This window comes from Primulina huaijiensis, chromosome 14, assembly GCF_012295235.1.
Source record: "Primulina huaijiensis isolate GDHJ02 chromosome 14, ASM1229523v2, whole genome shotgun sequence".
NCBI classification, from domain to species: Eukaryota; Viridiplantae; Streptophyta; class Magnoliopsida; order Lamiales; family Gesneriaceae; genus Primulina; species Primulina huaijiensis.
Window position 1 is genome coordinate 16,859,597 of NC_133319.1, and position 63,296 is coordinate 16,922,892.

At 35.6% G+C, this 63,296-nt stretch overlaps 5 protein-coding genes across 12 annotated transcripts; all 5 read right to left on the reverse strand.

The window, feature by feature from the left end:
- Positions 1-801: 801 nt before the first annotated feature.
- Positions 802-10,754, reverse strand: LOC140957105 (aspartyl protease family protein 1). 3 transcript variants are annotated; one of them, XM_073414239.1, is made up of 11 exons: positions 10,577-10,754; positions 10,067-10,309; positions 9,307-9,439; positions 2,919-3,154; positions 2,569-2,793; positions 2,354-2,489; positions 2,197-2,270; positions 2,010-2,109; positions 1,879-1,936; positions 1,304-1,375; positions 802-1,218 (listed from the first exon to the last, which is right to left on the reverse strand). In XM_073414239.1, exons 2-11 carry the CDS (start codon positions 10,186-10,188, stop codon positions 971-973), a joined length of 1,404 nt encoding a protein of 467 aa, XP_073270340.1. In that variant the 5' UTR covers positions 10,189-10,309; positions 10,577-10,754; the 3' UTR covers positions 802-970. The 3 variants fall into 3 exon arrangements, with proteins under 3 accessions (XP_073270340.1, XP_073270341.1, XP_073270339.1); XM_073414240.1 differs by lacking the exon at positions 10,577-10,754 and adding an exon at positions 10,433-10,455; XM_073414238.1 differs by lacking the exon at positions 10,577-10,754 and having other exon boundaries at positions 10,067-10,528.
- Positions 10,755-14,054: 3,300 nt separating this feature from the next.
- LOC140956554 (uncharacterized) lies at positions 14,055-21,305 on the reverse strand. The gene is made up of 7 exons (XM_073413337.1): positions 21,130-21,305; positions 19,968-20,062; positions 15,668-15,747; positions 15,523-15,578; positions 15,212-15,324; positions 14,555-14,613; positions 14,055-14,381 (listed from the first exon to the last, which is right to left on the reverse strand). The coding sequence occupies exons 1-7, from the start codon at positions 21,227-21,229 to the stop codon at positions 14,090-14,092; spliced, it is 795 nt and encodes a 264-aa protein (XP_073269438.1). The 5' UTR covers positions 21,230-21,305; the 3' UTR covers positions 14,055-14,089.
- Positions 21,306-29,551: 8,246 nt separating this feature from the next.
- On the reverse strand, positions 29,552-38,509 carry LOC140957795 (uncharacterized). Of its 5 annotated transcripts, XM_073415189.1 has the most exons (12): positions 38,362-38,431; positions 38,170-38,265; positions 37,387-37,441; positions 37,158-37,235; positions 36,355-36,437; positions 34,030-34,081; positions 32,776-32,865; positions 32,606-32,674; positions 32,371-32,472; positions 31,754-31,822; positions 30,747-30,803; positions 29,557-29,866 (listed from the first exon to the last, which is right to left on the reverse strand). In XM_073415189.1, the coding sequence occupies exons 4-12, from the start codon at positions 37,191-37,193 to the stop codon at positions 29,780-29,782; spliced, it is 645 nt and encodes a 214-aa protein (XP_073271290.1). In that variant the 5' UTR covers positions 37,194-37,235; positions 37,387-37,441; positions 38,170-38,265; positions 38,362-38,431; the 3' UTR covers positions 29,557-29,779. The 5 variants fall into 5 exon arrangements, 4 of the variants coding, with proteins under 4 accessions (XP_073271288.1, XP_073271290.1, XP_073271287.1 ...); XR_012171691.1 differs by lacking the exon at positions 37,387-37,441 and having other exon boundaries at positions 29,552-29,866; positions 30,747-30,833; positions 38,362-38,509; XM_073415186.1 differs by lacking the exon at positions 37,387-37,441 and having other exon boundaries at positions 29,560-29,866; positions 38,362-38,509.
- Positions 38,510-47,128: 8,619 nt separating this feature from the next.
- On the reverse strand, positions 47,129-50,440 carry LOC140957579 (calcium and calcium/calmodulin-dependent serine/threonine-protein kinase-like). The gene is made up of 7 exons (XM_073414894.1): positions 49,602-50,440; positions 49,315-49,369; positions 49,109-49,219; positions 48,736-48,968; positions 48,430-48,634; positions 47,602-47,661; positions 47,129-47,500 (listed from the first exon to the last, which is right to left on the reverse strand). The coding sequence occupies exons 1-7, from the start codon at positions 50,315-50,317 to the stop codon at positions 47,324-47,326; spliced, it is 1,557 nt and encodes a 518-aa protein (XP_073270995.1). The 5' UTR covers positions 50,318-50,440; the 3' UTR covers positions 47,129-47,323.
- A 3,885-nt stretch (positions 50,441-54,325) lies between these two features.
- On the reverse strand, positions 54,326-56,860 carry LOC140956539 (putative pentatricopeptide repeat-containing protein At1g56570). Of its 2 annotated transcripts, none has more exons than XM_073413311.1 (2): positions 56,238-56,860; positions 54,326-55,750 (listed from the first exon to the last, which is right to left on the reverse strand). In XM_073413311.1, exons 1-2 carry the CDS (start codon positions 56,815-56,817, stop codon positions 54,750-54,752), a joined length of 1,581 nt encoding a protein of 526 aa, XP_073269412.1. In that variant the 5' UTR covers positions 56,818-56,860; the 3' UTR covers positions 54,326-54,749. The 2 variants fall into 2 exon arrangements, with proteins under 2 accessions (XP_073269412.1, XP_073269411.1); XM_073413310.1 differs by having other exon boundaries at positions 54,328-55,955; positions 56,206-56,860.
- Positions 56,861-63,296: the final 6,436 nt, after the last annotated feature.

The window sequence follows — 63,296 nt, forward strand, 5'->3', positions numbered from 1 at the left end:
GGAAAAAAGTTTAACGGTAGAGAAATATAAATTTGATTTAGTAAACTAATTTGATTTTTTTTTTGTTTTTTGTTTTATTTCAAGTGATGTTATTGGTAGATGAAATTTGCAATCTGTCACAATTCTTAATGTTATTATGTGCACATNTATATTTATATTTAAAAATAATTGCATAATGAGATATTTTGGAAAAAGAATAAATGATACGAGATATAAAATAATTAATAATAAGCATTTAGATATGAAATCTATAATATAGTATAACATAAAAACTCATTTAAGATCATCTCATTGTGATACGAATATCTTATCCGATCTATGTAAAATATTATTTTTTATGTATAAATTGTTATTTTTCACGGCAAAAATATCATTTTTATTAGCTATGTTATAAAAAAATAGTGTTATATATATTAATGTGAAAATATTATTTTTTATTGCAAAATATATTTTGTAATATATAATTTGAATAAAAATATATATTTTTGTCTTAAAAATATCACTTTTCACTGTAATATGGATCGGGTTGATACATAGATTCAATGACCTACTGATAGTATAATTATAAATAAGAGTAGAAGAGCTATGGATCCAAAATTTCTAGCAATCAATATCATTCAAGTATATTTGAACAGTTTGGAAAAACTAGATTTCAGATATAAAAAATGAGTGCCACATTTTCAAGTCATTAACTTGAGAGAACTTTTTGGAAATAATGACTAAAACTTAAAATATAATTATACCTATATTTAAATATAAATTGTTAGTTTAATAATCAAATGGTCCGTCGACACTACAAAATAAGAATCTGTGTTAATAAGCAAATCACCATCTATTCAAGAATAGGACAAAACGAAATCATATGCCAGTACTATATGATGTTCCATTTGAAACAAGAGTGAGTGTATATGTGTGTGTGTGTGTGTGTAAACTTCTCAAATAATAATACTACATCATGGTTGATAGAACCTCAAGAGTAAATACTGATAAAGTAATGGAAAAGAAATGTCATGACCACTAAAAGTTTGTTGTTTATGGAACTCAGGTGGACTGCGCTGTTTCCTCGTGGAGGCGGAGGAGATGATCCTGGTGATGGAGCCGATGGGGGAGAGCTATGAGGCGTATTGCTAGGTGTGGCTTGGGGCTGAAATACAGAAGGTGAAGGAGCATCGCTTGTGTTGTTGCCTATAGGCAGAGTATTCTTGCTGGAATCATAGCCTGTGATTAACAAATATGTAATTCAAAGTCAGCGCCTTGCGCTTCCAAGAACAAATATGGAAATACGGAAAATGTAGCAACTCACAGTCGGATTCTTGCCAACCCAAAACCATCTCCTCACGATCAAAAACTATGCGATATCCGGTCATAAAATTTTCTAAAAACCAGAAACTACCGGTCAGTTGTAACAGAGTAGGGCTAGTGTTGAATAAAAACAATAGCTAAAACAGAAGCTTATGATTCTTTGATTTTCCTAGCAGACAAATAGGTTACATGGCACTATGAATTTGAGATTTTGATAAACTTAAGTGGAAAGATGTTTAGTAGATTTCGAGTTACTTGGGGCGATGAGTCAGTTTAGTGAAACACTATAAATGGATATTACAGAAAAGAAAGAGATGGTAACCCACTAGAATCATTCATTTATGAGATGCAATCACAAGATACAACAGTTTAAGAAGATAATCAAATGGACCTTCTCAAAGTGTATATATGTATGAATTCAATAATTGGTTTTTTCTAGCAATTTCTATTTAAATCCCGTGGTAAATTTTCCAGACAACAAAAAGATGTCAGATCTCAATAAAACTCCATTACCAACTCACGAGAAGATGCGTAATCAACATGGAGCGATAAAGATATTATAATCATGATACTCACGTCCAATAATGTTAACATTCTCACTTTTGACCATGGCCAAACAAAATGCAGTTCCGCCCTGAAAGACGAGATAATGTCAACACATTTCTTTGATGGAATCCTCAAACATTGATCCAATGCAAGAATCTTACCGCATGTCTAATTAATATTATTGGGTCGTTAAGAAAAAAATTGTTTCCACCTTTCATTGTCAAGTTCATATCCGGAATGGTAAAGTTTCTTTGACTTGGACTGCATACAATGGAAACATTGAACAAAAAAAAGGAACATGATAAAACACTTGAGCTGAATTAAAGTTTTTCTATCAAGATAACTAACCTCAGCTCATAGCAATAATCAAAGATAAACTTGGTGCTCGGCCTATAACGTGGCTCAGTTATCTGCGAAATAAACTGAAACAGGAGAGAAACATTCGAACTTTTATAAATGAAACAGTAAGACCACTAGAAAATAAAGTTTCGCTTATCGGACTTACGCTCTCTGTAATAACTGTGTAAGCTGGATCATTTAAGTATGTAAATGAGGTGCCAGAGTCAAAGATTGCCGTGAACTCCAAATCAGTGGATCTGTTCCCCACAACTATTTGCGTCACAGTGATATTGTAGGTTGGACTGCAGAAAATTCTGAACATTAATAAAGAGGACCGGGGGTGGTCATCCACATATTGCAGGGGTAAAAATGACTGCTTACTGTAATTGTTCAAGATTGAATGAAGTTACTTTTTGGTCTGGACTCCCTTTATCACCAAAATCAATTCTTCCAATTCCATCGGGACCAAAACACATCGCGAAGGAATTTGCGGTAAGCCCTTTGCTAGCTAAAATACTAGGAACAGATATATTATCAATCCCAAGACCAAATAGACCATTAGGAGCGCCGCCATTCAAAAAATCACCAGTTTGACTTATTCCACACCTGAAATTCATGATACGAAACAAGAGATTGAGATAAAAGAACATGCTGGTTAGGAATACATGGCATATTTTTTGGTGACTCATAAATTACAAGATAATTTATGACAAGGAAATTATAGCACCCACCCTAATGTAATAGGGGCCTCGACACGTGTCTTTTGACTGTCATCTGAAACCAAATGCAAAACATCATCTACTAATATCCCTGTCGATGATGTATTACTGGAAAGATAAACGTCTCGATAAGCACAAGCATTATGCGTGATCGAGCACCCTCTTCTAGCCCCACAAATAGGGCTATTGCATGGAACTGACTTGCTAGTTGACGATGCATTTGGGCTGTATATGTTTAGATCTAAATTCTGTTTCATAGAAATTACAACGTAGATCAGGAAATTATGGACATCCACAATGGTAGACTAGCCAAAGATACCCACTAAATCAAAAGGCTACACATCATATCCATAATCAGGTATTTGCTTTGAAGTAAATTAAACATCAATAAATACTGCTTTGAAATATGCTTTTCAAATAAATCTCCTTACCGAATTTCACGAATGAGAATGCAAGCATTTTCTCTATTTTAGAGGAACAACTTCAATGGAGGAAACAGACCTCAAGAACCCAGAAATAATAAACTAAAAAGACAGTAAATATGAACTGCAACTACCAGAAACAATTTGCAGGGCTTCGAAAAATCGGAACAAAAATCCCAACTTACAAACACCCTTCCTCAACTTAGTGAATACATGCACATTGCTCATATCCTTCCAAATAAGGACTCGAGCCCTCTTCTGAAAAGGTTTTAGTGAGAATATATGCTTCCCGATCCATTTGAAGGACTTGATAGGCTGATAGTTCCCAAGATCTGTTTTCCAAGCGTAAGAATATACCCACTAATGTGCTATATCTCCTTGGAGTTCTTATAACATAGATACCTAGTCCCAAATCCATAAAATTCATCAACCAAGTCATCAACACTCAGAATTTTAGGCCACCCAGGAACCATAGGCACCATCAGAGGAAAAATGGGCAAATATAGCACCGACCATGTGACCACGATTCCCATCAACCTAGAGAATGATAGGGTTTATGTTAGACATAAAGGGAGTGGTTGTATCCTTTCAGGCAGAGAACAAAGACTGACCAACAAAAGGATTCGTCCAGATCGTTTATTCTTCTTCATTGAATCCTCATGAATGAGATAATGAGAATGTACGCGATATATAGGCAGGGCTGTCAAATATATGAAGATAACTATGTGGATAATCAGGTGCTTAGATATACATATTAAATTTTAAAATAGATTAGATTGATCAATTTTGGTAGTGAGGGTTTCTTTTTATTTAATTCAGAATATATCTTTCATTTTATTCATTCAATGAAATTATTCTTCCATCAAACTTCATGTCACCAGAGCCATAACAGCCGATGATCGAGTATGGCATGGCCTCGATGGAGTCGAACTCCTCTTCCGGCGATGGTTCTCATCCACCACCGTCGGATCCAATACACTGCCCGCTTCATCTGGGCTTCCTGATTTCTCTCCATTTCAGATTACATGCCACAAATTAATTGCAGAAATTACCTTCAATGGTCCCGATCTGTGATGATGTTCATCTATGGCAAAGGAAAAGATGACTTTCTCGGGTGCCTTGCCTCAACCCACGCATACCGATCCAACCTTCAGGATGTGGAAATCAGAGAATAGCATGGTCATGTCATGGTTGATTAATTCCATGACCCAAGAAATTGGAGAGAACTTCCTCTTATGCACCACGGCGAGGATATATGGGATGCTGCACAAGATACCCACTCATCGAAGGAAAAACCTCTGAAATCTTTGAAATCGAGAGCACGCTCCATGACTTACGACAGGGTGATGCCTCGGTCACAAGCTACTTCACAAATTTAACCCGTTCGTGGCAACAATTGGATTTATTTGAGGTATACGACCGGAAATATCAAGATGATGCCCTTCGTTACAAGTCGATAGTTGAAAAGCACCATATCTTCAAATTTATGTCCGGCCTCAATCAAAATCTCGATGAGGTACGAGGACGTATTTCAGGCACCAAACCACTGCCCACTTTCCAGGCAGTGTTCTCTGAAGAAAGACAAGAAGAGAGTCGACGCAAACTGATGCTTGGATCACCTACCGTCAACTCAATCATTGGTGGTTCAGCCCTTGAGTCCCATCGCAATTTTTCACCATTAGCAGACTCTAGGGTTCATCCGCCCTATCAAGCTTCACAGCCCATGTCACAGAATAATGGAAAAATGAAACAATGGAAAAATGAAACAAGGGCGCCTCTGGTGCAAACACTGCAAGAAACCATACCATTCCATGGAAACCTGCTGGAAGATCCACGACAAGCCAGCAGACTGAAGCCAGTGCACGAGAGGCGTGCGAATTCTGCTGCCTCCGAGACCAATCCCTCTGATCCAGCCCCTTTCTCTGCTGTGCAGATTGAGCTACTTCAAAAATTGGTCAGCCAGGCTATTTCCCCATCGAGTTCTACGACCACTGCTACAGGTAACACCGCCCACAAAGGTGACATAGTGATTCATCCACATCCTGGATTGTTGGCTCAGGTGCTTCAAATCACATGACTGGAAATCTCTCTCTTTTTCACTCATATGTTCCTTGTCCAGATTCACAGACACTCCGTATAGAGAATGGTTCTTGCACCAAAGTGTTTGGTTCGAGTTTGGTAAAATTATCGAAGGATATTTGTTTAAAATCGGTGCTGTTTGTTCCTGCTTTGCCTTGCAATTTACTTTCAGTCGGTAAATTGAATGAGGATTTGCAGGGCACTACAAAATTTTTGGCTTATTCGTGTATTCTTCAGGAACCGGCTTCGGGGAGGATGATTGGCAATGCAGATCTTCATGCGGGTCCACCTCTTCAAAATGACGGGTCCTCCGCAATACCTCCTTGAGTTCGTCCAGTTCATCTTTTTCAAATTTCGTCAATGTTTCTCATGCAAATACGGATAGCAATATTTTGTTATGGCACTACTGTTTACGTCATCCCAATTTCTTGTACTTGGAAAAATTATTTCCTTTACTATTTAATAATAAAGTATTTTAATTGTGATATTTGTTAATTATCCAAACATACGAGAACCACATTTCGATCGCAGCGACTTTCTTGCTTATTCATAGCAATATTTGGGGTCCATCACATGTGCCAAATATCACGGGATCTCATTGGTTTTATTGTTTGTAGATGACCATACACGTCTCTCTTGGGTATTCTTAATGAAAGATAAGACTGAAACATCCAATACTTTCATAACAGTTCAATACCATGGTCAATAACCAATTTTCAACAAAAATTCAGGTCCTAAGAACTGACCAAGCTGGAGATTTCTTCAAATCTGTCTTGGATGATTACTTAATCTCTCAAGCCATTGTTCACCAAAGCTCATGCGCCCACACCACTCAAAATATGGTGTCTCTGAACAAGAAAACCGCCATTTAATACAGGTTGCTAGATCCTTGTTGTTTACACATAATGTTCCAGCCATTTCTGGGGAGATGCAGTTCTCACTGCTACGTACCTCATAAACAGAATGCCTTCTCGAGTCCTCAACTATAACCCCCCAATCCAATCCCTCCTGGAGTTTTATCCCAGTACACATCTTGTCCACAACATCCCTCTGAAAGTCTTCGGGTGCTCTACATTTGTCCATATCCATTCCCAAAATAGGGGCCTGTGTGTTCTTCGTGGTTGCTCTCCCAATCAGAAATGTTACAAATGTTATTCCCCAGTCAAAAGGAGATTTTATACTTCCACGAACGTAACATTTATCGAGTCTGAACCATTCTTTCCCAATTCATCGATTCAGAGGAGCATTCCAGACACGAATCTCAAAAATTGGGAACCCATAGCCACGCCATTTCTCGACCCAATATACATTCTTCCCAATCCATCATGCGACCTTCAGCCTCGAGAGTAACCAACACCAACCATTGATCCGCTGCATGGTTACTCTCGCCGGAAGAAACGTCAACTTGAAAGCCAACAGGAAACTGTACAAAATCAACCTGTCAATCACACTTCCCCACAGTCAGATTCCACGGAAATTGATCAAGGTACGGATGATTCACCCATAATTGAACATAATGATAGGTCTATTGCATTGAGGAAATGAGTTAGAACTTGTAATCAACATCCTACATGCAATTTTATTTCTCTTGATCGTTTATCACCTGCATAACATGCCTTAGTATCAAAATTTAGACCAGGTACAAATGCCATCAAATATCGCCGAAGCTCTGCAAGATCCAAACTGGAAGGCTGCTGCCTTTGATGAAATTCGAGCACTTGAGAAGAACAATACTTAGCAGATCACTTATCTTCTTCCCGGGAAAAGGACAGTTAGTTGCACGTGAACTTTTACAGTTAAGCACAAGTCTGATGCACGAATGGTGGCAAAAGGTTACACACAAGCTCATGAGATTGATTATCAAGAGACAATTTCCCCCGTGGCTAAGACTAAATACTCTCCGAGTTCTCTTATCAATGGCTGCAAATCTAGATCGACCATTGTGTCAACTTGATGTTAAAAATGCATTCTAAATGACGACCTTGAAGAAGAAGTATACATGAATGTGCCTCCGGAATTTGAATCAGAAACCACTGTCAACAAGGTATGTAGAATAAGAAAGTCACCCTATGGCCCAAAATAAATCACCTTGAGCTTGGTTTCATAGATTCACAAATGTTCTAAAGGGAGATAGGTTAAAACAGTGTCAATCTGATAATACATTTTTTGTCAAACACTCAGAAGGAGGTAACATCACTGTTATTATAGTGTACGTGGATGACATTGTTCTTACCGGGAATCATGAGAAGGAGATGAATAATGTTAAATTATTGTTTCCAAGGGAATTCGAGATGAAGGACTTAGGACATCTGAAATCCTTCTTGGGAATGGAGGTGGCAAGATCATAACATGGGATCTCAATCTCCAAATGAAAGAATGTTTTGGATCTTCTGAAGGAAACGAGTATGCTGGGATGTAAGCCAGCCAATAAACCGAAGGATCCGAGTGTCAAGATTGGAATAAGAAAGAACCGTCATTTAGACGATAAAGGAAGATACCAAAGACTGGTAGGCAAACTGATATATCTCTCACACGCGGCCAGACATCAGATTTGTTGTAAGTGTCATAAGTCAGTTCATGAATAATCCAACTGAGGAACATATGGAAGCTACGTACCGGGTATTGAGATATTTGAAAAGGGCCCAAGACAAGGACTAATTTTCAAGAAAAACTCCACCAGGGATATCAGAATCTACAATGATACCGATTGGGTTGGTTCTCCATGTGACAGACACTCTACTTCTGGCTACTGCACATTTGTTTCGGGAAATTTAGTAACCTGGCCAAGTAAGAAACAGTCTGTAGTAGCTAGGAGTACCGCAGAAGCAGAATTTCGAGGCTTAGCTCAAGGGATATGCGAAGTAACGTGGCTCCAAAGACTACTAAAGGAATTACAAATGGAAGGGCACAAATCGATGGAAATCATGTGTGACAATCAAGCAGCAATAAACATTGCCAAAATCCAATTCATCGTGTTCGAACAAAGCATGTCGAGATTGATCATCATTTCATAAGTGAGAGGTTGAGGAAAGAATTGTAGGTCTTAGCTACATTCTTACTCAGATGCAGGTTGCAGACATCTTTACAAAAACTCTCTGTCATCCAAAATTTGAAGAATTGATTTCCAAGCTAGGGTTGATAAACATATACAACCCACCTTGAGGGAGAGTGTTGAATGTATGAAGATAACTATGTGGATAATCAGTTGCTTAGGTAGACTTTTGTAATTTAAAATAGATTAGATTGCTTTCAGATTTGGTAGATAGGAATTCTTTCTATTTAATTCAGAATGTATCTTTCATTTTATTATTCATTCAATGAAATAATTCTTCCATCAAACTTCGAAGGCTTATCCTATTTGTTCGAGAACTTTGAAAAGGGAAACTATAGCATATATGGTTTTGTTTCCATGCAAACTATTTCCTGAAAATATATTTTCGGGGAATGAATTGGAAAATAAATGCGAGCTTTGTTATGCCCGTAAATGTTATGTCATGCCAGAATTTATTTGGCCATTTAATTGTTAAACAATAAATGAATACTTTAAATTTCAAATTAAAATATAGTGTTTTGAATCAGATTATGATATACTACTGGAATTATTTTTGGTAATTAAGACAAATTGAATAAAAATAATGATTGCATAGAGGAAGTGTAACATGAATATAAATGTATTTTTGATTGAAAAATCTGACAGTGATATGAGTATGTAAGTTTATAATTCCTGCAAATTAAAACATTCCCGAAACATACAAAAATAACATAGTCTAGACTCCAGAAACTACAACACGAGAACTTAAAGTTCCGAAAGAACAAACATGAACTGAAAGTAAAATAAAATAAAATAGACAAGTTTTGAAACTATTGGAAGATTAACTCCAACTTTCCACAGCACATACCTGCCCTGATATATTCAAGCTACGTACACAGCTGGTACAATCACAAGGTAACCAAAACAGGTCGCTGCCAGTGTCAAGTGCCACAAGATATGTTGAATTAGGTGTTCCCACTTCCACAAATACGTAATGCAAGCTGCGAATACACAATTATATAAGAAGCACGCCCAACATGATCTAAGCACTGAGATACAATGCTTGATATAAGACAAAACGAAAACATAATCATAAAGTAACTCTTTTTAAAACCAGTAACTCTTATTGAAACCATTGTGACGATAAGTGAAGTTAAGTCCAATGACCGATCCTCTCAAAATTTTTTATTGTTTGACCCGATTTGGTCGTATTAAATTACCATCGTGTTTGATCAGGCATGGTTAACAACAAATAAACAAGCAATAGTTCATAGCAGCATGGCCAGAGAGAATATATGACCGAAAGATTGAATATCTATCGTACGCTATAAAAAATAGATATCATTTAGGATTTATCATGCAAAGACTGAACCACAAGATTTCCAAGGTACAATAGCCAACAAGCAACATACTACAAAAGCATCATTAAAGTTCGATGAAGCACGAAACCAACAAGAGATCATCGTATGCAATAAAGATTTGTTATCGGGCATCGTATACAAGAGGAGAAACAACAGTGGCTCACAAATAAATGGATCAACCAGTAAAGTCAGAACCATATGGTAGAGAACCAAAATAAAAACAAAAATGGATAAAAAAAAATCTAAAACAAGCGTAAACAAACATACAATCCAAGAGCACTGAGACGATAGGTAATGTTTCCACCGAAAAAGGTGAGAGCAGGGGATGTGGTGGCAGGACTGGAGCCGGCAAGACGGCGGGCCTTGAAGATATGATCACGGTGGGCCATGGCGGCGTAGTAATCAAACGTACCCTTTTCCGGCAGCCCATCAAAGTCCAAGAAATCCTTGACACGGTCGGAATACCTGTGGTGGATATCGAAGCCGAACGTCCCAAATTCCTCGCCACCCCTGGCATGAATCCAACACACAGATACTAGCATAATCAGAACACCCATTACCCATGAAGTACTTCTACACATCATTTGATTTACTCGGAGTCCAAAAACACACAGATCAATGAAATATTTTCACCTCTCTGGCCCAATAAATCAATAACATATATGCAAATTCCCGTGGCGTAGACTAATTGAGTCTACGTTAGAAAGCATGAAATGAGGGAAAAAAAAAGAGGAAATAAAATTAAAAAAAGAAAAAAAAACATGGACCAGTTCTTACCCGAGGAAGGGGGTGAGAAAAATACTACGAAAGATTCAAGTCAACTGTTGAGGCATACGGAGTGAATAGTGACGACTGATGTGGGAAGAGAACAGACAATGGGAACAAGTAATAAAAGTCAAGATTAGGTGGCCAGCTGAATTGGTGGAGTCGACCAAGGAGTTGAGATTCCTTTACCTACCATCTACATTTTTATATATATTTTATTTATAAAAGATGAGTGATATTTAAAGTAAGAATTTGTAGGGTTTTTAAAAATCATTTTATATTCAAATTTGATTTTTAAAAACACCGTAATAATCTATAGATATCCAAAATATCAATATTTTCGATGACTTCATGAAATTTTATTAAGTACTAGAATTAAAGTTTAAGACACAACTATAAAATGTCAAAAATTATCTTTCTTTCGATCTAAAAATTTGGATGGAGAATTTAATCGAAAAATGTATCAGTGACGTATATTCATTTTCATTTTTATTTAAAATAATCTCTATAGTAACACTAGTTAATTCATTCTTATCTTCTGCATATATTCTTTCTTATTATAAATATTTTTTTCCTGTCGTTAATTTTTATTTACGATTGTTTCAAAAAAATTAACATCATTTATTTTATTTTTTGACTTCTGATCACAAAAATTCGCTAGATTTAACATTATATTTATTATCTTCTATAATTTTTGTTAATTTGCAGCTTGATTTTGATTATAACTCCAATGACATCCATAAATAAAAAAATTTATTCACTTAAATAAATCATAAAATAAGCATGCCTCGACATTTTACAACTTAATTAAAAATATTTTTGCATCTTAAACCTTTCATACGTTGAAAACATGTTGTAAAATCATAAACTTTTCATACGGCTCAAAAATATATTTTTCGGGTTATCGAATTTTCTCGGAACGTTGTCAAAATCTCTGAACTTTAAATTCTTAGATTTTATACTTTCGACCTCTACCTGAGTCCTCTCTAAGCCATCATGTAAATTAATTTACAGCTTATAACGCGACTAAACTTGCTGCAACAGTCCACGACTCGACGACGAACAACTCCACCCCAAGCCTCGTTTCGACCCGTACGTGTATATCCTTCGCTCTAACACCTCCCAATTCGAACCCGGACACAACCAGGCCCTAAACACCTTCATAAGACACATACCATCACTTGACACGAGCCCGTCAACCTCTCACTATCTGCTGAAAGTCACTAAACAATAGTCTAAGCTGCTGCCAAGCCCTGCACCCCTTGCGCTCAAGCCTTTTGCGCCGAACCCTTGCACCCCACGTAGCCCCTCCCGACTCTAGCCCTTAGCCACTACCTTAGGCACTCCTCAAACCCTAGACCAAGCCCCCATGCAGCCCTTCTCCAGCCCCAAAACCTTGGCGAAACCTTGACCCGAAGAATAAGCTAGAAGGAACGAAAATCTGCGCAGCCCCTAGGCACGCGCATGCGTGCAGCTGCCCTGTAAAACCGTACATATAACATCTAAACATCCCTCCCAAGCATCCCCTATGGCAGCAACGTTCCTTTGCATCAATAACCGTCTAAAACATACGTTAAAATGTCGATACGATGTATAATGCATTACAACTTTATACAACTGAAACCATATACTTTATTCATGGAATACAACATTAAACATGCATAATATAGTTTGAATGGTGCAAAAATAAGGATTTCAAACGTGTCTTTGCATTTATAATGCTCAAAAATCAATTATTGGCGCGAGGAGATGAGGAGGAACGATTGGGGGACGACTTGGCCTTGCTTTTTCTTTTCAAAACTCTAAAAAAAATTCTAGTTTCGTGGCAGCAAGGTGCACGGCACAAGCCCTGATTTTTTGTTGGTAAATTTCGAATTTTTGTGTTTAGGAGACTAGGGTTTTAGGTGTTTATGGTTAGAAAATAATTAGGCCCACTAATCCTAGTTAAATAGGTCTAATTAAGCCCATTAAATCCTACACAAACAGTTTATTTAGGAAAGTTTTCAAAAATAAATTCATGCGTCCTCAAAAGTCCTTCGTTTTGACCAAAATTGGTTTCTAAAATAAATTAAGACTCAGCAAGTAAAATAATTTGAATCCTAGCATTTTTAGAAAATTTAAATCCTATTTAGACATATTTTCGAGCCTTAAAATAATTATATAAAAATATAATATCACAATCGTCTTAAGTCTTCTTTCCTCAACCAAACATCAAATATTCTGTTGAAAATCCTTAATTATGAAATCATGCAAAACTATACAATCGAACATTTAATTATATTCAAAATATATCATTTATGCATTAAAAATCATTCTATTAAAATAAATTAGTAATTTAACAATCCTAATGCATGCGATTTACGTAACATATTTTTTGGATGTTACACTACAAGATTCTACAGAAGTTACATAAATATATCAACTTCACAAAACTATCAGTTTTAAAAAGTCATTAAATCTATACGACGAATATGTAGTTTATCATTTCACTCGTGATTTACATATTATTTTGTTAGTACATGACAAAAGATATGGTTGCGTGACAGAACAAAAAAAATCAAAAGTCAAGATGTTGGGCATGTTCGTTAACTTTTCCCGTTTAAACTATATTATATACAAAAAAAGTTGTATTAAATACCATATATTTTTTTACTTTTTATGTGAAAAAAAGTAGAAATAGTTAAGTTGAATGTGCTTTTTTATTATTATTATTATAATTATTATTTTTATTTTATAATTAGAATTGATATTGTATTTTTGTGTTTTATTCTACGATCTTATATTTTATAATATAGCTTATACATGTATCGTATGAAATATTGACAATAAATTATGCTTTGGCTAAGACTTTGACTATAATTTTCTGAGTTTTTAAATATTGTTATATATTTGTGGCTTTTCCAAATTTTAAATATTAATATATTTTCAGAGTCATATGTTCATATGACGTCAGCAACCATTTTTAAATATTGTCATATGTTAGGATTATGAATAAATATTTTAGTACACAAAAAGAGAAAAAAATCATGAATTTTAAAAAAGTTACTTCTTAGACAAATTACTACCTACCACAAACCACTTGCTGATGTCATTCCCCTGTTTCATAAAATAAATATATATTTCTTTGCTCAGGAGCTAATTCATAGTCTTAATTTACCTATTTGAGTAAATAATGATATCATGAAACTTGATATGACGAAGCTGTATGCTAGAGTTCAATAACCTTTGCCTCCTTAATGTCCACAAAAAATTTGGATTCTCTGGGCTGTCAGTTGAAATGCTAGATGTTTCACACATATTTATGCATCTATATCCTCGTGTGTAAATTTTTATCATTTAATAAGAATATATTTGTGTACAAAAGAATGTCCCTTATATTATAATTTTTAGAAAATTATTGTATCCTGAATTGGCTTCCATCTATATCCATATTCCACCTTTTACGATCATACAAATAATTTTTCTTATGCTATTTCAAAAGAAACCAAACTGACAATTCCTTATCTTCTCTTGCAGAGTAAATGTTCAAATTTCATCAGAGTTTTCATCAAAGATGTACAAGCATGGAACTGCTGGTATATGCTCAAGAGTTTCACCTTGTTCATTCTCTCTTGTTTCATTAGATTTCCAACCTAAATGCTCAATATAGACCTCATCAAAAGCGTCGATAGTCAGTCCCGATGCTAGAAACAATTCCAATTCATTAACAAACCTTTCTGTTCTACCAGTTATGAAAGGTTTGACTGCTTTAGATACTATCATTCGGAACTCTTCTCGCACCATCTCAGCCAACATTGTCAAATGTTTTGAAGTATCTCTGCAAAATTAGAAGGGCAGCTGTGAAAAGAAAATCCTAGAAAATTTGGTGATAAACCCCAACATTTTACTTACATAATACATGTTCATTACAAAGTATATTAAGTGTTCGTTTAAATTGCTATGCAAAACAGATTTGAATAAACTTAATCATTATGCAGAAATAGATATTACCTTCTCAATGAGTCGATCACACCAAGCACGTAATGCACGATAATGTCTACATCTTCCTCCTGCATATAAAGCACATAACATATTTACACGCCAGTAACAACTGATTTGAGAAGGTAAAAGCTTTTCATGTTTCAATGCATTGTTTATTTCATTATTTTCTCATATATTCTTTACACAATACACAATTATTCAACGTGAAGGAAGAAGCAAAATAAGGAAAGATAAAATCTCATATATAATGGGATTTAAATCAATCAATCCCTTATAATCTGGGAGACTAACAAAATAAGTTCTTAATTTATCAACACCCTTCCCCACTCTCCCTCAAGTTGGTACGAAAATATCAGTCATGTCCAGCTTGCTAACTTAAACTTCAAAAGGTTGCCTTAATAGGCCATTAGTTAGAATATCAACGACCTGCTGTATGCTCGGCACAAATGGAATACAAATTATTAATTTTCTCTTGTCACCTTTACATACATCCAAAATGCAAACTGAATTACTCACACAAAGCATAAGAAATTGGTACTATAAATAATAATTATGAAAGAAGAATTTAATTTTTTTAGTAAAAACTAATAAAAATACCATTTGGATGTAAAAGAGGGTTTCCATGCAGATACAACACAGGAGAAATGAGGAATACAAATGAAAAACCTGCATTACTGCCTGAATTTCCCTTCTCAACCAGTCATGCAGCCAACTATTCGGCTGAAGATACTTGCGAAACTTCCAATAACGCGAGACTTGTAGTTTGTCATCTAGATTACCTAGAGCCAGAAGGTTTTATGTGATCATCAATAAGAAATCAGAAAATATGTTTAATAATAATTTTAATAATAATCACAATAAAAGTACCGCCAAAGGCCTAGTAGCCCAGCAACTCCCCATTATCGAGAGAACGTCTCAAGTCTGAGAACCAATTCCCTCCCTAACTCAAGAATAAACAAAAAAAAGACATAAAGTACCTGGTTCAGTGTAGTAGCATTTCAATCTATATCTGTGCGATTCTGAAAAGAACTCACTGCAGAGTTTACAAAATTAACCGCAATCCTTATACAATTTGAAATTCAAAAAACTAAAAATAAAAGGAAAATAAAATAAGATTTTTACCTATTCCCGAAACACTTGTTAACATAATGTCGTTGAAAAAAACTTCCGTCGTATCCATAAATTATGGAGATATTCTCTACCTGCACGGGGCCGCAACAAAATATAAGATGACATAAGTCTTTAACATTCAAAAGGAAAAGAGGACACATCACTACGTCTTGAACATAAAATCAATTGTCATTGTACTGTAGTAAGATGATCTAGGCATATGAATTTTATTATTTTCCTTCTCCAGTTTTGAAATGCCTAAATAAGATTGGCACACATACTTGTTGAAGATCTTGAATAAGATAAATAAAAATTTATTTAAAGTTTAAATAAGGACTAGATATTTAGATTAGTAGGCATATTCAATTATTTCTCTTGCTTATATAATTTTTAAGCATGTACTTTGTACGCTTAATGAATAATGAAGAATATTTCTTTTCCTTATATAGATCCTACACCAAACTACTGGGTATCAGACATTCAGGTTAAACCCTAGCCATAGCCATGAACAAAATACGGCCACATGGCTTCATCCTCTGATTCTGATAATCAAACACCAACCCACCCGCCAGCACCAACACCTAATTTCTCTCCGATTCAGTCCATTACCTGCCACAAACTCAATGATCAGAATTATCTTCAATTGTCCTAGTCCGTCATGAAGTTTATCTGTGGCAAGGGCAAGGAATATCTCATATCTGGTTCCTCCAAACGTTCAGCTCCTACCGATGGCAAGTTCAAGTCTTGTAACTCCGAGAACAACATGCTTATGTCCTGACTTACCAATCCTATGGTCTCAGATATCAAAGAGAACTTCCTGTTGTACCCATCTGCCAAAGAGATATGGGAGGCAGTCCAGGAGACATTCTGCCCATGACAACACCTCATAATTATTCGGCGTGTAAGGATTGCTTCACAATGTCCGATAGGGTGAGGACACTGTCACAACATAGTTCAATGCCCTCATCAAACTCTGGCAGCAACTGCATTTATTTGAATCCCGTGATTGGAAGTGTCCGGCTCATGAATCACAATTCAGGGAAATTGTGGAAACTAAGCGTGTGTTTAAATTCCTTCCCGGCCTCAATCCATCTCTCGATGAAGTTTGTGGCCGCATCTTGACCAAGAAACCATTGCCAAGATTCCGTGCAGCCTTCTCCACGGTCCTACATGAGGAGAGTCGCCGGAAGTTAATGTTGGGCACCTCCCGTTCCCCTACGATCGATGCTTCTGCCCTTGCTTCCACTCGGCCGTCGTTCTCCTCAAGTCCCGACGGCAGTGCGCGCCATTCGCAGCATTCTGCTACTACTCTTAATCAGTCAATGCGGAATGGACAACTCCGGTGCGACAAGTGTAAGAAACCCAACCACACGCTGGACACTTGCTGGCGCATTCATGGCAAACCGTCCGATTGGAAACCAAGCAGGCAACGACGTGCCAATTCAGTTGCTATCAATGATACTCTTCATGTCTCGCAGCAACCTTTCACCCAAGGGGCAACATGATGTCCTTCAGTGGTTGTTCGCACAGATTTTTACTCAGAATTCTGCCCAACCTACATCACTTCTCAGTACTGGTGATGCACCCCCATCAAGGTGAATTTCCCCTTGCATTTTTCACGAAACAAGATTTGTATTCTACATGGATTGTTGACTTGGGTGCCTATCATATGGCGCGCAGTCTTTCTCTCTTTAGTTCCCACAAGACTTGTCGGGTCTCTCGATCTGTGCGAATTGCCAATGGTTCTAGTTCAAAAATTTTTGGTGTTGGTTCTGTACAATTCTCACGTGATATTTACTTACATTATGCGCTCTTCGTCCCTGACCTTGCGTTAATTTACTGTCTGTCAACAAGATTAATGCCGAACTTCACTGCACTACTAAATTCTCTGTTATTTCTTGTATTTTTCAGGAACTGTGATCAGGGAGGACGATTGACGGCTTGTTTCTTATCTGGATGGAACCTCAATTCACGAATGGACTGTAGAGTATTCCAAGACCAATCTTTCGTAATTTTTGTTATGTTTTTAATTCCAATAAAGACAGTGATATTCTTTAATGGCATTATAGATTAGGTCATCCGAACTTTCCGTACTTAGCCAAACAGTTCCCATTTCTCTTCACTAATAAAACACCACGTTTAATTCATTGTGATATTTGCCAAGTTTCTAAACACACCTACCACTTTCAAACCACAACCATACAAACTAACGATGCCCTTCTCACTCATCCACAGCGACATCGGCCATAAAAAATAAAAAACCTAACGGGTACTCGCTAGTTCCTTTTATTTGTGGACAATCATACTCGAGTAACATGGATATTCCTCAAGAAAGATAAGTCCAAAACAACTTCCCTGTTTCAACATTTCCACTCCATGATCCAGACTCAGTTTCCACCCAAAAACAAGTCCTCTGCACTAATCGGGCTCGTGATTATTTTAATTCTGTGTTGGGTACTTATCTGGCCAACCATGACATTGTACACCAAAGTTCTTGTGTCGACATCCCTCAACAAAATGGGGTTTCTGATCACCTCCTTGAGATTACCCACTTTTTTTTGTTCACATACAAGGTCTTAACTATTTTTGAGGTGATGTGGTGTTTACTGCCACTTACCTCATTAATCGAATGCCTTTTTGTGCCCTCAACTACAAAACTCCTATCGAGGCCCTACTTGAATACTTTCCCCAAACACATCTTAACTTTATTCCCTCAAGATATTTGGGTGCTCCGCTTTCATCCATATTCATTCCCAACACCATGGGAAACTCGACCCCGGGCCATCAAATGCATTTTTCTTGGGTACTCCCCTAACCGTCCCCCTAACCACAAAGGCTACAAATGCTACTCCCCAATCACCAAAAAGTCTTGATGTCACCTTCTTCGAAAACGAACTTTTCTACCCCAATTTCTCCATTCATGGGGAGAGTAACACCGATGAATCTCCAAATTGGGATCCCACATCATTTGTCGACGCAATCCAAGTCACTCGAGATCCAAACCGTGTACCAAAACCTAACCACCTATCAGCTTCCCCAAACACTCAAAGTTTATTCAAGAAGAAAGGTCATCCTAACGGAGAGACAACAAGAACTAGTACAAAGTCAACCAATCCAAGACACTTCTAGTCTTCTACAATGTCAGTTTCCAGTGAAAAAACCAAGTTACTAATGAACTTGACAGTAATTCTCCCATACTAAATCATAGCAACATTGATGATAAATATCTTGATAAAAGACCTCCATCGACCACACTTCGAAGAATTAAAGACCAAGTATGACATGACGAACATTTATCGCCATGCTTGAGGGGGAGTGTTCAAGATCTTGGATAAGATAAATAAGATATTCATTCAAAGTTTAAATAAGTCTTTTAGCTGGCCCAGATTCACGAATATCTCTCTAATAGCTACTTCCATATCTTAGTTATTTTTTTTATTCAATTCCTAGAATTTTTTCATGCATATAATGGCATAATACATTAGATTCTATATACAAAATCACTAAAATTCCATCCAAAAAAAATATTAACATCAATAAGTGAAAATAACTTTTTACCAAAAAAAATAAAATCACACATGTTTCATGGTTCATGCATATGTGCCTTTTATGCTTCAATTGCAAATACAAACATATCAACAACTCTCTTTGGTATACCATCAATTAAGTTTACTAGAAAACCTTGTATGGCTTTAATGTAATCCTTCTGTCAATGGTATGTAGGAAGAAAAAAACAAAACAACCAATGTGACATGGCAAATATGTATTGTCAAAAATAACAGAAGTGGGAAAAGGGATAGGACATAAAAAAAAAAAGATCATATGGGGAGAGGGGAAGAACAATTAAAAAAATTAATAATTTAATGAATCAAACTATATTCTTCCACTAAACATAATGTGGTCAATCGAACAACAAATCAGGATAAATAAGTTTAGCCATGAAAAACTAAAAAGTGATCAGTAATTTATGAACAAAAGAGTCAAGCGCATATGGAGGAAATTTTTTGCTATATCTGACCAAGTGTTGGAATGTTGGTTCCATTTTTAGCCTTCTGTGTCCCCCGAAAATAAAACCAAACATGGTTTTTTGAAAGAAAAATATTTTAAAGGGGTTTTAATATTTCACTTGTAAAATTGTACGAAAATATAACTTCACTGCCAAGTGCCTGTTGTAATATTAATTTACTCCAAAAGAAAAAAACAATAAACTAAACAATTAATTGGAAACAAGCTAACTTTAAATTAATAATTTTCTTCATTGTTTTGTGTTTGTACAATGCTACTGGATAAAAAAAATAAAAATAAAGCTAACCTTGCACATAGGACACTTCAATGATGAAGGTGTAGAAGAGTGTTTGCTTGCTACTATAGTGTTCCATCTTACAATGCAATCATAGCAAAATTTATCTGCAAAATTATCAATTTAATCAGTGAGTATAACGTATCTTAAAATGCAATATCTTTGTAGCAGTTCAATAACACAAAGTTCATGAAAGTACAACTCATCAAGGTTTTGTACGATTCACATAAACTTAACAGTGAAATGTTTTCATGATCCACACGAGAAAGTTAAAGGCAATTTCCTTTAAATTGAATCCCATTATCCAGCATTATGGAAGAACTCGAGGCTAGCTGGAAAACGTTACTTGGGGCAAAGTTGAAGTTATCCATCTCCATACAAATAAACAGTCCTCGGTGGTTCCATAGATTCAGGCAATTACTTTCACCCGAACTCACGAAAAAGTGGGCACAGAACTCTACAGAAAATATAGTGTTTCCATAAGATTTAGGCAATTACTTTCACCTGAACTCACGAATGATAGTTTTATACATATTGTAGTGCCCAAAATTACTCAATATAAAAAGCTGAAAACTAAAAGGTTACAATCATGCAAAAGACGACGATATGATAATCATAATGCACAAATATGACTTTGTACCACTTCTTATTCATCCTAAAATACTCTAACTATACAGTAACTTCATGGTAGGAAAATATTCAAAACCTTGAGATTCAACTCTAGGACAAAAGGGTGCATACATTTCTCCAAGTACCCAACTCATTCGTTTTAATAATTTCATCATTAATCGACAGAAATCATGAAGTTCTTTCTATTGACTGCTTTCACATTCTAAAGGTGGGAGTGGGACCAATCAGACTAGAAGGCCCTAGTTGTTCAAGATCGCTCATTTAAGTCCTAACACAAAGTCACCGAAATTTCATCAGTTATTAAATATCCATCACCACAACAGATTATTGATCCATCCATCTGTGTTAGTTGTTCTCCACTTTCCATATATTACATCTATTTAAACCCATAAACCGGTGGCTATTATTCTTGACATTCACATCAAATCGCAAGTCAATCAAAAGTTTTAATTTAACCAAGAAGAGACGAAAAAGCATCCGACCAGAAAGCTGCAAACGAAACAAAATTGACGCCAAATAATCATACGCACAGATAAAAACGTACGAAAACACCGGTCCAAGTATGATTCTTGAGTGACGGAATCGAGGCAAATGGGGCAAGGACTCCCACCGTAAGAGGAGTTGCTTCTTCCCTCTTCCACCATTAACGACGACACTTGTATGAAAACTAAGCTTAATTTAATTTATCTTTACCATCTTTACTATTTTGTAATAGTTGAGAGACTTATTATAAAAACAGAGTTGACACCAACTTTCCTTCCGATTTTATTTTTTTATAATTTTGTATTTTATATTTTTTTTAAACAATAATATTTTCTCACTCCACAACATAAAAAAAACTGCTCACGTTCTCTATTTTTTCTGCTCAACCCACGATTTCTTTTCCAAATTTCTACCACGCTCAGATATTAAAGAAGATAAGTTTGTGATGCTCACGCTTTTCTACTCAACCCACGATTTCTTCTCCAAATTTCCACCACACTCAGATACTGAAACATGTTGGTTTGTGAATTTTTGCACTCAATCTCTCCCGTGGTTGTCGGTTTGGATTTACGAATTATTTTACGGGCCACACCGGGTAATAGGTGGTTGTAAATTTTTGTTCTTTCTTCTTCTTGGAACCAAATTGAATCCGAAAAACATTTACATGTCTGAATTTGACATAGCAAATCAAAATTATGCCGAACTTTTGAGGTCTTACTCTGGTTTAATTTTATCTTTCTTGGGCTTTTGTCTTGATTTACCTACTTATCCTCCTATATTTGCAATGCCGTTAGCTAGTTTCATTGCTTCATGTAACCATCAGCTTTTCCGGCACTATATATGCATTTGTTTTATTCATATACATGGCAAAATAAAAAATAAAAAATAAAAAGAAGGTTTCTTTCATCTGTTGGCATAACTCGTGCGGATTGTTTTCTTACTTTAGGTATCACATTAAAAGTTGTTATCGGGATGCTTACTTTGTGTGAGCAAGGGAGCCTGTCTATTCTCGGATTTCGACAATAAAGCGAAAGGTTTGATTTATCCGTTCCAACTCTTTTTTTTCAACATTAATATTTTTTTATTGGAAGATGTGTATCATTTTTACAACATTAGTATTATTTGGTTTCTTTAACTGGATACAATTGTAGCTTTGATAACTATTAGATCTAAGATTGTCAGAAAAAGTTCAACTTTTTACGAATTGATATTTATATTTGATCTTTTAATAAAGTAGGGGTCTTCTGAGTTTTAGGCACAATGTTGTTGTTGAGGATAAGTTTTTTTAGGCTTAGTAAGTTTTGATTTTGTATAATTTAAAGTGTTCAAAAAGTACATTTTTATTTTAATTTTGCGAGAGTCTAAAAAATTATTTTATCTACTAAATATTGAAAAATTAGTGCAATTTTTATGAAATAGTCGATTAATTGGAGCATGGTAGATGATTGGTTAGACAAAATCTTTTGTTACACAACTTGGTTTTAAAATCTAATAATAAAGTACATATATGCTTCGAATATTTATATTTTACTATTTATTCAGCAGTGCAATGCTCTACTCCCTTCAAATATACTACTTCGCCTATTCTCATCATTCAACCTATCATACGTCTCTCCTCTTCTTCCCACTGCCTATACCTTTCACGTAGAGGCTTAAACTCCTTCTCCCACACTCTATCCAACCTTTTAACATTTTTTGAAATTGGAGATCGTCAAACATTATACTTGCAAGAAAAGGTTAGTGGAAAAAAAAATAAAAAATAAAGTTTTTTCACCACGAATCCTCACTAGGAACTCAAATGAAAATTTACTCGGCTCTTATTTTTTTGCTCTGTCCTCACTTCAATTACTCACTAGTCACTCCAAAATCGCAATCTATGGTTAAAGCAAAAATCATATACATGAAGAAAACGTGTAAATACCGAGCCGAATCATTCGATCCGACATGTATCATGCATAATCACTCCAAAACATGCATTAAGGTGTGAAGGACGAGAAAGTAAGGGAATCGGGCGTGCCTTAGTATAAAAACGCTCAAAGAAATCGAACCAACGAGGCGAGGGACAAGCACCTGAGAGACGGGACAAGCTTCTACTGAATTTTCCTTGCAAAAATGCACAAAGCTGCTGTTGTGTTTACTTGAGGTGGGCGGCCGAGATAAGGGAGGTTGGGGGTAGGGTTTTGGGGAATGAAAATTTTGCATAATAATTAATTAGGATAATGGACCTAGGTTTAAAAATATTAAAGTGTAGAGATATAGGCCCAAAAGCCCAATAACAAGCCCATTAGACCCAATGACATGTACGTAAAATATTTCGTTTAGACACGTTTTCGAAAAAACCCTCAAAAAGCCCTCCGCTTGGCTAAAAATCGTCTACGGTTTAAAATATGGTTCAACGTGTAAAAATATATCAAAAAAAATGCTCACTTTCAAAACTGATATAATAAATACACCACATATTAAATAAATAAAAATAATTATTTAATAAAACATTTTTTCTCAAACAGTCCCCGGTCTCCGTTCCTCGTTCAAGCATCGATTGCTTCTAACAAATCCTATTTCATGCATTCCAGCAATATAATCAAATAGACATGAAATCATGACTTAAACATGCATTTAATGCAATTCAAATAAATTAATTAAAATAAATAAGAAATTTTATAACTTGCATGCGTACGGTTCACGTGGACCTTTAAATTTTCGAGGCGTTACAGACTGGGAATTATACCTGAGGGCATGGGTTTGGGCTTTAGAGTATCGATTCTTTCTGGTGATCAGATGTTTACTTCGAAGATAGTGAAGAGTTTGGAGCTTCGATTACAGAAGAATGTCGTGCATGCAGATTTGATTGTACTACCGATGCCTGAGTTTGACATCATTATGGACATGGATTGGCTATCTTCTAATGGAGTTTCGATAGATTTCTAGCAAAGATCAGTGTCTGTTCAACCACCCAGCGGGAAGTATTTTGTTTTTGAGGCAGCAAGGAACAAGCAGATGTCGCACATTATCTCCTATATTTGTGCGAGTAAACTTTTGAAGAGAGGCTGCCAAGCATTTCTGGTGAGCGTTGTGTCAGTACCTGAGGCAGTCAGACAGAGACTGGAGGATGTTGAAGTCGTCAGAGATTTTACTAGCGTCTTTCCTAAGGAAATTTCTAGCATTCCACCAGATAGAGAGGTGGATTTCTCTATCGAGTTGATGTTGATTACCGTATCGATTTCTAAGGCACCCTATCGTCTAACGCATGTAGAGATATAAGAGCTAAAAGATCAGATTCATGATTTGCTGGACAAGGATTTTATTGGCCCGAATTTTTCTCCATGGAGCGCACTAGTGTTGTTTGTGAAGAAAGACGACATTATGCGACTCTGCATCGATTATAGAGAGCTGAACAAAGTCACCGTTTAGAATAAGTATCCCTTGCCTAGAATCGAGGACTTATTTGATCAGCTGTAGGGAGCATCAGTGTTCTCGAAGATAGATCTTCGTTCAGGATATCACCAGTTGAAGGTGAGAGAGCCAGATGTTCACAATACGACATTCAGGACGCGTTATGGGCATTACGAGTTTGTGGTGATGTCATTCGCATTTACTAGTGCGCCAGCGATCTTCATGGATCTTATGAATTGCGTATTTCAGCCGTATTTGGATCAGTTCGTCATAGTCTTTATAGATGATATACTGATCTACTCGAAGAGCAGAGAGAAGCACAATCAACACTTGAGAACGACACTGCAGACATTGAAAGGCAGATAGTTATATGCCAAGTTCAGCAAGTGCGAGTTCTGGCTCGACAGAGTGGCGTTCTTAGGCCACATTATTTCTAGGGATGGAGTCGAGGTTCATACCAAAAAGGTCGAGGCAGTCAGAGATTGGCCAGTGCCTAAGAGTGTAACAGAGATCCGCAGTTTGTTGGGTCTAGCTGGGTACTAAAAGAAGTTTATTCAGGGCTTTTCTTCTATTGCGGTACCCATGATCGCCTTGACAAAGAAAAATACCAAATTCATTTGGGGATCAGAGTGCCAGGAGAGCTTTGAGAAGCCGAAGCAAGCATTGACTTCAATGTCAGTTCTAGCGATGCTACTAGGGCAAGGAGAGTATGTGTTATACAAGGATGCTTCGAAGCTTGGTTTGAGCGCAGTTCTGATGCAGCATGACAGAGTGATAGCCTATGCATCCAGACAGCTGAAGGTGCATGAGAAGAATTATCCGACTCATGACCTCGAGCTAGCAGCGGTAGTATTCGCTCTGAAGATTTGGAGACACTATTTGTATGGGGAGAAGTGCAAGATTTTCACAGATCACAAGAGTTTGAAGTACTTTTTCACCCAGAAAGAGTTGAATATGAGACAGCGGAGATGGTTAGAGCTAGTGAGGGACTATGACTGCAACATTAGCTACCACCCGGGAAAGGCTAATGTGGTCGCAGATACTTTGAGCAGGAAGAATGCAGTGATTGGTCAGCTGTCAGCTCAAAGACCCTTGCAGGTAAAGATTCAGAGATTCGAGCTTGCAGTGTATGCTAAGGGCGATGCTCTTAATATTTCTACCCTAACGGTTCAGTCGACACTGAGAGACATGATTCGAGCAGGTCAGCCTTCTGATGAGCAGCTGCAGAAGTGGAGATTGAGGGATGAGTCTAAGTGTCTGTGGTTGTATTATCTTGAGTATGGCATTGTCTGATACCACGGTCGACTGTGGATTCCTAATGGTGATTCACTAAGGGAAGACATTATGAAGGAATTGCACAACACTTCGTACTCCATTCACCCAGGGAGCACGAAGATAAATAAGGATTTGCAATCCTTGTATTGCTGACCGGGCATGAAGCGAGATATGTTGTGTTTTGTGTCTGAGTGCTTGACATATCAGCAAGTTAAGGCGGAACACCAGAGACCTGCAGGAAAGCTTAGACAGCTCCCTATTCCCGAGTGAAAATAGGAGAACATCACTATGGATTTTGTGACAGGATTACCCAGGACAATTGGAGGATATAATGTCATCTCGGTGATAGTCGATCGGCTCAGTAAATCAGCACATTTTTTACCGATTAAGAAGACTTTCACCATGACTCAGTACACAGAGCTGTACATCAGAGAGATAGTCATATTGCATGGAATTCCGGTGTCTATTGTATCCGACAGAGACCCGAGGTTCACATATGCGATCTGGAAGAGTCTGCATCAGGCATTGGGTACCAAGTTGCTATTCAGTACAACTTTCCATCCTCAGACCGACGGCCAATTTGAGAAAGTGATTCAGATCTTGGAGGATCTACTCAGGGCTTGCATGATCGACTTCCAAGGAAGCTGGAAGCCGAAGTTACCTCTTGTGGAGTTCACATACAACAACAGCTATCAAGCATCTATTGGTATGGCTCCTTACGATACAATTTATGGGAGAAAGTGTAGATCACCGATTTATTGGGATGAGGTAGGTAAAAGGGCAGAGTTGGGTTAGGTAGACTGCAGAGCTAGTAGTCAAGATCCGAGATAGGATGAGGACTGCTCAGAGCCGACAGAAGAGTTATGCAGATAAGCGACGCAGAGATTTAGAGTTTACAGTGGGTGACCACGTGTTTATGAAAGTTGCACCTATGAAGGGTGTAATGAGATTTGGCAAGAAATACAAACTCAATATTAGATTCATAGGACCATTTGAGATTCTCGAGAGAGTTGGGACACTAGCCTACAGAGTTGCATTGCCGCCGAATCTGGTTGGAGTTCATAATGTGTTCCACATCTCGATGCTGCGAAAGTACATGTTGAATCCTTCGCACGTGCTGAATTATGAGCCTCTCCGGATGACACCGAACCTGACTTTCGAGGAAAGACCTACCCAAATTCTGGATAGACAGGAAAAGAGACTCCGGAACAAAGTGATTCAAATGGTCAAAGTCAAGTGGCTAAATCATTCCAAGGAGAAGGCTACTTGGGATACCGAAACGGAGATGAGGAGTCGGTATCTAGAGCTTTTCGATAAGTTTTGAATTTCGAGGATGAAATTCTAGATAGGGGGGAGGAATTATAAGGTCCAAAAATTCAAACTATGTAACCTGACTGCATGCAAATTTAGGGATTATTAAAAATGTTTGATTGAATGTTTTAAATGCATTAATGCATGTTTATGACATGATTTCATGTTTTATGACATGGTTTACTAGAATCGCATAAACTAGGGGTTTAGGCAGTATTCGATGCTCGACCGAGGAACGGAGACCGAAGAAAGTTTAAGGAAAATGTTTTTATTGAATAATTATTTTTAATTACTTAACATATGATGTGTATGATAGGTGATTTTTGAAAATACGCTCTTTATGATATTTTTACATGACGAGCCATTTTTTAAATCGGTAGTTGACTTTTAGCAAAACAAAGGACTTTTAGAGGGTTCATGTAATATTTTTGAAAACTTACTCAAACGAAATATTTTATGTGCGTGTTATTGGGCCTAATGGGCTTGTTTTAGTAGACTTTTGGTCAAGCCCACTACATCTCATTATTTCAAACCTAAGCCCAATATTCATTCATTTTTTTTTTATTATCAAACTCACTCAAACCCTAGCCATCCTCCCCATTCCTCTCGGCCGCACCTCACACACACACACCAGCACCTTTTTGCTTCGTTTTCAAGGAGATTTCAGTAGGTGCTTTGCCCCATCCCCTCGGTGTTCATCTCTCGCTCCGTTAGTTGGAATTTTTGAACATTTCAACACCAAGGCATGCCCGAAAACCTTTATTTTCGCATATTTCACATCATAGTACATATTTTGATTGATATTGCATGCCATGTTATAGTCTTACTGATGTACAATTGTTTCTCACTGTTTATACATGAAAATATTTGATTTTTCAACTTGCATCTCATGTTTCTTTGACACGGATGAAGGGCTGCCAGGTTTGTCGGTTAGGGGATGATCTATAGGAGGTTTAGATAGGGTTTAGGTGAAGACACCAAGTTTGGAACGAGTCATGAGAGGGGACAGATCGGATTTCTTGGTTTTGGGCTCGGTTGGACTAGATCGAGTGATGGGATGCCGGCTGCGGTGCAAGGGCTGTTCCAGGCCTTGGATCAAACCCTGGTGGGTCTGAGACGTGGCCCAAGATGGCTCGAGTACAGCTGGTCATGGTCAAGGGGCAGATCAAAGGAGCTATGGTTAGATGTGTTCAATTTTGGCTCGTTCGGGTGAACTATGCTCATCCGTGTGCATGGGGCTAGGGACCGGGGTTAGAACAGTCTAGGAGGGTTCAGTCAATTCCTAGGAGTGGCTGGTTCGAGGCTGGTCCGACGTGGTTTGGCGTAGGGTCGAGTTATGGGCTTGGAATTGTAGTTAGGGTTTCGACCCTTCGAGCGAAATTCCAGCAACTTCCAGATGCATTTCAAGGGTCTTAAGCGGTCTGAATTAGGTTGTTTAAGGGCTGGTCATGTGTGGTTAATCATGGTTTAAGTTTGGGAATGTTTGGTTGCGTTTAAGTTTGATTCGGGTTAAAACGGGACTCCGGTCCAAGTTTTGAAACGAATTAAAGAATTTAATGCATGTGCTCGAGTTTACGTCTAAGAAATGATTATAAGTATGATTTAAGGTGTTTTAATAAGTTTGGATGGACTCGGGTCGAAATTTTAAGGTTCAGGGGTAAAATGGTCAAACTAGGATTTCAGGGGCAAAATGGTCATTTTGCACCGGAATCGAGTTAGCAGTCTTGGTTTCAAAAACATTTACGTATATGCATGGATTTTATAAGTGATGAATATGATGATATGTTTGAAGGAGGTGACTTGGTTGTGACTAATATGAACACAAACACGAACACGAAACATGTAAAGACAAGGCTCAGTTGCGGGTGAGAGTGTCGCTGATGTCTCTGCTGTCCGACACCATGATTATACGTATATAGATCCATTGAACAGCAGATAATCACAACTAATTATCTGAATTCAATAAAAGAAAAACGAATATGTTTATAATGACATGATTTGAATATGTTTATGTCATGGTTATGTATATGGACATGCTTTAGAATTATCATGAAATTTATTTTAATTACAGTACTTTTCACTGTTGTTTGATATGTATATGTACTTTTTTTATAACGGTTCACATGTGTTGAGTCCTTAGACTAACTAGGTATAATTGTTTCAAGTGAGTAGTTTGTTGATGAAGAGACTGGAGGTGCTGAGGGCTGAACTGGTGACGCACTGGAAGCCTGAGGACCTTGCGTTTCTTCTGCATTTTATGATTTTATGAGGGATATGGTTTAACAATATTTCAAAACATTTATGATTTTTGTACTTTGAAGTTTGTCATGTTTTTAGTATTATGTTGTTGTTTTACTTTAAACAGTAAATGTTTCCGTTGGTCACACTTTTTAGATTTTTAAACCACAGCAGTACTTGGGTTGTATGTAAAACGAGTGGGACGAATTTATANAGTATTTTAATAGTAAGCGTTTCAATAAATCCAAAAGATTTAAGGATTTGGAACAAAAGACATCCTCAACTTTATATGCTATGCTTCTTTACTAAACAGAGACAGAGAATCACGAAGGGCGATGCCAATCTGGAGATCAATCTAAAGATTTGATAGAAAAGGACTACAAGGTGCTATAATTTAACTTCTAAAGAGCAAAAAAACGGCATAATGATTTCAGATATCCGTAAACGATGCAAAATCGCACAAAATTCAGAGGATACTCATCACCAAGTGACAACTAAAGTTTGATTCGCCCACAAAGTCGCCAGTATGCACCTTGATGGAAAAGTGATTTCTCAAACACCCATATATCACGTACAAGAACCTGGAGAAAGTGGAGAAGAATGGAAACATCAAACTATAGTCCGGGAAGAAACTTAGCTAGTATATCACGTAGGTAAAACTTTGAATAGGCTAAACTTGATAACTATATTTGGTAAGATTAAACCAGATAGTATGGGCGATTGTACTCAATCCCCACTAAGCAGGTGGAGTCTTGCTCAACTAGTAGTTTTCCAAATAAGATTTCATCAAGAAACTCAATATGGCACCTGGGGTCCATATGACAAACAGTTGATATAAGAATGCAACTACAATGTGAAATTTGCAAATTGAAAGACATGGATTTGCTTCATCCTAGAGGTGGGCAGAAAAGAGAGAGACGTTTAATATCCCATCAGATTTTAAGGATTCGAGTTAGATATTGGAAAACGAGATTCAAACAGATTCATGGAGTCGGTGTTCAGGACAAGTATATTTATAAAGCTCATTTCAGGTACTATCTGGGTCTAATTTATTTAAAGATATTATAGGTATATTTCATATATTAAAGTAGCCCTGATATTATTTATATTTGTTGGTAGCCTACGAGATTTTACGAATAGAGAGATACTGAGACCGACAAGAAAAAAATTTCGAGAAGGGACATGTTTCTGTAAAATTCTCTTTGTTTTCTTGATTTCATTATGTGGAAATTTACAGCGGTGTCAAGTAGACATAAGCTTTCAAATCGAGATGGAACACTACAAATCTTGTGTTTATTTTTCATCATTTTTTATCGCTTTCGATATTCAAAACAAGGACTATAATTCCTAATACTGGATGAGTATGATTCATTTAATGGTGACCACAAGAAAGAAGAATGTCCTAAAAATAAGGTGAGACTAGGCAAGTGTACAGCTCAAGATTGGAGCATTATGACCTACCTCCTTGTTTTTGTTGCCGGCAACGACAGCTCCACTTAAGTCATAAGCCTCAAACTTCTGCAATTACATGAGGCGCAGAAAAGTAACCTAATCAACAGAAAATACAAGTGTGCTAATGGAAATGCCAATTATTAGATTATCAAAACTAGGCAAATAACACGCCACTAAGCACCACCATGAAAACACCTTTCTAAGGAATACAAGCCCCAAAGAAAGTTTCACCTAAGGCCTTGATTATTTGGAGGTAATTACCATAATTCTAAGTATAACCCTATCAACTTTTCCTTCTTCCACCTTCAACTACTACAAAAGGCATCACGCCATATTCTCAAATTTGTATATATCAAAGTCTTCAAAATATCTTCAATTCGGAAACAAAGACAAACAAGAGATATAATGGTCTAACATACATCAAGAGAAGCTGAAGAGTAAACATTCACAGTTTGGACCACACGCGCACACAATGCTAGTTAAAGCATGCACAAACAAATTTCATGTAGCAAAAGAATCAAGCAAAATCCTTGTTCTTCAATTTTAAATATGCAATAAATTGTTGAGATACATAGAGAACGAAAAATTGAATCATTATGGTATGATTCACTCAAGTTCAAAGACATAATTTTGTCGTTCTATCGCATATGAATGATGCACACGGGTACAGTTGTTCTACTAGTTCTGTATCAAATTTCCCAGTGACAAAGTAAGAGGTGACAAATTACTCTATAGCTATCCGGTCCACTTAAACAGTTCATAAGAAAATAATATGATAACTAGCCTTACATCATATAGCAATGAAACTTGAACATTGGGAAAGTATAGCAGTCACTCCTCGGAATCTTAGAGAAGTATAAATCATCAGAAAGTACATAAAATTCAATTGCTAACATGGTTAGATGCTGGGACTCAAGTCGTATCAGCAACATCATGCGCATAACTGAGTTTCACATCTAGTGTTGACTGTTGACAAATAAAACAAGCAACAAAGAAACAGCAAAACGCAAATTTACCTGTTTGCTAAGAAATTCAAGAGTAAGCTGTACAAACACCTTACTGAGGTCACTTCTGTCAACACCAATCTGGGAAAGACAGATAATTCTTAATACCTCATAAACAGACAGAAGATATCGTTATCCTGTAACCTCCATTATAAAAGTTAGGCAAGTCATGAATCCATCAATGGTAGTAAAATAAAATATCAATCCATATGACAAAGTTGGGAAGAAAGATGAATCTTCCTGAGGCACTCAGACATCTCAATGATAGAGTATTTGTCCTTGTGAAAAAGGCAATGGTCTAATAGATATTAAACCTAAACTCCTCCACCCCTCATGGCCAAATTTACCTCTCTTCTGATCCTCAAGGGCACAGGTAAATGATACCTATCTACCACCAACCACCATACCCATCCTTAAAATGCTCAAACTAAAAATCCCCCTTAAAAAATTAACATAGAAAAAATAAAAAGAAATTTTGACGCACGGGGTCATAAACTAGACAAGGGGAATAGGACCACTTTCAATAACTTCTTTTCGAATAAACATCACAGGTATTGAAATAAACTACGGAAAACAGGCTACCTAAACAAACAAGACAGTTGCTTATTTCAACTTTAATTGATACTTGCCAGTCGTGCCCGCAGAGTTCGAATTTTTTGTAAAGGCATCACTAGTTCCCAGTAAACATAACTCCAAAGTGTCTCTCTGTGCTTGATCTCGTTCTTCAGGGCCTGTTTTGAAGATTTAAAAAATGTTTTGAGTTTTATCTTGAAAAAAAGTAACAGAAAATTTTTGTATCTTTCGCGAATGGTAAAAAGTGACTGACATAATATCTCCAATGGTAGTAAAGAGGCGAAAACCTACAGAGTACATGTTCTCCGTAACTGCTTTCCTCAATAATACTTTGTCGCCATTGGCCATTTGGGTATTTATCTGAGCATAGAGTGAAAAACAAGAAATGAGAACCGAGAAACAAAAATAGATGCATGAATGTGTAATTCTAACCATGCAGATTCATCTTGGCAGACACAAACCTCTTTGTATAAATCAACAGCTTCTTTATAGAACTTCTGTTTTGAATATCCAGACTTTCTCAACTTTGAAATTGCATACGCACTTTTTAGCTGCAAATACAAAGTGAGAGAATCTCAAACTTAAAATAACTTAGGTCTGTGCCCTCATAACAGGTATGTAAGCAGAAGAAAGCAGCATCAAATTATTTCTTCCACTTTCCAGTTTTAGAACTCGATTTACCCACTGGAAGGTCATTTTATCCGGAGTGGTATCTAGGAGTTATTTATAATTTTCCATGAAAAGAGTGGGTTAAAATGTTTTATACACAAGTAAAGCATAAGGTATTTCTAGAGTTTTATACCATTTCCCCGTTGTAGAACTTGATAGAATTATTTTGTTTGATTAGAACATATATTTCTATTGTATTGAAGTTCTAGATATTGGATATCCATATGCGTATTTTACTTATATATATAAATATATTTATTTATGGTATAACTCTTTTGTACCAGGGAATAACAAATTATAACTATTCACTCAGTTTCTCAACACGGTACATGAGACAAAACCAAAATCTAGGTTTTCCTCTCTGTCTCTCTCTGATCACTCATGCATAAATAAAGAAAAACAAATTGGTACACTACAGATCATTGTGACATGGGCCCTCAATTCACACAAACAATATTCCTCAGACAGTCGTTCTTTTAATGGTTCAGTTATCACAGAAACACGTAAAACCAACCACTTCAGCCAAGCTATAAGATATTTCGTCCTCCAAGTTTATATTTACTAGGTTGACATCATTTTCTACTAGTAAACCGATGATAAAAATTGATATTAGCAAATTCCCCACTGGAAGAATGATGGATTCATAGTTCTTAGAGGAGAGAGAGGCATTAAACACGTGCTATAGAACATAGACACCAGGTTTCAGGACAGATGGACAGGAAAAAAATGTATTCCCAGTCCACCATGTACATGAAATGCTTGTGATTCATGGAAATCACCGCAATGTTTCCAGAATACTAATAGTCAGATATTGGAGATGAACATCCAATCACATTTCCCAACCTGTGGGGCCACAGAGACATACAAAGGTAAAAAAGCACTTCAACATGTTTTTGGAAATGCAGCCAAACTCGACCTAAATTTAGCAACAGCACAGAAGCCAAAGCTCACAACAAATCAGCATTGTGAATATGCTCTAAATCACAAAGTGAAACAAATAATTAATAACTTTTGTCCATGAACAAAGACGAGAGCATATAATGTACCTCTAAAATGACATCTTCTTTTGTTCTTTTCCAGCCGTCTCTTGAGAACCATCTGACCCACAATATAAGTTTCAAGACACTCAATCACAAAACCAAATAAGAGTATGCATGATCAATTGTCTATCACCACAGTGGCCTGGGTAGAAATTTTAAAATTATCATAACCGATAAACTTATATTAAATTCAAACGACTTCAAAAACAAATTTCAATTAAAAAAAACTTATATGAGAGGTAAAGGAATTAAATAAGATGTGCACCAAAAATTATAAGATGACAAAGTGGGTTGAAAATACAATTGAAAGGGGTAAAGTGGTGCATATAATTAAAAAAGGGGGTAAGTGAGTACAACTTACAGCTCAAGAGGTTGCTTAGGCACAAGTGGAATTAAGTTATTAACACTAAGATTTGAAGGCCATTGAACACTTTCAGACTCAAGATTGGGTTTTCCAAACTCAAGGAGGATGACTAAGATATTAAAATAAATTAAAAATTGAAAGACAATTGTTGGAATTCTTTAATTCAGAGACTGCTCGTTAGAAAATAACTGCTTTAGACTGGGTAACTATCTGATCATAATATGTCAGCAAATCTACAAGATTTTCAATGCCAAAATGGCCCCCATATTCACATAATTTTAAAGTTCATAACCCAGAAGCACAACTATTTTGTATCGTAATTTCTAAGAACTCGTGAAGGTAAAACTTTGTCATTAATTTTCATCTATTTCTTTTTGCTTTTATTGAAAAATAGGAAATATATGTTTAAATAATTAGGGTTTGCTTTATTAGGAATACATCATGTTGACTTTCAAGAATCATAATGTAATTAGTTTCTCGATTTATTTGTTTCATACTCTAAAACGTAGTCTGTGTACAAGCCAGCTTTTACATCTTGTACTCTCTTGTATAAAAGCCTATGCTTACACTCATCTAAATAACATGCTTGTTTTCTCTCACGGGTTTTTACTCTTCACTCTTGCTTGACTAGTATTACTACTAAAATTTACTCACATAAATTTAATAATCTGAAGCTAAATCCGGCCAACAGAAAACGTACGCATGAATCTGTGATAGTACATACCAAATTATATTTGGTTTTCTTCAACTCTTGTCTTTTCAAGCCAATAAATAACCAATCTTTAATCTTTCTTTCAGTGTCTCATTTTGGTAAAGCCCATCGCAGAGCTAATTTCACAAATATATCGGGAAACTCTACAGATCAAACTTCACAAATCATAATATGACTGTAAAATCTTAAAGATAAAAATCAAATCTTCTAGGAATTATTATATATTAGTTCCAGTTTTTGCCAGAGCTGAATAAACAGAGAAAGCAGTTTACGAAGTAAGTTCTGAAATACTGATTTATTGATTTATGGAAGAAAATATGATTCATCACTTAAATTTGTTACTATCAACCACCACCAAAAAGTAAGTTCTGAAATACTGATTTGTTGACTTATGGGATAAAATATAATTCATCATTTAAACCTGTTACTAACAACCACCACATATGATGAACAAAATCCAAATTTAGAACATAATTTTATCAAACAAAAATGTAAAATGAGTTGGAATTCATGGTTACTGAACTAGGATATTTATGGTCATTTTGATTAAACAAATCATTCAGAATAGATACAACAAAATTTATTACTCAAAAATGTTAATCCATCACTAACATTTCAAGCTGTAACATCGAGTCTACATGTGATGTGACTTGATAACTATTCTGAAGGTCCTTTTTCTTTGTTTATTATCAACTCTGAAATTCCCTTTGTATCATCAGGGGTACGACATTTTTGTCAGTTATATTTTACATTACCAATAAAATAACTCCCGCGCCATTCACTGAAATGGTATAAAGCATCCCTACAACCTTGTGACAGGTTGTCTTGGTTCTGTTTAACAGGGCCCACACTATCATTACAAAGCATTCCTACAACACATTTGTCAATTACTAAATGACGGCAGAAAGCATGAACATACATGTTTCAATCTGCAAAAACAAGCTTCTGAATATCAATCTATAGAATTTATTCAATCTTTATGGTTTTCATACTAGAAATTACTAGCTCAATAAACCACTCTCGCAATATTGATGACACTTCAAACACCGAGTTTTGTACTAGTTAAAGAACATGCTGTTTCTATCGCTAGCCACACGAGTTTGAGATTCCCGACATTACTGGATCAACATTTTGATACCAGCTTGACCATAACAGACATGTAACATAATGTTATTCATAAAATGATGATTTTTCAAAATGATCTGACAGATATAAGACTTACGAGCACATTGCAGAAGTCAATAGTCCCACTCACCTACTCCAAAAAGAGATTGGTTCACGAGGTGAATATGGCTCATATACAAATCCAGGACTTGACATTGACACTTGAAGAGCCCCCTGCATGCAATAACATTTAAGCATGTGCCAAATAAATGTTTAGCCAGTATGTTTAAGGCTAACATGAGATGATTATGATAATCATCATAATAATAACCAAGCAAACTGAGGCAAATTAATCAAAGAGATGATGAACAAGGGAAATTTACCAAAACTTAAAAATCATAATGTATCTCCGGAATAATAGCAATGAAATCGCTAAATATGAATGCTAGAACGGAGAAAAATTGACTTTACGATCGCCATTAAAACATCAAAACAATTAAACAATCTTCTAGCCATCTTCATAAAAAGAAATTTGTCGCTAAGAGAATTTTTAAGAGCATGCACATACACGAACTAGAGCACAGATCCGTGGCACTGAGGTCAGATATTCTTTATAACTTCATAGAAGAAACCTTCTTTTGATGGGATATATATGTATATATAAATGTATATCCTTTGTTCATTTTCAACCACAACTTACAGAACAAGAAAAGTGAGGGTTATGACAATTTTCTCCCAAATAGGATAAGAAGGTCAAATTTACTTTCAATATCATATTTAATTCTCATATAATGTCATTAAACTTTTCGGTTGTCAGAGTGGTGAATTTTTCTCATGCATCAAAGTTCACTCCCATTTCACGATGCACATCATTAACCATCTGATAAATATATGCAAAAGTTCTTGAATTACCAAAGACAGTTAAAATCCATATGTTGGAAGATATTATCGTACCATTTTCCGTACTTGAGCCTGAGGTTTTGCTTGCATACTAAACAACCTTACCCAGCTTGAGTTTGGTGGATTGACTTCCTATCAAGCAACATGTGACAAACGAATCGAAATAAACAATAAGAAGCAACTTGAAGTACAATATTTAGAGAAAAATTATCAAGCCCAATCAGTCAACCACGAAGTAAGCATATTTGAGAGGATGCAATAAACTAAACCAAAACGGCAGTACCTATAACATAAAGCAAGAGGAGCATCTTGGAAAAAGTACTCATTGTCGTCAACATCTTTAGAAAATCAAAAAGGAAATCAGCAGTTTTCTATGACATCTTATCAATTTCTTCAACTGTAAGCTCGTTATTACATATGAGAATTAGGAAGTACAAGGCATTGGACTAATATGCTTTGGTCTCAAATGTAGGATAACATGTTTTTAGTGAAGTGGAGGTCATTGTTTTAAAAAAATGTGGAGGGAAGGTCATTTTTGAAAATCTTCCTATGCTTTGTTAATAAAAATGGACAAAAAGCATCAATGAAGGCGACAAACTTCTAAAAAAGGTCGCAGCCGGACACACTCAACTCAAATTTTGTTGATTGTTCGGTATTGTGAAAGTGATTCAAGAAGCTTTAGTCAGCAGATACTCTGAAGAAAAAGAAAGCTTAAAAAACCAGAGTAGATGCTCTGTCAAAATCATCTTGGGTTGAGCTTGGACTGATGTATTTGATCACTTGAAATCCACCATAATTACAGTTGAAATTAATTGCATAACTTGACATTTAATGAATTTGAAATTCACTAAAATTTTATCCATTCAAGTAAGTTAAAGAATTTAAAATCAATTAATTTAAAATCCATCTTCTGAAATCCATCAATCCAAGAAAAACCTTAGATCCCTCATAACATGTGAATGGCAAAAAATATTTTATCGTGGGGCAAAAGTTTCACAATGAAATTAGAAATACAATAAATACACCAGCTCAATTTTACTCTTTATTTTAGAGAAAAATGACGCACCAATTTCAACTTCCAATTAGAGGGTTCCAAGGAAAGCTCATGGGACGAACGAGTAGGCGTCAGATGCAGCAAAATCCGGCCAGAAACTCGCCGAGACTGCAACAAAACAAAAAGGAGAAACGAATTGAGCAATCACTAATAATGAAAGGAATGGAAATGAAGGTGTTTCGAGGATAGAAGGAGAAAGCATACCTGTGCAAAAGCGTTCGCCATGAAAGAGGAAATCACTGTTAGAGCTTTGGAGTCGATGGGTTTTAGAAACAGGGGGGGTTCTGATTTAGCTATGGGTCATAAGTGGGTTTTAGAAAGAGGATTTACTTTTTCTTTTCTTTTCTTTTTTTTTTTTTACTTTTAAATAAGTGTTTACTTTAAATAATACAAAATATATAAAGAGAATTAATTTGATTATAAAATTTATATTGTCCAAACGATTGACGTAACCACATATCGGAACCACCCGTTCGCTGGTTCAAGAAATCTCTTTTTTTTAACCGTTATGGTTATGGTTATCGTTAGTTTGGAACCAGTTTTTAAAGCATTAAGAACAAAATTTAGAAAATAAAAACTCTTGTGAGACGATTTCACGGATCAATTTTGTGTAAGAGTATTATTTTTTATTATGCATATAGATAGGGTTGATCGTCTCACAGATAAAGATTCATGAGACCGTCTCACAAGAGACATACTCAATTTAGAATTAGAAAAAACATGAATATGTTAAACTAGGGTTTTTTTAAAAATAATGTAATTTTAAAAAAAAAATTTCAAAAATAATGTAAAAAAAAACATTTCCAAAACTACTGTAATCCGCGCTTCGTAAGCACGGACGTTGGTCCGAGCGACGGAATATTTTAGCGACGGAATATATATTAAAACCGTCGCTGTATTGGAATCAGCGACGGTTAAAAAACCGTCGCTAATTGGAAATACCACCCTACTTGTATCAACAGCGTGCACACGAACGTCGCGAATAATATTGAACTTTCAACGGCTTGCAATTTTGCAGCGTGCAATATGCGCTACGAAAAGCCATTTTTGTAGTAGTGAAGACAGAGAAAAAAACAAACAAGAAATTCATCAAGACTGAGATATCTCAATTGAATGTTGTTCATTTTACTCAACATCATTCTGTGGTCGAATGGCATGTACAAGATGCTGCGGACCAACATTAAGCAAATTTGTAAAACTGTGTATGTTCGACCAAGACGGAGTCTTAAAATCCTGCTGACCAAACAAACCAAAGTCAGCCACCCCTGAATCACTGAAAAAACTAGGTTGAATAGTAGAGGTTCCTGAAAAAACTTATTTTTTGATGAGCTTATTGTCTGTTTTTTTCTCTATCTTCACTACAACAAAAATGGCTTTTCGCAGTGCGCAAATTATTTTTCCGCAGCGTATATTGCACGCTGCAAAGTTGCAAGCCGTTGAAAGTTCAAGATTATCCACGACATACATGTGAACGCTGTTGATATAATTTGGAAAGGGGTGGTATTTTGGCATTTAGCGACGATTTAAACGGTTTTTAAATCGTCGCTAATTAGCGACGGCTTATTAACCGTCGCTGATTCCAATAAAGCGACGGCTTATAAACCGTCGCGGATTCCATTTTAGCGACGGTTTTTATATATATTCCATCGCTACAATATTCCGTCGCTTACGTGGACCAGCGTCCGTACTTACGAAGCGTGGACGCTGCTTCACGTGAGCACCATCCGCGCTCCGTAAGCGCGGATTGCAGTAGTTTTGGAAATGTTTTTTTTTACATTATTTTTGAATTTTTTTTTTTAAAATTACATTATTTTTTTAAAAAAACCCGTTAAACTAAAAAGATAAATTGGAGATAAATTCTCAAACTCAAACCTCACTTTATCCTAATTATTTATACCCAAAAAACTTTGTTTCAACTCGTTAAAATAATAAAAATGACAAATACCCTTATATTTGTTGATTTTAATGATTGATTTTTACTAGCCCACAAATATTATCTGAAACGTTCTTAACTTATACATTGCTTTTAAATTGGGTTGGAATAAATTTTTTTTTTTGAAACCAAATAGGATGCGGCCTATAAATATAAATGTGTATATATATACACTTTCTCAATTGCATCATTTAAAAATATTCCAACCAACTAAATACTTAAAATTCATAAATAGAGTAAAAAACATAAAATCCAACCAAACTTAAACTACCATTATTCAAAAATAACATGAACGTCTTAAATCTTCTCAAAAACCACTCTTTCGCATAAAAAGTCATAAAAATATTCAGAGTACTATTAAATCATCAACTGTACGGAAAACTAGTCAGGTCTTCGGGTTTCAGTGCACCATCAGCCCAACCAGCTCAATCATCAAGTCCTTCTGTCTCAAAAAAAGTATCCTCACCTGCATCATTCACACCTAGTGAGTCTAATGACTCAGAATGCTTTACCTGTTATAACAAGTAATATATGTATACATTCACATGCAATAGTGAAAAGTACTGTTAATGAACTAACTTTAACATAAATATTTACATACCTTAAACATTTCCTTTCATCCTTGTACATATGCATTTCCTTTTAGGGGATGTGAGGTGTGTGCGGCTGCTGCTAAGGAAGGGAAACCCTAGCTTTATTGTGTGTTAAGTGTGGGGTTTGTGGGTGAAATTTGGCTTGGAAGTCAAGACCATGGATATAAATATTAATGTAGACAATTAGGCCCAATAATCCTAGCATAATTAGGAATGTTCATCGGTCGGTTCGTTCGATTTTCGGCTTTTTATTTCGGTTTTTTCGGTTTTTTAAATATATAATCCGATATCCGAACCATTTTTCTTCGGTTCGGTTCGGTTTTCTACCGAAATGGTTCGGTTATTTCGATCGGTTATTCGGTTTTGATACAATTATTTAAATTAATAAGATAAATATTGTAAAATATAATATGTTATTTTTTTACATGATCTTAGTAAAGCATTTAAATATAAAGTCTAAATGAATTACATAAACAACAATCAACTAAATATTATTCAAAATAATTCATTATTCACTGATATCATCTCAAAAAATATACAATAAAAATAAAATTATTAATTTAATGAAATTTCGGTTTTTTCGGTCGGTTCGGTTTTGACATATATAATCCGAAACCGAACCAAATAAATTTCGATTTTAACATTTATATCCGAATAATAAAATTCGATTTTTTCAGTTTGGATTTTCGATTTTTTCGATTTTATCCGAAGTTTGAACATCACTAAGTATAATATGTCCATTAAGCCCATTAGTACATAGGAAAAATATCTCGTTTAAGAAAGTTTTCGAAAATATTAACCGAGCCTCTAAAAAGTCCTTATTTTAGTCAAAAATCTATTACCGGTTTAAAATATGACTTGATATGTAAAAATATCTTAAAAACACTATTTTGGAATTTAAACATTAACTATACCATATATTAAATAATTAATTATTTAATAAAAATATTTTTCCTTTACAATCTCTGGTATCCGTTCCTCGATCGAGTCTCGAATAACATTTGAAAACTCTGATTTATGCATTCTACTAGAAAACCCTACTTTAAACATGTAAACATACCTACTACATTTAATTAATGCAATAAAATAATTTAATTAGATATTTTCTATTTTTTTCTTAGATTTTCATGCAGTTGGAATACGTTATCGCTTTTGGATCTTACAATTCCTCCCTCTCTTAAATGAAATTTCGTCCTCGAAATTAAGACTTACCGAATAACTCCGGGTAGCTTTCTCCTCATGTCAGTTTCAGTTTCCCAAATAGCTTCCTCCTCTGAATGATTTAGTCACTTGACTTTGACAATTTGAATAACCTTGTTCCGGAGCCTTCTATCGTGTCTATCCAGAATATATGTAGGCCTTTCCTCGTAGGACATATTTGTCGTCTTATGAACATCTGACACCTTCACCTTCGGCTGATGGTATCCCGAACGAAGAACTATCTTCGAGAAAACAGAAGCTCCATGCAGCTGGTCAAACAGGTCTTCGATTATAGGCAAGGGATACTAATTCTTGATGGTGACTCTATTCAGCTCTATATAGTCAATGCAGAGTTGCATACTACCATCCTTCTTCTTCACGAATAATACCGATGCGCCCCATGAAGAACAACTCGGGCGAGTAAAACCCTTGTCCAGCAACTCCTGAATCTGATCCTTCAGCTATTTCATCTCGGCTGGTGCTAGATGATAGGGTGCCTTAGAAATTGGCACTGTACCCGACATCAACTCAATAGAAAATTCCACCTCTCGGTCCGCTGGAATGCCGGAAACATCCTCAAGAAAGACGCTAGGAAAGTCTCTAACAACTTCAACATCTTCTTGTCTCTGACTGACCGGAATAGGTATTGAAACAACACTCGCCAGAAAGGCTTGACACTCTCGCCTCATATGTTTCCCCGCACAGATATTGGAAATAATGTGCGACATTTGCTTGTTCTCACTGCCTCAAAGACAAAAGATTTCCGGATGGGCGGTCGAATAGATACCGACTTCTGTCGGAAATCTATCGAAGCTCCATTCAAAGATAGCCAATCCATGCCTAGAATGATGTTGAACTCAGACATCGGGAGTACGATGAGGTATGTCTGAAGCATATTATTCTGTAAACAAAGCTCCAGATTCCTCACTATATTTGTAGTAACCATTTGATCACCATAAGGAATAGAAACTCTAAAGCCCAAATTCAAATCCTCGGGTATAATTTTCAGTCGCTTGACAAACATCTCGGATATAAATGAGTTTTTAGCTCCTGAATCTAGCAATGTATAGGTAGCTACACCTGAAATAAATATCATTCATGTGACAAATATACCAACAAATACTTTTGAGTCGAAAAATTAACGAATTTCTATCATTAATCACCCAAAATTCTCAAAAATTACCATACTTAATCCATAATAAATTTCGAAAATGCACAACTTGTCCAAAATAAATTTTTGAAAATTGCGTTTCAGCCCTTGTCTTTCTCGAATTCCTTCAATTTTGGCCCTAAAGACCTTTGCCCCAAATTATTTTCGAATTTAATCAATTCAGGCCCTAACCTCTCTAAATTTTCTGTTTTGATCCTAAAATTATAGAAATTACGGAAGCAGCTCCTGATTTTCTAGAATTCGCAAAACAGCCCCTGTGATTCTCAAACTTTACAATGTAGTCCCTGAATTTTCAAAAATTCTAGATTTCAACTTGGAACTTTCGGTCACCTCAATTTCAGTCCCTGGACTTCTTAAATTAAAGATTAGCCCCTAAAATTCTCGAATTTTTGCATTAAACCCTTGAGCTCTCGATTTTTCCATTTTTAGTCCCTATAGTTTTCGATTTATGCAATTGAAACCTCGTACTTTTGTTTTCTTTCATTTTCAAGCCCCATAATTCTTAAATTGATTCGTTCTTTCCTTTACATTCTTAAAGCTTATATTTTATGCCCAAATTTCTAAAATTTATCAATTTCATCTCTTAAATCCAAATAAAGTAGAATATGCAACCTATTTTTTTTTTCTAAATTCCTTATTACCTCAAATAAATCATACTAACAAACTCAACAGTTCATGCAATTAAAGCAAAGTAAAGATGTTAAGCAACTAGGTTACTAGTGATCAAAGTCTTGTCTGGCTCTACTTCTGCCTCATCGGCATGCATGACATAAGCTTTGCCAGCCGTTGGTCCTTTCTTATTTGGGCAATCAGCCTTGTGTCATTCGTCCTTGCAAATGAAGCACTTGAATGATCCCCACATGCACTTGCCATAGAGTGGGCGGTTGCATTATTTGCACAGCAACCTCACTTCGGACCTTGGGGCGGCTCCAAACTGTGGTGGCTTTTGCTGCCCTGGTTTCACTGACTGACTTTGGGGCTTCTGCTGTCCCTGAGCTCTGAGAGGAACTGTGAACTTTCTCTTGTTTTTCTGAGAGTTCTGCTGATGCTACTGCTTCTTAGCTGCATCTTGAAGTCAATGTCCTTCAAAGCCTGTTCAGCTTGAAAAGCACAAGCAGTGGCGTAGCCGTATAATTTGCCAGCTTCATCAACAAGACATCACATCGGATAGTGAGTCGGAGGCCATAATGCTTCAGTTTCTCAGCAGCATCTATGGAGATGTGTGGCACGAAGTGACAACTCCTATTGAACTTTTTATGAACTCAGCCACAAACATGTCTCCCTGACGAAGACTCATAAACTCCCTCTTTAAATGTCTCCTGACATCAGCAGTAAAATATTTCTCATAGAAGATGTCCTTGAATTGCGTCCATGTAAGGGTGTCTAATTTGACACCCTACTCAGCTCATTCCCACCAAAGAGAAGCATCATCCCGCAGCATATAAGTATCACACCTGACTCGATTAGCATCCCCCATATTCAGATAGCGGAAATGCACCTCAAAGGACCTGATCCAACCCTCAACAAAAAATGGGTCGGTGGTACCTGAAAACTCCTTCGGACCAAGCCTCCTGAACTGATCAAACACAACATGTTGTGGCCTCGGAGCTTGCTGAGCATGTTGCTCAAAGAATCGTGCCATACCTTCCAGCACCCGAGTAGCACAATCCACATTAGGAGGTGGCCTAAGATGCCCTTGATGATCCTCATGAGTATCAGCCTGTCTATCGGTACTAGGTGCATGTCTAGGAGGCATTTTATCTGAACATAATCCAAATTCTAACGAAACCAACATGCAATTAAATCTAAGTATTTTAACCATTTAGATTATAAAATCATTTATCAAGCCAACTTAAGCATAAATACCAATTAACTACACGAAGCATTTAAACATGTAACTTAAACATACAAACCATGTAATCATTTAAAGCTTTTAAACTTACAGACTTGACGCTTGACGACTGAGCTTCCCAGAAATGACGGTGGCACAACCCTTTACAAGAACATTGCTCTGATACCAACTGAAACGTCTCTAACTTATACATTGCTTTTAAATTGGGTTGGAATATTTTTTTTAAAACACAATAGGCTGCGGCCTATAAATATAAATGTATATATAATATACCAAATAGGCTTCGGCCTATAAACGTCTCAATTGCACCATTTAAAAATAATCCAACCAATTAAATAATTAAAATTCCTAACTATAGTAAAATCATAAAATCCAACCAAACCTAAAACTAACATTTTCACAAATAGCATGAACGTCTTAAATCTTCTCAAAAACCACTCCTTCGCATAAAAGTTATAAAAGTATTCAGAGTATTGTTAAATCATCAACTGTTCGGAAAACTAACAAGGTCCTCTGGTTTCAGTGAACCATCAGCCAAGCCAGTTCAATGATCAAGTCCTCATGTCTCAACAAAAGTATCATCACCTGCATCATTCACACCTAGTGAGACTAATGACTCAGCATGCCTTAACCGTTATAACAAGTAATATATATACATCCACATGCAACAGTGAAAAGTACCATTAATAAACTAACTTTAACATAAACATTTGCATAACCTTAAACATTTCCTTTCATCCTTATTTTCTTTTAGGGGAAATCAGTTCATTGATTATGATCATCTTTTCATCTTTCAGTCGATTGATCAATCTCAACTGTAACCATGGTACTAGGCGGTGGGGCAACAATAACCACTTTTCCGTTCTGTGCCTTAGCCTATAGTTGGCGGGACACCATCAACCTCCTTTCCATTACTGGGCCTTGGCCTATGAAAATCCAGTGTTAGGTTCCCTAGGGGCTTTGTCCCGTAAACGGGTTCCACTGAGGCTTTGTCCCTCACAAATCTCCATTTCCTTACCGACACAATCAAATCACCTCATTCAAAAAAAATTCATCATTTCCATCACTTTATAAAAATACATGCATAAATCTCATTTTTTTAAACCAAGCATGCAACACGTATTTTAGCAATTAACGTTTTTCATCATAAAATTCCATAACCTTTCAAAATACACAGTGTATGACCGAGCGCTTGCCGTTTTATCAAAAAGCTATAGCTGGTGGTAATGGTGCAAATCAAATCTTTTAAACCGCACAGCAGCTCAAAGACCACGGTTCGATCGCTCTACCAAGCAGAGACAATTATTGCACCCAACAATCCCCCTCCTAATAATTGAACTCCTTGCAATGAATGAGAATCGAACTCGTGACCTTGGCTCTGATACCAAGTGTAGGATCGAGCGCTTGTCGCTTTACCAAAAGCTATAGATTTTGTTTACGCTACAAATCCAGTGATCGTTATTGACCCAATATGTGTGGTTTAAATTTTTTTTAGCTCAATAGCAGCCATTGAATCCACCATGAGGGTATTCTCGAGGTAGATTGAATTATACACTGTTTTTCATGATGATTAAATTCCGATAAAAGCTTCATTCAAGTGTTTCAGATGAGATCATTTATGTGTTCTGTTCCAACAATTTTGTCGTATGCCATTTGGGTTTGTACCCTTGTGTTTTATTTTAATTGAAGAATTTTAAATACATTGATTTCACAATTCTTGACTTGTTTGGATATATAAAATTCAAGTGAATCGGTCCCTATCAAATTAGGTAATTTCAACAAATATCACAAAAATAATTAGGTAAATGTATATGGAATTGAAAATAAATACAAGAGATAAATATGATTAAACAGAATATACTGGATCAATCTGAGCAACCATTTTTATTAACGATATCATGGAAAATATTGATGATTAAAATAATCGATTTCATAATAATATGAATAAATAACAAAATTTTTTATATTTAAGCAAATATATATTATCAATAATTTTAATAATATCCTTGCAAAAATTACCATTGATGAAGAGATTATATGAAATAATTAAAAAAAATGATACGGAATAACGAAGTTATGAGATAAAATATTCATTTCTAATGAATTGACATTGTAGTGATTTGAATTACAAGCATTTCATAAACATATATTAATTTATCTTTATTTATAGTTCAATATGTGTATCAAATTCATAGTCTTTATGGGAAAAAAAAAAAAACAAATTCGATTTGAATATTTAATCTTTGTTGTCATATTTCAATTAATAGATCGACAAAATAAGGAGATCATTTGATGATTTCAAATAATATTTGCTACGCCCGTGTTGCTTACTAGTATTTCAAAAAACACGAAAAGTTTTGGGCCGATTATTTTTCACATCAGATCTGTATAGTAGTTCTCATTCAGAAACAAGTGTACTAATTGGGGCGGAGTGAGGATAGAACAGCATCTTGAAGAGAGCTGTCTCTTTGCATTGCAGCCTTGAACTCTTCGAAGGTGACTTTGCCATCATTGTTGGCGTCCATTACATCAAATATCTCGTCTAGTTTCCCTGCTTCTGTTATATCTATTGGAAGACAGTCATCGGGCAATGCCTGTGCATGTTATGTTCCCACGTATTAATTTCCCACAAAACTAATTAACTATATATAAGCATTAATTATTTGAATATTTCTAATGAGAATCAATGAATTACCCTTAACATTGCTGCTACTTCTTCCTTGCTGATGCATCCAGAGCGGTCCGTATCGTACATCTGAAGCAAAATGATAAAACAAAGATTTTGTGTTGAGTCAAATGTAGGGATGGCAATGGGTAGGGTATGGGTCGGATTTCATACCTCTATCCCCATACTCATTTATTAAATTCATCCTCATACCCATCCCCATACCCATCGGGTATTGAATTTCATCCTCATCCACATACCCATCGGATTATCGGATACACATAGCCTACCCAAATACCCAATTGTCATATACAATTGAATTTTTTCAAATTTAAATTGCTTCAATGAAGTTATAAATATTTAAAAAATTATTTAAATGAACAATAAAAAAAATTATTCAAGCTTTATAATAAGTATATATATATATATATAAAATGAAGTTTTATATATTTTCTTCTCTTTTAATATACAAAGCATCGTTTTCTTTAATTTTCAAATTTATGATTATATGTATTGAAAACTCCGAAAATCGGTGGATTGACTTATGAATCTTTAATATAAATAAATATAATTACTATATATATACATATATACATACATATGTATATTTATATATATTAATTTAAACGGGTATTCAGGTCGGGGGTGGGTCGGATTATATCAAACCCGCCTCCATACCCGAACCCGAAAATACCCATACCCGATTACCCAATTATTTAATCGGGTCTAAAAATCCCTCCATGCCCTCTTCTATTCGGGTCGAGTATCGAATCCAACGGATTCGAAGGAAATTGCCATCCCTAGTCAAATGCATTTTGCCCTTTAGTTTTTGGGGTCAAAGAGTAATTCAAAATTCACCTGAAAGCAAAGGCGAAGTGCATCATCTCCCTTTGAATACTTAAGACTTGAAAATCCCCCAACGATTTCTCTCATATCAACGGTCCCATCCCTGTTGTTATCAAACAGATCAAAGATTCGCGGGGCAAGGGGGACGAGAGATAACATTTCCATCGCTTTCAACACCTCCTCGAATTCGGGCAATGTTGCCTGATCATTCTTACATCTGCAGTTAGCCAAAACAAACATCCTCAGACCGTCTAAAATCTAGTCGAAAATGATGAAGGAATGAGTGATCTGTACTGTTTGATTAGAAGGCATAGTTACATTTTCTTGAAGTTTGTCCTGAGATTTTCAAGTTCCTCTGGCTTGAGATCGTATGATCCCACTAAACTCTTGAGTTTCTTAGTTTTCAAAGAGAAGCTGCTGCTCAGCACACTAGCCATAGCAGCTGCACGAAACTTGCGCCTAGCGTTGAAGCTCTGCAACCGTGAAACGATTTCTGCATCCATCTGTTCTTCCTTCGCTTGATCACCGGTCACCCATGGATGCTGAAGAATCTACAGAAATCGAGAAATGGTTACACTCGTTCATGAACAGAAGTTTTCGCGTTTTATGCGACTCTAGCATTAGACTATCACATAATTCACTAGACATGTAAAATGACTGAACTTGTTTGATTAGATGCAGATTATGACACCTCTTCGGCAGTCGGTCTCAAGTCGGGATCAACTTTCAAAAGGCTGGTGATTAATTGTTTTACTGATGATGAGATATTCTTCCATGTTTTCTCATAGAAACTGAATTGTCCCTGTCCCATAAAATGTTGAATAATTAGCTTTAGGAATTAAAAATTGTCGAAAATCTGAACTCAGATTAAGTACTTCAAAGAAATGGAAAGTTTACATTTAATATCATTTGCTGCTTCTGCCTGTTTGACTGGGCAATAAAAGGAGGGTACCTGAAAATTACAGAGATTATATCTTTACTATGTAACTCATTTTATCTTATAGTTTTTTTCCCCTGATATTTCTATAGATGTGCTTCATATATATGTTAGTCATAATCTGATTATGGTGATTTAAAAATTTCAGTTCTGATTATGTTTACTGTCTGAGATTGAAGATCAAATGTAAAATTAATTCTAAGTCAAATTAAGATAGTTTTTCTTATACATTTCAGGAGAAACTGACCCGGAGAGGAGTATATAGAGGATGACACCAAGTGACCAGATATCGCTTTTTGAAGTAATCTGGTTGCGAGATAACGCCTCTGGAGAGACATAATCGATCGAACCGAACAATCCCACGACAGGATCAGTGAAATCCTCGACGGAACTCAGTCCAAAATCCATGATCTTCAATGGAGATTTCTCATCTCTAGTCAAGAAAAGGCAGTTCTCAGGCTTCAAATCCCTGTGCACAACGTTGGCACGGTGCAGCGCTGCTAGACCATGCGCGAGCTGTTTAATGACAACTGCTGCGTCTGACTCGGAAAAGCTTGCCTTGGCCACAATCCGATCGAAAAGCTCGCCTCCCGAGCAGAGCTCGAGTATTAGATGAACCCCGCCGTTGTCTTCATAAACATCATATAGGTGGATGACATTCGGGTGAGGTGAAACATCTTCCACTATTCTTCTCATCACTAGAAGTTCATTTGTCAGCAATGCATCCGATATTAGGGACTGCTTCATCATCGGGTTCGCGGTTTTCGAGTTTCTTGGCTCAGTTTCAGAAGGAATCAATGGGCCAAATCTTCTCAAAGTTTTGATGGCTACATGCTTATTTTCTCCACTTGTTGTAGACTTTTCTATCCCTTTTTTCACAATCGAAAATCCTCCCCTCCCCAAAATCTCTGTGATTTCATACTCATCTGAAAGTGATTTTCTTTTCTCTTGTTCCATAACCATCAAATGGTTCCTTGGATTATTGCTTAAGAGAAGATTTCATTACAAGAAAATGAGAATGGAATCTTTTAGTTGAGAAGTCAATTAAAAATGGCAGAGGGAGCTTTGATGATCGAGTAAGAGAAATTTTTCATCATAATTTAATAATATGAAATGAGGTGGTTAGACACGGATTTACATCAGCTAATCCACCAGTTTTTTTATTTATTATTTAAATGTGTAATTACAATAATAATTACTATATAATATGATTGTATGCAAATGGCTGCTAGGAAACATACAAAAAGAAAAATTTGTCCAAAAAAGAGACAAAAGACCAAGTCATTGGGTGACCAAAAAATTATTCTCCCCTTTTTATATTTCTAAGTTTATTGTGAGACGGTCTCACGAATTTTTATATGTGAAATGGGTCAACTTTATCGATATTCATAATAAAAAGTAATACTCTTAGCATAAAAAGTAATACTTTTTCATGGATGACCCAAATAAGAGATTCGACCCACGAAATTGATCTGTGAGACCGTCTCACAAGAGTTTTTGTGTTCTTTGACAAAAAATTTAATTTTTATTATCATAAATATTAAATTTGCTAAAAACTAATGAAAAATGTGCACATGAGTACAATAGAGACTAAAACAGTTGTAATCACAAATAATAAAGACAAAAAATATCAGCATCAATCAATTATATAACGTCAGGACCAAAATTAAAGCATCTAAAAATGTTCTGGTTCTTTTACGATTTGCTGCAAAAATCTAGCAACTTGTGAATTTGGGATGCTTTGATCCCCGAGTACATATGATCGATAAACTATATATTTCAAATTTTTTAATATTTATTTCCATCGACTAAATCCAAAGATAGTGTTTGTATACTTTTGTTACCTAAAAAAATAATGAAAAAGTTGCAAACATTTCATGTCATGCTCCGTAACCGAGACGCGCCATCGACATTATTTAACAATTAAGGTTGTAACAATAAGCCTCGTAGTATATCAAATGACCAAAATGCAAGTCTATTACATAAAACGAATTTGTCTTTACAATACGAATCATAAGTGCAGATGCTATAACATTAAAAAAAAATTAACTTAAAAAACAATTTCAGAAATCTTATTGTCTCGAAACTTCATCACCAGCCCCGAGACTTGTCTTGTTCATCATCGACCACTTCATATTCATTCTTATCTACGACAGAAGTAAGGAGTGAGTGTTTGGAAAAACACTTTGTAGGTGATGGACGTTCGCACACGCGAATAACGTAAAATACATATATACATAATTGTGGATGTGACATGTCACAGGACATGAGTTGAGACATAGTATAGAAACAATTCGAAAAAACATTATGATTTTATACCTACTGTACGAGCCATAACTACGGTTTTTTTCCAAAATTTCAAGCACATCAAATGAATCGAAGGTAATGAATGAAACACATGGTGTACGATTGAATTTTTAAAACAGAAACATCATTGTTTAAAACATAGATAAGCCTAAATTTGAAAAATATATATAATACAAAAGGCAGCTCACCATCTTGAATCGAAACGGGATAGAATCCTTGATGCTTGAAAGTTCCTTTCTTCTTGGTGTTTGATCACGTGTGCTTCTTGATGCCGGATTGTAGCTCAAAATTGTGCAGATTTTCTGCTTACAAGTGGGCAGAGTGACGCCTTATAATTCTTGAAAATCTGCAGCCTAAGGAACTTGAAATTTGAGAGAATTTGTTGTTGAATTGTGGTGTGTTTCTTTTCAGGATAGAACATGCATTTACAGGGCTGAGGGGGACAAATTTGCATAACAAATCATCCTTAATTTTGGCTATTTAGGGCTGAAAATATTCGGCATGATCTACCCCTATCTTGGTTGAATTCTTACCCATACAATTCGGCCTAATCGACCACGAAATAAAAATTCATAAACATTTAAAAATACTCTCTAAACTCATGTCTCAAAAATCATAACGTGCGGAAGAAACGCAAGGTCCTCGGGTTTTCACGTGCACCCCCAGCTCCGCCTACTCAGTCTTCAGCGCCTCTAATCTCCACATCCTCATGATCACATGCATCAATCAGACCTAGTGAGTCAAAAGACTCAACACACCTGAACTGTTATAACAAGTACATATACATATCATGCAACAGTGAAAAGTACTGTAGTTAAAATAAGTTTCATGATCCTTAAAAGCATAACATGAACGTAAACATATCGAGTCATATCAAATCATGTCATGTAATGTCATCATATACGTATTCATTTTCTTTTATTGAATTCAGTTTATTAGTTGTGATTTTCGTATCAGCTCTAGGTCAATGGATCCATCTACGTATAACCGCGGTACCCGGTGACGGGGAAATCAGCGACAGTTTTACCCGTCCACTCAGCGACAGTTTTACCTACATATGAGTTTAGAAAACGTAAGTCAGTTATTCAGACAATCAGTTTTTCAGATAGTGAGGATCAGATATTCTTAATCAGAAAAACAGTTCAGAATTCTAAGTTTTGTCAAACACCGAAAAGGAGGAAATTGTTGAATATTATAAATTTCAGAGTTTGAAAAACCAATCAGTAACAGAACTGAAGATCCGAACTAAACAATAACTGAACTGAAAGAACGTAACTAATATCAGAGTTGAATGAGACTTATCAAACTGAAATGGACCAAGTAGAACTGAAGTAAACACACTAAAATTTTCAAAAGTATAAATAAGTCTCAAACTGATGTATCGGAGATTGATAAATAGAATAACTGAAGACCAGAACTGAAAATATTATTCGCAGAACTGATATAGCTAAGCTGAAACGGTCTAACTGAAGTGATAGCAGAACGTTCAAACAAAAAAGACATCAGTTAGAATTGATCGAATGAACTGATAAATCAACCAGTTTGACTCCTGATCAGTTAGTTACGTTATCAGTTGAAATTTGAATATCAGTAGACAAACTGACATTCCGTACCAAAGTATAACAGACGAAGCATAACAATCTGATACATCGTACCTTTGTAAGAAAAATAATGTCTACATGGACTAAAAGATGACTGAACGGATATCATTAATTAATGTATTCAATGTGACTGTTGTAATCGAACACTATATAGCTGAGGAGTTCAGTTGTGAAAAGGTTAACGATCGAACTAGTGAAAAACAACAGTCATTAACGAATAACAAGAACATTCATTTTTTCAGTCAGTTGCGATTTATTTTCAAGTTTCTATTCAGTTTACAAATCGCAATTTCTAGCTCACAACTCATTGATATATTTGTAACATTCAAACTACTCATTTGAACTATTCAATTATCAATTGATAAGTTTTGTAAGAAAAAATAAGCGTTTCAGTTTGAAAGTGTTTAAATCCAAACTAAAGTGGATTATTACGGATTCATTGTAATTAATCAAAGTCTCTCAATAAATATTTATCCTTAAGATAGAAGGGGTGACGTGCGAGCATTTGAAGTCTTTGAACATCCATAAAAATTCTCGTGTGCATTTTTTTTTTCCATTCAGTTTTCATAATACCTTAGTTATAATATTCAATATATCCTTGAGTTTAATTCCGCACTGATTCTTATTCGAAAAAGATTTAAAAAAAACCTGAGTGTTTATTCAACCCTTTTCTAAACACTTCACCGATATTAACTGACCCTAACATATTACACTCGATAAGTAATAATCACTTGGACAGTCCGAGAGAGGGTTGTTCAGTAAATTATCAAATAATCACTCATTTGTATGAATGAGCATCTTAATACTCTTTCTAATGAAACACGACATTTACGTCACAAATATTAGTCTCAAGCTTAAGGGAATTTTATCTTTGTTTTAGACGTCTGATTCGATTAGGAACCTGCTTATAATATATGGTACACTTACTAATGAGTTTCATGGTCTTACGTTGAGAGGCAGACCTCATGGTACCTATTATATATTCAAGGATTTTATATATACTGCGTACATGAGTATACAGATAAATAAATATCATAATTGGATCAAACAGTAAAAATTTTATTAAAATAAATATTGCTTTTACATTATGGTCAATAAAACTCAAACAACAAGTTGACTAACATGACACCTACTCTAACAAAAAACCCCTAAGTTATTTAATAATTTGAATATTTAATTAATGAACTTCCAATAAATTAATTAATTTTTTAATGCCAAAGAGGCAGTTTGCTTTGCTCAATCAAATTAACCTTTCATAGGTTTTTCTTTACTCCACACTTTTTTTTTTTATTTCAATCATCTAACATTTATGCAGCTGACGAGCTTAAGATAAAGCTTTGGAAGCATTGTCCGATTTCAAACTAGGGTCGTTCTCATCCTTTTTTCCAATTTTGTTGGATTATGTATATGTCCAATATAGGGCAACCTTCGGCATACTGGCATACACACAATCCGACAAAATCCGGCATTCTCCATGTCTAGAATCTTCATGTTCCCTCTATTAGATCTTTATCGAGCACTTGAACGGGATGGCACGTTAACTCTTTCATGTGCAGGCCAAGCAAATCAACAATTTCATACACCAACTCTATATGGGAACCGAACTTATCTCCTGCAACAAAACTATAGATCTGATTCTTTACTTCAATCCAGCTTTTCCCAGCTGCTTTTTTACTTCCCATTCCTCTCAATAATCTCCTTATCTTAGCAAAATCTCCCCATTTACCATCGGCGGCATATATGTTCGCCACTGCCAAATATGTCCCAGCAAAACTTGGCATCTGATTTAACACGTTTTTTGCATCAAACTTCCCCAGCTCAGCGATCTTATGTGCTTTACAAGCTCCAAGAAATGCCGCCCAAACAGACTCGTCGGGCATGAATGGCATAGACTCTATAAGTTTGTATGCTTCCTTGACTCGCCCGGCACGTCCAAGCAAATCTACAACACACCCGTAAATTTCTTGATCTGGGATGATTTTGTAATGAGCTATCATTGATTTGAAATATCTTAGACCCTCATCAACAAGTCCAGCATGACTACAAGCATTCAAAACTGCCACAAAAACTAGACGGTCAGGGTTGACACCAGATTGAATCATCTGATCAAACAATTCGACGGCATTTTTCCCGTAACCATGGCTACCATATCCAATCATCATGGAAGTCCAAGACACGACATTCTTATCACGCATTTCATCGAAAATTTTGCACGAATTCACAATACTTCCACATTTTGCATACATGTCAATCAACGCATTGGCAGTTCCTACGTCATTACATAGGCCCCTTATAAGAACCCTTCCATGAACCTGTTCTCCGCAGCTCAAAACTGCAATGTTGGCCACAGAAGCTACAACGCTTGTAAATGTAAAGTGATTTGGAGTGAGACCTTCCAATTCGAGAAGAGTGTACAAGTTGAGAACCACAAACGGATGAAACTTTTCAAATCCAGCAATCAATGTGTTCCACGTGATAATATCTCTCTCTGCCATTTCAAGAAAACAAAGATATGCTTCACTCAAACCAACACACTGATTGTACATGTCTAGTACAGAATTCATCACGGGAATACTGGAATTAAACCCATGCTTGACTACCGTCGCATGTATTTGTCTGCCATACACATGTGAACCAATTGAAGTGCAAGCTTTAATTGCGATGGAAATGGTAAAGGGATTTAATTCAGCCTCCTGTTTACATGAGTAAATGAAAGGATGTAAAGTAAGACTAAGTAACATCTTTAGATTAAAAGTCTGAATTTTATCCCTTATAACACTACTTTACTATGAAAAATATATATTACCACACTGACAATCTTATGCAAGATTGATTAGCACCATCTTTCGCGAATAAATTCACATTTTTTAACCAAAATTTTCTTAACCTCTAATCTATACAACCGCATGTTTTACAGAAATTCGATAACCTTCACATGCATACCGGTAACATTTGTTTAAAAACATGGAGCGCACCATAACCATCTCCAAAGTGAGTGTAACCAGCAATCAATGTAGTCCACGAAACCGAATTCTTAGTTGAAATCTCCTCAAAAATCAAGAAAGCATCGTCAATGCAGTCACAGCACACAGCATACATGTCCATAAGCGCATTATCTACATAAAGACTCCCTGTAACACCATTCTTAATGGCCAATCCATGAACCAAGGCGCCACATTTTAGCGAGTTCATCCATTTACACGCCTTTATCACGCTAGACAAAGTGAACTCATTGGGGTGCACGTCGACACCATCCCTCAGCATGTCGCGGAACATTGCCCACGCCTTTGAATGGAGGTTGCAAGATATGTACCCACTGATCATGGCAGTCCAAGAAACAACGTCCCGTTCAGGCATTTCGTCGAACAGAGTCCGAGCTTCTTTGACAAGACCACCATCGAAGTAAGATTTGATGACATTTGTAGCTAGAAAGGAAGGAGGTTTCGCTACAAATGGAGGGTGGAAGAAGTTTGGGGAGTCGGGTTTCCCGTAGTGAAGAGAACGCCGGATTTTCAGCGGAATTTGTCCGTACCGGACCAGTTTTCTTGAGATCATTTCTTTTGCATCACGCCCGACACGGAATGCAAGGAGACCATGGTCAAATTATTAAGGAAAACAAATGAAAATTACAAGAAATTAACACTGTGTTAAAAGCAAAAATTTACCGTAAAAATTAAAAATTTTAAACTCTCAAAATATATTAAACTACTCAATTGTGTTTTTCTTCACAAATTGAGAAACATATTTATAAAATTTCTTTGGAAATAATCCAAAAATAAATACATCATCACACACTAATTTTCAATATTTACAACTCTTATTTTCAACATTCAACTTTCTTATTTTCAACGTTCAGCTTTCTTTATTTTCAACACTCCCCCTTGTGATGATTATCATGATACAATGATTGTCTTCATTACGTGTTTTTATACTACCTACTTAAAAACTTTACTAGGAAAAACCAATTGGGATACATTTCCGTCAGTCCGTCTTCTTACGACTTTTGTATAAAGGACTTTAAAGCGCAAAAGTAGGAAAAAAATTAAAGAACATTTAATAAAAGTTGTAGCACGTGACCGTGATGCGTTCATATTGTCAAGCTACATGTACAAAAAGTCGTTGAACGGAAAAAATGAATCCAATANACATACACTTGAATCAAAGAAATCAAAAAGGCTTGCATACTCGAAGATTTCTGAGCACATTTTTCATCTATCCTACTCTAGTCAACAGCTCTTTCTTTAAAATATTATCAGATTTACAAAGATCATTCATATATTGAAATACAACTACTCGACTGTTTTCTTCCAGATACAACTCGAGGAGTTGCAAACATTTTGAATCTTAGGATCCATATTTGTTTTATCTGTGGTTCTTTGTTTGTTTGACTGAGGGTCTCAACTACTGTAAAAAATACTAAGAGTTTCAACTTAGGAGTGGACAAAATCTAAGATTGAAGCGGGTTGTTACAAGATATTTGTAAAACCAAAGTCATATAGTGAATTTCTTACTAAGTGAAAGAAAGGGAGACGTAGAAGGATTTTGCCTTCGAACTTCCATATATTCTATGTCACTTACTCTACCTATTTATTTATCTTTTTTTATGTTATATATATTGAGTATATAATAATCAAAAGAATCGTCGAACCATTCTTCCACACTATTTTTAGTTCGATTGTTTCTTTAGAGTAGATAAAAAGAGGCCTTGCATAGTAACACTATCAAAACCGCTCGTAAAAATTTTAAAAAGTGTTTATTCATCCCTCTAAACACATTAACGAGATCCTAACAAGTATTTATAGAAAATTACATGGTTATGAAATTCAGACCAGTTCATCGTCAAATTGCACATGTATAATTGTTCTAACAGATCACCGAGGGATGCCACTCTCTTTTACTGAGAATGTCATCGATCCCCATCGGCTTGAAATCAATTTGATAGAAATTGAAAAGGAACTTGCTTTAGGTTGTGTCATAAATGGTACAAATGGTTTTTTCATAATACTTTCTTTTATATATATATATATATATATATATTTTAAAACTTTCTTTTTACATAATTATAAAATCAATGTTTTCTTTATTTATATATAGATTAGTGGGATATTGACGATCCAACATACATATGAGATTTTTGTGCCGAAATTCTGGCATGTAAAGAGGCTGTGTCGATGGTTTAAGACTAGAAATCCCATATACTCTTTCTATTGTATGCAAGGAAAAATAAATCTTCCTGTTTTGAAAAATCCCCCTCAAGTATTGCATGATTTGATGTATGGAGTAAGCGATAAAAGAAAATATTTTTGGGACCAGTGGCGGAGCCATATATGTAAATTTTCTATAATTTTGGATTAATATGATATTAGTCCGGGTAAATCAATTTAAAATATTAAAAAACTCTGGAGATTAAAATTCTAGTCTGGGTAGAGCCATATTCCTGGCTCCGCCACTGTTTGCGACAATATACGCTCATACAACATGTTTTGTTTAACGGGAGGAAAGATATATTCAAGTTTAAATCCAGTTGGTATCCCCTCAAGTTTTTAAACTAGATGATCAGAATTATCATTTGATCAGAAGTTTACTTCCATGTGAAGGCTCACCATCCAAGTTCGCACAACTATACATTTATGACACGAACAATGACACGAAAGACATCCATTCAGAAGTAGTATATGATCTGAAGTCAATGTTAGATGACAACAATATTTTGATCAATCCATTTAGGATGGTCAAGGAAAAATGACGCGGGAAAGACGATAAGATTTGAGATTAAAGTTGATTGGTAGAAGAGGTGGGAATGCAAGAAGGTATAATCTTTCTTCTACTTCCGAAGTTGCTGCATTGGTCATCAGAGATTTTGATGAATCTTTGGCTGATATGGATCATATTTTAGTGGAAATTCAGACCAAACAACTTAAACACATCAATGAATTGAATGCTTTGTATTTAGGTCTTCAATATAATGTACTTTCCCCATATGGTGAAGACAGCTACAGAGAAGATATCCCTTTTATTGGATATCTTCTCTGTAGTATATTGCCGCCTTCTTTTATTGGAGGCAACAAATACATGATTAAGAACTACCAAGATGTGATAGCTATATGTAAATGGCCCGGATACCCTGATTTGTTTATAACTTTCACGTGTAATCCTAAAGAGTATGTCTTTCGTGAGACAGTCTCACGAATATTTATCTGTGAGACGGGTCAACCTTACAGATATTCACAATAAAAGTAACACTTTTAGCATAAAAAGTAATACTTTTTCATGGATGACCTAAATAAGTGATCCGTCTCACAAAATACGACCCGTGAGATTGTCTCACACAAGTTNGACAAGTTTTTGCCAATCCTAAATGGCTCAAAATCGTAAGATTTTTTTAGGGTAGGGGTTTGAAGCCAGAAGATCTTCCTGACATTTTGTGCAGAATATTCAAAGTTAAGTTGCATCTCCTGATCAAAGATCTTCGTAAGAACAAAATTTTTGGTAATGTTCAAGTAGGTAATAATTTAAATTCATACATTAATTTATAGTTGTACTTTTATCTTGATTTAAATAAACTTTAATTTTTTATGATATTGAAAATTTTTTTTGAACAACATTAGAGTTATATATATGGTGGAATTTCATAAGCGGAGATTACATCACACGCACATTCTACTCTTTCTATATAAACAAAACATATTTCCAGGACCAAAGGCAATAGATGGACTAATTTCTGCATAAAATCCAAATGAGAAGAAAGATTCTTTTTATTATGGAGTTGTGCGCGACTTCATGATTCATGGCCCATGTGGTGAAGCAAGGAAGAATTCTCCGTGCATGTCTAATGGTCGATGTATAAAGAATTTTCCAAAATAAATTTTGATGAATACCCAATTTATAGACGTAGAGATAATGGGCGAACTGTTCTTAAGAATGGTGTTAATCTCGATAATACATATGTCTTTCCCCTTAATTGTTATCTATTGTTTCGATTTAGAGCTCATATAAACTTTGAATGGCATAACCAATCTCGAGCTATCTAAATATATAAATAAAGGACAGTATCAGAACTAGGGGAAGCATGTTGACGAAGTTAATATGTACTATCATTGTAGATACATTTCTCCATGTAAGGCTACTTGGAGAATATTTTTTTTTTTTATATATTTAATAGAGAGATCCACAAGTTGAGTGGTTGAGCTTTCATCTTCCAAACGAACAAAATGTGGTATTTTATGATTTTAATCAAATTGATGATATTCTTGATCGCTCTACTGTTTATCAGAGCATGTTTTTCTAGCTTGGTTTGAAGCCAATAAAAAATTCCCCCAAGCAAGAGAATTAACATATGCCCAATTTCTAATGAAATTTTTCTAGAAGCAAGACACACGTGAATGGGCTCCCAGGAAACGAGGATTTTCAATTGGACATTTTTTTCCACCTGGATGTGGGGATTTTTACCATTTAAGATTTCTATTGAAGGTCAATCATGGTTCCACATATTACGATGATATATCTTTTGTTAGTGGTGTTTAGTTTCCGTCTTCCCATGATTCTTGCTATGTGTTAGGATTGTTAAACAATGACAAAGAGTATATTGATGGTATTTTCGAGGAAATTCAATGGGCTTCAACGCAATAAATGAGAGTTCTTTTTCTACTCTATTGTGATCGGATTGCATTACTCGATCTGAAGTAGTTTGGGAGTCGTGCTGAACATATTTATCAGATGATATTTGTTACAGACAACGTATCTTGCTGAAACACTGAGGTAAACACCAAGTAATAATACGACTTTTTTTTTTTTACATTTTTATATCATTTTTAACGTTATTGTTTCTTTTACTGAATTGTAATTAAATGATTATGAAAGTAGAAATTATGCATTAGCGGAGATTGAGAAGCTTCTGCGAAGTTTAGGAAAGATTCTACGTTAATTTCAATCAATGTCGTTTCCCAATGATTAATATTTTCAGCTTTCATAAAACAAGTTAATACACGATGAGTTGCGAAGAGTTTTGTCAGAAGAATATGGCCGTCTCTTAAAAAATTTAAACAGTGACCAACGTCAAGTATATGACACGATAATGGCTAAAATTAATTAAAACCAGGTTGGATTGTTCTTTGTAAATGGTTACGGAGGTACTGGAAAAACATTCGTATAGAAGACTCTATTGGCAGCCTTGAGATCGAACGGAAAATTTTATTAAATGTGGCATCCAGTGGTATTACATCTCTTCTTCTGCTTAGTCAAAGAACTACTCATTCTTGCTTTGCAATTCCCTTCAATCTTAACAAAGTGCCAACATGCAATATCAAACAAGAAAGTCCTCTTGCGGAGCTTATTGTGAAATCCAAACATATCATATGGGATTAGATTGCAATGATGCACAAATTTTGTTTTGAATCATTAGACAGAAACATATGCGACATGGTGAGATTTGCAAATAATTCAAGCTATAACTTCCTTTTTGGAGATGAAACCGTTGTATTCGGCGAAGATTTTCGACAGATTTTGCCCGTTATTCCGAAAGACAGTAGGCAAGATATTTCATGCCACTATTAATTCGTCATATTTGTGAAAACGCTGCACAATTTTGAAATTGACCAAGAATATGCGTCTTTATAATTTGGCTTCTGATGAAAAAGGTGATGAAATTAAAAGATTTTCATATTGGATTGCAAATATAGGAGAAATGTTGAGATGTTGCACGATGTACATATTCCTGAATTCTTAAATGAAATTAAATGTTCTGGAGTTCCGAACCACAAGTTAAATTTGAAAGTTGGAACCCCTTTTTTTTGTTGCAGAACATAGATCATTATCTTGAATTATGCAACGGTACTAGATTGATTGTCAAAATGCTCGGAAACCATGTTTTGGAAGAAAAAATTCTTACCGGAAGTAATACTGTTCATGACGTGCTTATTCCAAGAATGTCATTAATCTCATCTGATCCAAGACTCCCTTTCGATTTCCAACGAAGACAATTTCCCATAATCATTTCATATGCAACGACAATTAACAAAATTAAGGGACTATCATTATCACAAGTGGGGCTTTTTCATGAGGAAACACGTCTTCTGTCATGGTCAGTTGTACGTCGCTATATTCAAAATTACAAATCCCAGGGGTCTTAAAATTTTATATGTGATGATGATGGCAACCATAGAAATTCAAAGACGGATGTTATATTTAACGAAGTTTTTCAAAATTTATAATAATAATTTTATACAATTTTCTATTTGTTTTAATCAATATTAGTTTAGATTTTGTGATTAAGTTTTAATGTAAACTCAAATTATTCGTTCTCCCCAATTTTTAATCATTCTATTATATACTGAATATAATTCGTGCAAAGCAACAAATAACTACTTGACTTTAGTTCGGATCCAAAGTTTCGAACTCAAAAAGAACTATTTTTCGAATAGGACACACTTGAAGTTCCAAAAAATATTATTTTTATATCTTTTCTAAAATACTTAATTTTTTTATTTTTCCTTATATTTTAAGAAGGTTTCGAAGCTCAGATAAATTATATGATAAATATTTTTAAAAATTTATAATTTCTAAAAAAAAAAGAGTAGGTATCTTGTGAGACGATCTCACGAATCTTTATCTGTAAGACGGGTCAACCTTACCGATATTCACAATAAAAAGTAATACTCTTAGCATCAAAAGTAATACTTTTCATGGATGACGCAAATAAAAGATCCGTCTTACAAAATACGATCTATAAGACCGTCTCACACAATTTTTTTTTTTTTTAAAAAAAACATTTGAATCCAATTTTGATTCCATCGCTCCTCTGTTGTTATTTCCCGTATATATATTTCTAACTTCTTTGACTCATAATTCATAACAAGGTGGCCAATGGTTTGATGATTGCTAGTTCAAGCTCGGTCACACACGTCTCTTATTTTTTTAAATTTTTTGAGAAAAAATTTAGTAATCCAATTTGTATATGAATTCATCTGCAATACTATATTGTCATTCATAACAAAGTCCAAATTGAATTTGTTCCCAACTACTTACAAATGAATATA

What these genes read in the sequence shown, in the direction of transcription:
- LOC140956539 (XM_073413310.1), bottom strand. Translation starts at nt 56,817, where the DNA reads ATGATCTCAAGAAAACTGGTCCGGTACGGACAAATTCCGCTGAAAATC. An exon ending in TTTTTAAACAAATGTTACCG is followed by an intron (nt 55,956 to 56,205) that starts GTATGCATGTGA and finishes TCATGTAAACAG; the next exon opens with GAGGCTGAATTAAATCCCTT.
- LOC140957105 (XM_073414238.1), bottom strand. Translation starts at nt 10,383, where the DNA reads ATGATGTGTAGAAGTACTTCATGGGTAATGGGTGTTCTGATTATGCTA. An exon ending in GAGGCCCCTATTACATTAGG is followed by an intron (nt 2,794 to 2,918) that starts GTGGGTGCTATA and finishes CATGAATTTCAG; the next exon opens with GTGTGGAATAAGTCAAACTG. An exon ending in TAATATTAATTAGACATGCG is followed by an intron (nt 1,937 to 2,009) that starts GTAAGATTCTTG and finishes CTCGTCTTTCAG; the next exon opens with GGCGGAACTGCATTTTGTTT.
- LOC140956554 (XM_073413337.1), bottom strand. Translation starts at nt 21,229, where the DNA reads ATGGTGGAAGAGGGAAGAAGCAACTCCTCTTACGGTGGGAGTCCTTGC. An exon ending in ATACTTGGACCGGTGTTTTC is followed by an intron (nt 20,063 to 21,129) that starts GTACGTTTTTAT and finishes ATAATTTTGCAG; the next exon opens with ATAAATTTTGCTATGATTGC. An exon ending in AACAAGTGTTTCGGGAATAG is followed by an intron (nt 15,579 to 15,667) that starts GTAAAAATCTTA and finishes TAAACTCTGCAG; the next exon opens with TGAGTTCTTTTCAGAATCGC.
- LOC140957795 (XM_073415186.1), bottom strand. Translation starts at nt 38,382, where the DNA reads ATGGCGAACGCTTTTGCACAG. An exon ending in CTAATTGGAAGTTGAAATTG is followed by an intron (nt 37,236 to 38,169) that starts GTGCGTCATTTT and finishes GTTGCTTGATAG; the next exon opens with GAAGTCAATCCACCAAACTC. An exon ending in AGGCTCAAGTACGGAAAATG is followed by an intron (nt 36,438 to 37,157) that starts GTACGATAATAT and finishes TATTGCATGCAG; the next exon opens with GGGGCTCTTCAAGTGTCAAT.
- LOC140957579 (XM_073414894.1), bottom strand. Translation starts at nt 50,317, where the DNA reads ATGGTTATGGAACAAGAGAAAAGAAAATCACTTTCAGATGAGTATGAA. An exon ending in CACTTCGCCTTTGCTTTCAG is followed by an intron (nt 47,662 to 48,429) that starts GTGAATTTTGAA and finishes ATTTTGCTTCAG; the next exon opens with ATGTACGATACGGACCGCTC. An exon ending in AAGTAGCAGCAATGTTAAGG is followed by an intron (nt 47,501 to 47,601) that starts GTAATTCATTGA and finishes TAACATGCACAG; the next exon opens with GCATTGCCCGATGACTGTCT.